This window comes from Dromiciops gliroides, chromosome 4 (assembly GCF_019393635.1).
Source record: "Dromiciops gliroides isolate mDroGli1 chromosome 4, mDroGli1.pri, whole genome shotgun sequence".
In the NCBI taxonomy this organism is placed as follows: Eukaryota; Metazoa; Chordata; class Mammalia; order Microbiotheria; family Microbiotheriidae; genus Dromiciops; species Dromiciops gliroides.
Window position 1 is genome coordinate 157378573 of NC_057864.1, and position 72089 is coordinate 157450661.

The window sequence follows — 72089 nt, forward strand, 5'->3', positions numbered from 1 at the left end:
CTTAATTGTAAAATGAGGATAATAATTGAGAGCCTACAGGAGCACTGGCCCCTGGAGTCAGGAGGACCTTAGTTCAAATCCAGCCTCAGACACTTAACACTTACTAGCTGTGTGACCCTGGGCAAGTCATTTAACCCCAATTGCCTCATAAAAAAAAAGGAAAGAAAATAATTGCGAACCTACTTCCCCAGGTTGTGGTAAGAATCAAATGAGGTAAGAGTTGTAAAGCACTTAGCACAGTGCCTGGCTCATGGTCGAAACTATATAAATATTTGTTTCCTTCCTTATAAATTCTTGCTGATTAATTGATTGACCCCTCCTCTCCTCCTACTACACACAACGTCTGCCTCCCAAAGCTGTTGTGAAGAAAGCATTCAAAAAATCTTAAAGCACTATATAAATGTGTTATTATTATTATATACTCTCACACATGTTCACACAGGCTAGGGGAGATGGCAACAGACCTGTCTGGGGACAGACTCTGATGCCAAGCTGGTCAGGTTGATGCTGTCCCAGTCCCTTTATCAACCCAGAGGATGGAGACACTCAGCCTGCCTAGGCCACACCCGATTGGCACACACACCAAGCAAGGCTGGCATAGGGTGTGGGGAGAGGGAAGGTCAGCCAGCCCTACACTGAGCTTGGGGCAGGAAAGAGGAGGCAGGAGAATAACCACAGCTGTGTCAGGAAGGCAGAGTTCAAGGGAGTTTACAGAGTGACTCTCCCCCTGATGTCTCCCCCAACCCCAGCCCCTCTACCCAAAGCTGACCGATCTGGAAGGTTAGCTCTCTGTGCCACGCCAGGGTAAGCTGGATGAGCTGGGGGAGGGGCATGCAGGCCCCAGGGATTTCCCTGGCTGACTGGCAGCAGGAAGTCCGACTTGGGGAGGGAAAGCCTTGTTCTTGGCCTCTGTCCAGCTCCTCTGAGAGAGGACCAAAGTTCAGGGGAGGATCCTGTCTCCCTGGGCTGGTGTGGGATTCCCACTGCCCCTACTCCTCAGGTTTCCTAGGCTCAGCTGGCAGTTTAGGCTTGAGAGGTCTGCAGGTGTGGGTAGAAGGGAAGGGCAGAGTGTCTAGAAAAACACCTGGAGAGGAAGCAGGGAACACACTTTTAGGAGAGGGAAGGGGAGGGACTAGGCGGACACAGGAAAAATCGTCCAAGTCTCACCTGAAGCACCACTTCCCACTAGAAAAGAAGCCTTTCCAGATCCGGTCAGGGTTTATTGATCCTTACCTCTTCAATTTCTCTTACATTATATTTATTCCTACCCATGATGTTTCCCCGTAAGCTCCTTGGGAGCAGGGGAGATTTCTTTTTTGTCTTGATATACCCAGAACCTAGCATAGTGTCTGAAACACAATTGCTTGCTAAATACTTATAGAGTTGAATTGAAGAGGGTTAGGTGCTTAAGGAAAATAGTGGGGAGAGGGCCCAGAGTTGGGAATGTTTTTTTGTTTGTTGTTGGTTCTTCCTTTTCAAAGAGGATGGATTCAAGTGAGGCAGGGTTGCATGAAATCTTCAGTTTCACTCCCTTTTCAGTCATCCAAGTCCAGTGACAAGACTAAAGCCAGGATGGCCCAGGATGCCATCAAGAATGAAGAGCTTGGGGAGCGGCTAGGTGGTGCAGTGGATTAAGCACCGGCTCTGGATTCAGGAGTACCTGAATTCAAATCCGACCTCAGACACTTGACACTTATTAGCTGTGTGACCCTGGGCAAGTCACTTAACCCCCATTGCCCCGCAAAAAAAAAAAAAAAAAGAATGAAGAGCTTGGGGGCAGCTAGGTGGCACAATGGATAGAGCACTGCCCCTGGAGTCAGGAAGACCTGAGTTCAAATCCGGCCTCAGACACTTGACACTTACTAGCTTTGTGACCCTGGGCAAGTCACAACCCCAATTGCCTCACAAAAAAAAAAATGAAGAGCTTGAAATTAGTATCTCCATCTTCATCTGAACACCACTATTCTGTCCTTGGCCCATTGGAGAGAATGGGGATGGGGGGTATAGAGTATGGCAGGTTTTTTGTGAGGCACAAATGGGGTTGGGAGACGGGAAGAAATGGAAAGTGGGAGGCAATAGTCTATGCTTTCTCCTAAAAGGCTAAGTATAGGTCTGGTTTTTCTCTCTGCTCCAATATGAAGGAGGGGGAAAGGATGGGGGGTGGGAGGTATGAGCAGGGAACATATCAGGGGGCATATGGCAATATGTCTCTGGGACACAGATTGGGGAGGTAGGAAAGGGGCTCAAAGTCCATGTAGTAGTAGCAAAGGAAATTCACCATCCAGGCAGCAGGGGGAGGAGGAAGCTGCTTGGCTATGGAATGGTCCTGGGTATTAGGATGGTTATTCTTATCCCTGTTTCCCTAGAGATCTCTTCCCAGGCCCCCTCACAGCAGCTGTGATCTGTGCTTTGCTTTCCTGCTGATGCTTGGGGGAGCCTTCATTAGGAGTTCCAGCCAGGGGCCAGGAACCTCAACCTTCCCAAATAATAACACCCTCCCTAGATGCCCCCTACCATCCCTCACTCCCTTCCTTCCTTCTCTCTCCCCCATTCCAGTTTCTAGACATTTCCTTCCTTTTCTCTCCCTCCATTGCAGTTCCTAGACATTTCCTTCCCTTTCCCAAACTATTCCATACTCTCCTCCAGGAAGCCTTCCCAGACTGGCCCCACCCAATGCTGATCTCACCTTTATTATAAATTTCCTCACCTTTACTAGGTGTCCTCAATTTGAACTCTCTATTTCTGTAGCTAGGTTGCACAGTGGTTAGAGTTCCAGGCCTGGAGTCAGGAAGATTTTCCTGAGTTCAAATCTGGCCTCAGACATTTCCTAACTATGTAATCTTGGGCAAGTCACTTAACCCTGTTGGCTTCAATGGTTCCTCTGTAAAATAAGCTGGCGAAGGAAATAGCAAACCACTCCAATATCTTTGGCAAGAAAAACTCAAATGGGGTCACAGAGTCAGACTCAACTGAAACAACTGAACAACAATTTCTGGCTATTGATAGGTTGCTTGGTCTGTGTTTTTAAGTAGTTTCCTGGATGTGCACCTGTCTTTTTAAAAAGAGGAACCTTGGGCTGTGTTTGAGTCTAAGAACCTAGCCTTCCATCAATCACATCTCATTACAATACCTTTCAGAGGCGTGGGGAGCAACTTCCTCATTCCATTAGCCTGGATTTTCACTGGATTAAATATGGCTCAAATTGCCTCCAAGCACAGGATCATAGATTTAGGCTTAGAGGTGGAAGAGACCTCAGAAACCATCTGGTCCAACCCTCTCATTTTGACAGATGAGAAGACTACAGCCCAAAGAGTTTACATTTATCAACCTACAAGCATTTTATGAAGGCTCTCTAGGTGACCTGGGCTATGATAAGCCTCAAGATACAAAAAAAAAAGTTCCTGCCCTCAAAGAGTTTATATTCTAATAGGTCAGATAACATATTTAAAAAAAATAAAAGATACATAGAAAGTAGATACTAAGGCAACTGGGGGCAGGGGCAGTGACCTGCCCATGGTCATATACTTACAGAACATATGGTCTACAGCCTAGCTTCTTAAATCGGAGGTAACTGAATGTGAGGGTCAAGAAAAATTTGGCAACTGTAAAAGGTTATGTGTATGTCTTTATTTTTTATTTATTTTTTTAATCTTTTTTTTTTTTTAGTTAGGCAATTGGGGTTAAGTGACTTGCCCAGGGTCACACAGCTAGTAAGTGTTAAGTGTCTGAGGCCGGATTTGAACTCAGATACTCCTGACTCCAGGGCCGGTGCTTTATCCACTGCATCACCTAGCTGCCCCATGTGTATGTCTTTATATAGGCATATACCCAGGGTCGTGTAAAAATTTCTCCTGTGAAAAGGGATCGAGAGTGGAAAAAGTTTAAGAAGCCCTGGTCTCCAGGATAAAGTTCAAAATCCATTGCCTGGCATTCAAAGCCTTCCAAAGTCTGATTTCCTCATGCCTCTCCAGTCTTATCTTACCCAACACTCTCCAGTCTACCCAAAATAGGGAATTTACCATCTTTCCCAATCTACCTGATGATTTCCCACTCTGGTGCCTTGGTTCATGCTATGTGAAATGCCCTGATCCCACAATACCTATCAAGGCCCCATATAAATCTATCCACCTCCAAGAAGCCTTACCTGGTTACCCCAGGTAGAAATAAGCACTCTTCTCCCTCTGAATTCCAGAAGCTCTCACAATGAAGCTCATTTGGTACTCATATGTTTATGGTCTGTATAGTAATAATTGTTTACAATTTCTCCCCCCAGCCTGAGTCTGTAAACTGTTCAATACATTATTCATCTTTGTATCTGCAACCAAAGTACCTAGCAAGAGGTAGGTGCTTAATGTGAAAAAGGGTAGGGCTTGAAGAGGCTTTTGTTATTGAAAAATGTTCTTTGTTGTCTCCTTTTCTACCAAAGGGACCTACTAGTTCCCAACTCTTCATTCTATCCCCAGCCTCCTAGCCTTTGCCCAGGCTGTATCCAAGTTCCTTCCCTCCCTCTATGTATTCCCTCCCTACCTCCACCTCTTAGAATCTCTTGCTTCATACTTCTACCAGGCTTATACCCCCAAAGATAGCAAAGAAAGAGGAAAAGAACCCATGTTCACAAAAACATTTATAGCAGTTCTTTTTTGTGGTGGCAAAGAAAGGTAAATTTAGGAGGTGTCTATCAATTAGAACAATTCTAAAAGTATGGTCCAGGGATTTCCCCAGACCCTTTCAGGGTCAAAGCTATTTTCATAATAATAGAGGCATTTTAATTTTAATACAGCAAATACTGATAGTTATAGTCCACATAAACAAAAGCAGAGTTCTCACTAATTTTTTATGACCAAAAAGTTTGAGAACTGCAAAATTAGAGAATGACTTAACAGATTAGGGTATAAGAATTTGATGGAATGCTATTGTACTATTTTTAAAATGATAAAAAGGACAGTTTCAGAGAAACCTGGAAAGACTGATCCAGATAAATAATTATAAATTAACAAATAAATAATAACTGCAGAATGAAATGAGCAAAACCAGGAGGACAATTCAAATAATAACAACAGCATAAAGATGAGTGACATTGAAAGCCTTAAGAATAATAATCACGATTCCAGGGAACAGAGGAGGAAATATGTTACCCACCTGCTGACAGAGAGCTGTGTAGAATGAGACATAATTTTTGAACATGAAAAATTCCAGGATTTGCTTTGTTACACTATTTGTAGTTGTTATATGGGTTTTGTCTTTCTTTTCTTTTTCATTGGGGAGAGAAAGTCTGAAGGAGAAAAAACATTTTTGTTCATTGAAAAAAATGAAGTTAAAAAATAATCCCTTGCTTCCTTCAAAGCTCAGCTCATGTTAATGTCTTTTGGGTTGCTCTTAGTTACTAACACTCTCCACTTTTGTCTTTATGTCCCTAGCAAATAGCACAGTACCTTCCATATAGTAGCTACTAATTAAATCCTTGTTGGATTAGATTAGATGCGATGGAATTGAATTGGATTGGATCGGAGCAGATCATCTAGAAAAGGATACACAGGACATGTGAGATTTTCATTCTCTTTCCCACATGTTGGTCTCACTTTTCCAGGTCCCTGAGGATAGGACATTTTGGAAACCATAAAGCACTACACAACTGCAAGCCTTCATCATTACTATTGCACCAATTTTGCATCTGCTACAGTAAGAATACCTAATAATGGTGTACTGTAGGGAACTTCAACAAATGCAGAATCTTCCTGAATTTCAGAGTTGAAAGGGACCTGCATGTAGTATTCCCTCAATGTAATGTAAACTCCTTGAAGATGACAACTGTTTTCCATGCTATCTTTTATCCTCAGTGCCTAGCATAATAACTTTGCACTTTTGAGGTGGGGGGGGAGGGGTAGAATGTGTACTCTGGGGCCAATTTCATCTTGATGTGGGGAACTCCTGGTGTGGAAACCCTTCTACCAATTCACATTAGCTATTCCTCTGTAATTTGCAGTCTTTCCTGGGGCACTGAAAGATTAAGTAACTTGCCCATGATCACCTTTGTATCAGACAAGACTTGAACTCAGATCTCCCTAACTCCAAAGCCAACCCTCTGTTCTCCATGCCTCTTATCTTATACAAAGCAGGTGTTTAATAAAAAATTCTATGGATTGGATGACCCCTAACGTCCTTCCAGTTCTAAATCTATGATCTTATGAATAGACTGGACTTCAGAAGCCAGCTAGTCCACCCTGTATCTGCAAAATCATCTTTTCTTTAACACCTCCAATGACATGAATCTCACTGATCCCAGAGCTAGTCTAGCTCACTTTTGGATGTCCTGTAGACATCTCAAAGTCAACATGTACAAAAGAGAATTAATTTACTTTTCCCCAAAAACCCACCTCTCCTCCAAATATCCTTACTTCTATCTAAGGTACCACCATCCCTCTAGTCACCCAGGTTCATAACATCAGCATCATCCTCTATTCCTTATTTTCACTCACTTACCCCACATACATCCAATCAATAAATCTTGTTCCTTCCAGCTCTGCAACCTCTCTAGTGTATACCCACTTTTCTACACTTCTATAGCCACTACCCTAATTGAAGTCCTTGTCACCTCTCTCCTTGGATAGTTGCAATAACCTCCTAATTGGTTTCCCTGCCATTCCAACCCAATCCAACTTCCACATAGCTGGCAAAATGATTTTCCTCAAGGGTGGATCTGACCATGTCACTCCCCTACTCCAGAAATCTCAGGGGGTGCTGATTACCTCAAGGATCAAATATAAATTCCACTCTTTGGCATTTAATTCTCTTCGTATCCTGGCCTTATTCCAAATTTCCTGGCTAATTACATATTACTCTCCTCCTTGTATTCTATCGTCTAGTCGCAATGTCCTTCTGGTTCTTCTCCACACAAAATATTTCAGCTCCAGTATACATGTCGTCAAAGTAGATTTTCTCCATCCCCGTGTAGCAGGAATTTAACTGGAGTCTACCCAATGGAATGCTAAGGCTGTGCCCTGTTTACTTCCAGGGAAACAGTTTGGAAATGGAGAATTTAAATACTTTGGAATGATTTTGTTGACTCTGAATCTTTTTTTTTTTTGCAGGGCAATGGGGGTTAAGTGACTTGCCCAGGGTCACACAACTAGTAAGTGTCAAGTATCTGAGGCCAGATTTGAACTCAGGTACTCCTGAATCCAGGGCCGGTGCTTTATCCACTGCACCACCTAGCTGCCCCTTACTCTGAATCTTTAAAAAGGAGTGAATTGTCCTCAATCTCTCTCTTCCCAGCTATGGATCATGGCAGGACCTTTCAAGCTTCTCTTCTGAGGGGCCTTCCTTCCCCACCTCACTCCACTCCCACCCACATGTTGATTCTGAGTACATGGTGATTGGGGCAGCTAGGTGGTGCAGTGGATAGAGCACCAGCCCTGGAGTCAGGAGGACCTGAGTTCAAATCCGACTTCAGACACTTGACACTAGCTGTGTGACCCTGAGCAAGTCACTTAACCCCAATTGCCTCACCAAAAAAAAAAAAAAAAAGATAAATACTGAGCACATGTCGATTAAAGTGCATGCCCTGCTTGGGGAAGCCCTTAGCTGCCTTGTACACTTTGCATTTCCATTTCTGATTCTGACTGAACAGCAATAATAAGATGGACATTTACAGCCTTGGAGACTACCCTGTGAGTATGAGAGGTCTGGAAACTGTGGGATCTCTTAACAGAAATGAATGGCAAGAATATAACACCAACACAGGCAGGAGCTCCATCCCTGATCAGGCTTGCCAGGAGACATGAACCTAGAGAGAATTGTTTGGACAGTGTGGGGATGAGGTATAATGTCAAATGTCAAATGTCAAATGTCAATTTATGATCCCAGCACAGTGCTTTATGTTTTCCTGGGTTTTTTAAGTCTCAGCCTCCCAAATAGGTATGAGTGTGTAAGTTATTACTATTACTTCATTTAAGTGTTTTCTCCGTGCAAGCTTGTGAAAGCCTTTTGCATTAAGGATTTCTGTGGTGTGGAGAAATAGTGTCCCATACCTAATTCCTATTGAATCAGAAAGAGAGAATTGGTGGAGGTGCACTGACTGAATCATATAACCAAAGAGCTCCAAAGAGCAAGAGCAAAAGATGTCATCAAGGAAAATATGATAGGAAAAGAAGATGGACTGGTGGACAGCCAGTCCACTGGCAAGGAAAGAGGGAACAATTTTCACTGGGGGAAAAAAGGTTTAAATGGATTTTTATTGCTTGAAGAGATAAAATTCAATTATCTGTATTGTACAAATTAGAGCCATTTATATTAACTACTTATCATTTATAACTAATTTTCATTCAGAACAATGCTGATTGTGCCTATCATGAAATATGCATCAGATTAACTTTCCTGTAAATATATTTGAGGTGGCTTTGGCAGAGGGGATAGAAAGCTAGCCTTGGATTCAGGAAGAACTAGATTCAAGTCTAGCCTCTTACATATTAATTTTATGATTATGGGCAAGTCACAACCTCTCAGTAGCCAAAGCAAAAACTCTCTAAGACCATAAATTACAAAGGAACTACTGATCTTTATTGAGAGGGGAGAGAGAATATATCTTTTATGTACTGATTCTATGCTTTTATATACTGATTGATATATATATATATATATATATATATATATATATATATACTTTTGTATACTCATTTATATTGGTAGAAGAAATGTCCATACTGGGAGCTTCTCATACTAATAATATCATTGATATGGACCAAAAATTTTTTTAATTTAATGTCAACACAAAACTGTTAACATTTAGATAACCTTCATAGTCTGTTACATATGTAACAGTTATCTGCTCACAAAGTTTAAAAATTGGAAACAGTATTACTTATAAGGCCATTCATAGGATCAAATAAAATAACATACTATATATTTATACGTATATATGTGTGTATACATGCATATATATACACATACATACATACATATATATATACATATATATATATACACACACACACATACATACCCATATATGTGTGTGTGTTTGTCTTTCATTCGTGAAGAGAACCATGACATTGAGGAGATGCCATGACCTGCATTGAATTGGATTAAGTGAGGGAGGGCTGTGCAAGGACACCAACCTGATTCTCTCCTCCAGAGCCATCTGTGTCCAGTGACAAGATATATATCAAGATGACTGGAGATGGCTCGAGATGTTTAAAGCAATTGGGGTTACGTGACTTGCAGAGGGTCACACAGCTACTAAGTGTCTGAAGTGAGATTTAAACTCAGGTCCTCCCAACTTCAGGACCAGTGTTCTATCCACATTTCAAAAGTTTAAAGAGCTGGGGCAGCTAGGTGGCGCAGTGGATAGAGCACCGGCCTTGGAGTCAGGAGTACCTGAGTTCAAATCCAGCCTCAGACACTTAACACTTACTAGCTGTGTGACCCTGGGCAAGTCACTTAACCCCAATTGCCTCACTAAAAAAAAAAAAAAAAAAAAGTTTAAAGAGCTATGTCAATTACCAGTAAGTGTCTTAAAGAACTAGGCATTTCAGGAATGGTGTAGACAGATAATATGACATTTTTAGGCATTCGTCATAATTTGTTGTTTTTGTTGTTTCAGTTGTTTCAGACATGTCTGACCCTTCGTGATCCCACTTGAGGTTTTTTTTCTTGGCAAAGATACAGAAGTGGATTGCCATTGCCTTCTCTAGCTCATTTTCCAGATGAGGAAATGGAGGCAAAAAAGGTTGAGTGAATTACCCAGTATCACACAGCTAGTAAGTGTCCGAGGCCAAATTTGAACTCAGGAAGATGAGTCTTCCTGACTCCAGGCTTGGACTCTGAGTCCTAGCTGCCCCTCATTCCTTATATGTTAGACAAAAAACCTGGATGTCCATGGGACAAATTTAGGTGTTGTATTTATTGTGCTTCCAATCTCATTTTTGTTCAGTATTCAATAGACAGAAAATATAGGTTTATAAGGTGTGGGTTTTTTTTTTTTTATGAAGACATAAAAGGAGGCATCATAGCATCATGGATAGAGAGCTGTCCAGAAAGACCTGAATTCTGGTACAGCCTCTGACACTTTGGCTGTGAGACCCAATGACTAAATTTCATGGAGCTCTGGGCCAGAGGTGTCAAACAGTTGTAACACTCTCCAGAAATGGATTAAAGTGTAAATGGTAAATATTTAACAAAATAAATAAGAATAAAATAAATATATTTCCCAGCTAGGACTCAGAGTCCTCAAACATTATAGAAGAGACATAAATGAATTTAACATGGACTCAAGAGTCCCTCAAGGGGGTAATAATGTAACCAGTAGAAAAGGAAAGGAGGATATAGAAAGCAGAGGAGGGAGAGAAAACTTCTCCCAAGTAACCGAGAGTAACTCCAGCCCAAACAGCAGCAGTTTGGCACCCTGAGCTAAACTGTAACCTCAAGAAAATCTCCTTTCTCTTTGCTTCAAACTCAGGGGACACTCCCCTCCCTCCCAAGCTTCCACTAATGAGGTTCAATTAACGTTCAAGTACAATTAGTGTTTCAGAGCTTCAGGGGCAGTCTCCGGGCAAAATATTTTCCATGAGGAACTTGGGAGAAACTAGCATTGTCCTGAATGAGTCTGGCAAGCAGGGACAGGAGAGGGCTCGGTCTGCAATCAGCATCTGCTTAATGGGAAAGGCAAACAAGATGGCACTTGCGGGCCTTGTTTGTACTTTCAGAGAACAGGTCCTGCCCACCCCACCCCAGGTGCTTTCCTAACCTGGCTGCCAGGAGGATGGATGCACGCTCCAGCGAGACTTTCAAGTTCTGAGGTTCCCTTTCCCCAAAATGAGCTTTTGCCAACCTAACTCTTCCTGCAGAGCCCAAGCCCAAGACAGGGCAATGTAAATATCAAGCTCAGTTATTTGTTTGGTTGTTTGTTTGTTTTGCTACTGAGAACAAGCTGGTTTTGACATATTTTTGCTAAACAACTGGCATAGGTCCTATTAGCCAAGTCTATAACAATAATCTATTGTTGGTGCAGGTTAATCTCTTGGCAGTAGGACGTGCCTCTAGAAGTACCGCCTGCCTTCTGAATTGATGCCAAAATATGATAGCTTTCCTGTGATGTCCAACCACATGAACTCCTACTCCCTTCTCCCTCTGCCAATCTCCTTCAGAAAGCTCTCTGTTATCCAACACTCTATTTACTAGAGCTCTCTATTAACTGGCATCCCCATACTTCTACAGTACAATAATTGATGATTCACTTCAAGAGCCCAAAGTGTCTTCTGAATCATCAAAGAAAGTTTGTTAGGCTCAGGAGAACTTCAGCTCTCTTGGGGATTTCAGTGGATTCTGATTCTTTGAAGATGGGGAGCGTGTGAATATAATACCAGGTGGCTCCCTGTTAACAAGAATATTTGCCCAGCCAGAACATAACATTCTTGTTGTGAGGAATAAATAAGGTACTATAGGTAAAGAGCTTTGTGAACTTTAAACCACCATATAAATGTCAGTAATTATTATGATTATCCCCTGACCAAGATGAATAACATTCTTTATGTTATTAGGCAGTTAGGCAGTGCAGTGGATAGAGTTGGGCCGGGAGTCAGGGAGTTGTTGTTCAGTCATGTCACACCCTGTGACCCCATTTTGGGGGTTTTCTTGGCAAAGATACTGGAGTGGTTTGCCATTTCCTTCTCCAACTCATTTTACAACCAGGAAACTGAGGCAAACGAGGTTAGATTTGAACAGAGGACAGATTTGAACTTCTGGATTTCAGGACTGGCACTCTATTCACTTCATCATCTAGCTGCCTCCTGAGATCTGAGTTCAAATCTTTGCCTCAGACAGTAGCTGTGTGACCTTAGGCAAGTCACTTAACCTCTGTTTGTCTCTGTTTCCTCAACCTCGTCCCAGGCTTGTTGTGAGGATCAAGTGCAATAATATTTGTAAAGTACTTAGCACAGTGCCTGGCACATACCAAGTGCTATGTAAATGCTAGCTATTATTATTATTACAGTCTTCAGGGTGAAGCTCAAACTCCACTTTATCCTTCTCTGATGCCTTCAAGTTGGCAAGTTGTATCCTCAGATGATCTCATAGTACTTTATGCTCTTCTTATGCATTTTTCAGCATGGCATCCCGTTAAGGTAAATAGAGTGCCCCAGTATTCTTTATGTACTTACATTTTATTTTGTGTTATATTTATCTGGGTACATATCTTATCTCCCCCTACCTGGAGTTAAAGCTCCTTCAGGGTAGTATCCATGTCTCTTTTTTTAATCTTTGTATCTCTTTCCTGCCCTTAGCACAATAAACTGCATAAAGAAAGCACTTAAATATTTGTTTAATGATAGTTTACTATGATTACTTTAATTTTTTTTCACCACACTCAGGATGCTGCTACATACTAGAACAGCTGTTATCAGCAAACAGTACAATAGCCTTCCATTTTATCAATGCATTAGAACAGCAGTTCTGAAGGTATCCAGGGAACCCTGTCCCTTAGACCCTTTCAGAGGGTCCTCAAAGTCAAGGCTTTTTTTATAATAATAAAACATTTAAATTTCTAAAACAGTAAATATCAACAGATATAACCCATATCAACAAAAGCTCTTTTGAATCCTCAATCATTTTTAAGAGTGTAGGGGGGGCAGCTAGGTGGTGCCCTGGAGTCAGGAGTACCTGAGTTCAAATCCAGCCTCAGACACTTAACACTTACTAGCTTTGTGACCCTGGGCAAGTCACTTAACCCCGATTGCCTCACTTAAAAAAAAAGAAAGAAAGAAAAGGGTGGGGGGCAGCTAGGTAGCACAGTGGATAAAGCACCAATCCTGGATTTAGGAAGACCTGAGTTCAAATCTGGTCTCAGATACTTGACACTTACTAGTTGTGTGACACTGGGCAAGTCACTTAACCTTCATTGCCCCACCAAAAAAAAAAAAGAGTGTATAGGAGGGCAGCTAGGTGGTGCAGTGGATAGAGCACCGGCCCTGGAGTCAGGAATACCTGAGTTCAAATCCGGCCTCAGACACATAACACTTACTAGCTGTGTGACCCTGAGCAAGTCACTTAACCCACATTGCCCTGCAAAAAAAAAAGTCATAAATAAAATGGTCAAACATTAAAAAAAAGTGTATGGGGGGAAACATGTATAGGGAACAGGACACGTATAACTTATATCAGATTGCTTACTGTATCAGGGAAGGGGGAGGGGAAAGAGGGAATGATAGAATTTGAAATTCAAAACCTTTTTAAGACCACATACTAAAAATTGTTTTTGGGGCAGCTAGGTGGCACAGTGGATAGAGTACAGGCCCTGGACTCAGGAGGACCTGAGTTCAAATCCAGCCTCAGACACTTGACACTTACTAGCTGTGTGACCCTGGCAAGTCACTTAACCTCAATTGCCTCACCAAAAAAAAAAATTGTTTTTACATGTAATTCAGAAAAAATAAAATATTATTTTAAAAATAATTTTTAAAAGTATAAAGGAGTCCTAAGAACAAAAAATTTGACTAAAATAATAAGTGAGAGGGACGGTTGAAACTATCAATGTGAAATTTAACTGGCTGGGCTAAATGCAAAGTTTGGAATTTAGATTTTTAAAAATCAACCATCTAACTGCAGAATGGGAGAGATCTGACTTTATAATAGCTGATATGAGAAAGATCTGGGGGTTTTAGTAAGCCATGAACTCAATAGAATCATATATATCAACATGCATGCATACACACATGCATACATATAACTATATATACACATATACTTATATACATCTACACGTGTTTGCATATATACATGCATGTATTTATATGCATTTCTATATGTGTGTGTATATTCAAGCTTCAGCTACATTAATGGAAGTATTAACATGTTCAGAATAAGGGAAGTGACAGTCCTATTGTGCCATCTAAAGTAATATGTTCAGATTGGGAGCCACATTTTAGGAAAGACAAGAAGAAACAGGTTTGGAAGGTAAATAGCTACCTGAAGATGAAAAAACTGGAAAAGGGAAGATTGGGGTTGGAGGTGTGTGACCCTTTTCAACTTTTTGAAGGTTTCTCATAAAAGAGGGAGTAGATTTGTTCTATGTCCCAGAGGGCAAAATTAGGACCAATGGATAGAAGCAGCAGGGAAACAGAAAAGTTTAGTATAAGAAAGAATTTTCTAATAAATACAGGAGTCTGAAAATAGATTAGGCAGTATTTTAAAGAAATCAGTGTTCACCCTTCTTGGCCTCTCTGGAGCATTTTGGCATTGGTGACCACCTTCTACTTTTGAACTCTTTCTCTTCAATGGGTTATCATGACATGATTATCTCTTGGTTCTTCTCCTACCAGTTTGATCAATCCCTCCCAGTCTCCTTTGCTTGATCATCATCCATATCACTCTCTTTCACTGTGAGAATTACTCAAGGGTTTGTCCTGGATCCTGTGCTCTTCTCTCTCTACATTTTTTGTGGATTTAACTATTATCTCTACACATATGATCCTCACGTCTAAATATCTAATTTCTTTTTTGAGCTCCAGTTCCACCAGTTTCCTTAATTAATGGACATTGTAAACCAGATGTTCCATAGACATTTCAAACTCAAAATATCTAAACTGAGCTCCAAAAGCCACCCCTCTTCTCAACTTCCCTATTTATGTTGAGGGAATTTACCATCCTTCTAGTTACCCACATTAGCAACCTTGGAGATATTCTTGATACCTCACTCTCCCTTACTCCACATATCCAGTAAGTGGGCAACTCAAGTTGATTCTAAATCCACAACACCCTTTACATGTTTTCTCCTCACTATTTGTATAATGACCACTCTTGTTCAGGGCCCTCATCACTACTAGCCTTTTAATTGGTTTCCCTGCCTCAAGTTTCTCCCCTCTCCCATCTGTTCTCCACACAGCCGCCAAAATGTTTTTCCTAAAGTGCATATCTGACCTTTTCACTCCCCTGCTCAATAAATTCCTTGGCTCCCTATTACTTCTAGGATCAAATGCAAACTTCCTTTTTGGCATTAAAAGACCCTCACAACCTGGCTCCAACCTATCTTTTAAGATTTATTATACATTACTCTCTTTCACATATTACACAGTCAGACCATCCTAGCTTTCTTGCTGTCCCTCACACATGACACTCCATCTCTTATTTCTGTGCGTTTGCATGCCTGGAATGCCCGGAATGCATTCCCTCCTCACTTCAAAGAATCCCTTTTTTTTGTTGTCGTTGTTCAATTATTTCAGTCATGTCCAATTATTTGTGACCTCATTTGAGGTTTTCTTGGCAAAGATACTGGAGTGGATGCCTTGTCTAGCTCATTTTGCAGATGAGGAAACTGAGGTAAGCAAGGTTAAGAGACTTGCCCAGGGTCACAAAGCTAGAAAGTATCTAAGACCAGATTTGAACTCAAGAAGATAAGTCTGGAAGCCCTAGTTTTCTTCAAAGCCACCTTTTACAAGAAGCCTTTCCTGATTCCCTCCGGATGCTATTGTCTCTCCCCCAACAACAACAAAAAATTACCTCATACTTATTTTTTCTTTTTTGCGGGCAATGGGGGTTAAGTGACTTGCCCAGAGTCACACAGCTAGTAAGTATCAAGTGTCTGAGGCCGGATTTGAACTCAGGTCCTCCTGAATCCAGAGCCCATGCTTTATCCACTGTGCCACCTAGCTGCCCCTGTATATGTTTTGCATATATATATATATATATATATGTACATATGGTCTCCCCTGAAAAAATGTAAGACCCTTGAGGGCAAGGACTGTTTGATTTTTGTCTTTGTCTCACCAGCAACTACTGTGGTGCCTGGTACAAAGAAGGTGCTTATTGATTGACTTAATAGATTGTACCAGTCTGGGATGCCATAGAGGAGATTTCTTCATGGAGCAGGAGGGCGGGACTAGATGGCTGCAAAGGTAACTTTCAATTCTGTAACTGTCTTGTTAACACTGTATTTAAATATATCTTCTAATGAATTTCAGTCTCTTCACCTGTAAAATAAAGAGATAAGGTTGTGTGACCTTTGAGGTCCTTTCCAGCTTTAAAATTCTCTACAATTTTCTGAAACAAGGTTTGCATAGTATTTTGTTTATCCATTGATTAGTTTACATTTCAGAGGTAATTGCTACTGCTTCTACTAACTATGCTGTGAAATAGCCATCAGTCTCTACCCCTATAAACACTAACAGTTTAAGGTGTTGACAGTCTAAAAGAAACAGCAGGATACAAATGCTGAATACATACAAAATGGTGCATAGTTATTTACATTATATAGAGATTGAAAGTTAAGTGAGTGAAGAGAAAAGGTTAAAAAAAATCCCAAAGAGGGCCGAGTTAGGGGAAATCAATGGCTCTTACTTAGATCGATCTAGACAGGTTTCCCAGAAAAGAGAAACTTTGAAGTTATTTGGTTCTGGCAACTAAGCTTTAGGATGGCAAGAGGAGGAATTTTCTCTTTCACCCAACTCACTGCCCAAGATATGCTAATGAGGTCAGAGGAGTCATTTCCTCTTGCCAATCCTGTTGTCTCATACTGTTTATTCAAGATTTCTCACTACCCTTTCTCCAGGTTGGTGATATGGGCCCTCCTTGTGAAGGGGGGAAACCAAGACCCAAAAAGAGGAAATGAGAGGAGGGGGCATTTGCAGACTGTGGTAGAACTGGGACTAGGGAGAAGCCCAGGCTTTCTGGTCCAGGCTTTGCTAAATAAATAAACCTGTTTCTCTTGGGCTTCTGCTGGTTGTACTGTAACTCTGAGCAAAGTCACTTCTGCTTTGTACTGACATAACCTTTAATGTGGGGATCCCCAGGCATGTTACTGGCATTAATTCCTCTATCCTCACAACATCCCTGGGTTGAACTGGGGGGGGGGGGGGAACAACCGAACCAAAATCATGTGAGTTTCTCACATCTACTGTGGTAAAGTGCAAAGTATTTTTAGTTAAGGTCTGCTCTCTCCCAGTAATCTCTCTTTGCATAAAGGGAAACTGAGCCAAGGAAAGGGACATTATGTAGATTTCACACATGCCCCAAGTCATAACCACCAAGCTTTTCCCTATAATGATCCTTTTGCTCTACTCATAGTTATGTAATTTCCAGTATTCATAATGACCAATAATAAATAATGTTTTAATTTATATAGCACTACTCTTCCTGAAACCTATTATCATAGCCATTTTATGGATCAAGAAATTGATATGCTGAGTCATGACATTTCTTATTCCAAAGGCCCAGTGAGTCAATGACAGAAGCAGGACAAGTAATCTAGGTCCTTTCCTTTTTTTCATTAGACTCCTTAGGCTGAAACACTAAATTTAGTGCCAAAATCTGTCAATTTCACTCAAGGAATGAATAAGCTATAAAGCCTTAGTAACAATAACAGTTTACATTTGGATAACATAGGACAATTACAAAGCACTTTACATATATCACTTCATAACTTCATTATCCACATGGGCAGATAAGGTTTCAGAGAAATTAAGAGAGACCACACAGGTAGTAAAGTGACAGGGCTGAGACTCAAACCTAGTTGTTTTGACTGCAAATCCAGGATTCTCTACACCATTTAATGGTGCCTTTCAACTTTGAATCACCACAAGATTTGTGTTTCTAATTCTGAGAACTATGTGGGAATCTGGGATGGTATCAATGGTCACAGCTCTAGTGGGATTTTGATTAGTCATGGAATGAATCTTGGGGAAATAGGTCTGAAGAATCCATTACTAGAGGACTCAGGTAAGATTAAGGAAGGAAGAATAAGGTCTGTGTAACATGAGTGTCTGGTTCATGTGTCATCAGGAAGAAAATCATCATGACCAAGCACTTAAGATAGTCTAATTACACATAGTAAAATCCTGAATTCTTTAAGGAACTAAAGACATAGGCCCTAATCCTGGATATCTACAATCTAAAGCGGGCATGTGGAGAAGAACAAGTATTTTATGGGGCAAATAGATGGCAAAATGATGATCCCATGGAGCCATGATTTCTTCAATGTGAAACTCCAATAGTGCAATTTGCAATCTATCCATTCCTCCTCATCCCATGTGATTCTGTCCATAGTTCCCAATAAATTCTTTATCATGTCTCCATCCCATGCCTTCTCTAGTTCTTTTAATTTTTTGTGGATACCAGTGTAGCACTTATGCTGTCCATTTATTATACTTTATTTTTGTTACATGACAAGCCAATTTATTTTTCCAGTCATAGCTGGTGTTTATGTCACATCTCATCAGCTTCTCTGGGTTTCACGATCATTTCTACAAAAATGACACCCAAATATACTTATTTAACTTTCATTTCTCTTCTGATCTTTAATCCCCCATCACCAACTGCCTGCTGTACATTTCTACATAGATGTCTTATAGGCATCTCAAACTTGATATATCGAAAACTAAACTCATTTTCCCCTCTTAATCCCACCTTTCCTTCTAACTCCCCTTTTTCTGTCAAAGGTACCATTATTTTTCCAGCCATCTAAATTTGAAACTTCATAGCTATCCTTAATGCACTTTCCTTCATCTCCCATATCCAATCTGTTGCCAAGTATTGTTAAATCTATCTCCACAGTACCTCTCCCATCCATCTACTTCTTATCATTCAAAGGACCAACATTCTAATTCAAGCCCTCATTATCTCTCAACAATACTATTATAATAACTTCCTACTTGGTCTCCCTGCTTTAAGTCTCTCCCATGTAGAATCTATATTCAACATGGCTAGAGAATCAATATTCCTAAAACACAGGTCTGACCATGTAACTATCCTGCTCAAAGCTCAAGTGGCTCCCTATTGCCTCTAGGATGAGACAGAAACTCGTTTTTGACATTTAAAGATCTTTAAAATCTGTTTGTAACCTAGCTTTTTATTTTTTAAGGCAATCAGGGCTAAATGACTTGACCAGGGTCACACAGCTAGTAATTGTACTAAGTCAGATTTGAACTCAGATCCTCCTGACTCCAGGTCCGCATGAAGCATACTCTTACCCTTATCATCTTCTCGAGTGTAGGGGCAATTATTTATTCTTTGTTTTCATATCTCCAGTTCCTAGCACAAGACCTAGCAAGTAGAAGGCTCTATGATTAAATGCTTGTTGAATTAAATTTCAAGAATTCAAACTAAAGAATAATATATTATGTTTCTATAGCACTTTTGAGCTTATAAAGTGGAACATTAAACAGTTATGGCAATGTACAATAAGGTATTTACATCATATACAAGCCAACCATAATCGTGTAGAGAGTAAAGATAAGGATATAATCAGAATAGGCAGCAGTTAGCCATAGAAGACAGAGGACAAATAGACGAAGAATGAATCTGAAGGAGCCATCCTCTCTTCTCTGACTAAAGTAAAAAGTTTCCCTATAAGAAGCATTTTTCAGTTTCCTGAAGAGATGGAGGACAGTTTGATGGGCTCTGTGTATGTGTGTATGTGGAATGAGAGGAGATGGTACCATATGGAACTCCTGTCAAAAAGACTTAGAAGTATGAGTGAGTCAAATGGGCAAAGGAGGGTTTAGTCAACTAAAAATGCAGAGACTACAACCCTGCCCTAGTTCCTAAATGGGATCTAAGTTTCTAGACTGAATGTTTAACAGAGTTCATGTGGTCCTTGTAAGTAGAAACAGGACCATTGAAGAGCTCTGGGAAACTTCTTGGCCCATTTTTGCAATGAGAGAACAGAACGAGGAAGCAGTAGTTGAGTTTAGTGGTGAAGGAACTTGTAGATAGGGACCTTTGGGATTCTGGGTGATAAGTCCCTAGCCATCCCAGTCTCCCCAGAAACTACCGAAACAGGACTCCCAGCTCATATACCCAAACCTATTAATTGTTGGGGAATTTCCAGTTTGCCTATGACAAACCTAAATCCATGATTTGAGTTTGGGGCTAGTGATTAGACTTCTAATGAGAGAGAAGGTTTGAGTTCAGCTATGACAGAAACATTTCTTGATACATTGGTTGGGTCTCCAGCCAGGTATTAAGAGGAGCTCTGTTGTTTGTCTCTATTAACTGTGTTTACTTAACACATCCTTTGTGACCCTAATTAGTCAGAGGCTACTTACTGCTAAGAGTCTATTTTTTTTTTTTAGTGCAAGGTATATTCTGTTTATCTACACTGAATTATAGTTTAATAATTATGGTTTCATCAGTCAATACTTAAAGCATTTCCTATTTTCCTTTGTTCCTAGAGTTCCTGAGCATATGGCATTATAGACCACAAGTGAGTATAAGAATAAGGATGCTGATCATTTTATCCACATTCTAATAATTTAAGGATATCTTAACTCAATCAAAAATATTTCTTGGGGGCAGTTAGGTGGCACAGTGGATAAAGCACTAGCCCTGGATTCAGGAGGACCTGAGTTCAAATCCAGCCTCAGACACTTGACATTTACTAGCTGTGAGACCCTGGCAAGTCACTTAACCCTCATTGCCCTGCCACCCCCAAATTCTTGAATAACTAGTATGGCAGGAATTCTTAACCTGGGGTCAGTCAGTACACTTGGTTTTAAAAAAAATATATTTTAATAACTTTATTTCAATATAATTAGTTTCCTTCGTTTCTTTTCTTTCTTTTTTTTTTTAGTGAGGCAATTGGGGTTAAGTGACTTGCCCAGAGTCACACAGCTAGTAAGTGTTGTGTCTGAGGCCGAACCTGAACTCAGGTACTCCTGACTCCAGGGCCGGTGCTCTATCCACTGCGCCACCTAGCTGCCCCAATTAGTTTCCTTCATAATCCAATGTATTTTGTTTTATTCATTTAAAAACATTATTCTGATGAAGGCTCTGTAGATTTCACCAGATACCTACTGCCCAAAGAGTTCAGGACACACAAAAAGGTTAAGAACCTCTTTATTATGGGTAAGGCACTATATATAGGGAATAGAGTATGCTTTTGTTTAGTTGTTTTTCAATCATGCCCAACTCGTTGTGACCCATTTGGGTGTTTTTTTTGGTAAACATATTAAAGTGGTTTGCCATTTACTTCTCCAGCTCATTTTTACAGATGAGGAAACTGAGGCCAACAGGGTTAAGTGACTTGCCCAGGGTCACAAAGCTAGTGTCTGAGGCCAGATTTGAGCTCAGGAAGATGAGTCACTCTAAGCCTAGCACTCTATCCACTGTACTACCTAGATGCCCTATGCAATATGCTGCTTCCCCCAACTGCTACAAGTATTGCTATCAAGCAATTGTTAGAATAGTTTTGAATGACTAACTTAATTTGGGGGGGCTAATCTGACTGGAGGACTAATCTCGGGACTTTTGACTATTTGGCTGTCTTCGTTAATTTAATGTGGGTCGTTTATAAAGTTCCACCACACTGCTCCCAAACTGATAAACTAAAGATTAAGAAACCTCTTAACCAAATAATCAAAGCAGAGTTTATTTATGAGGTACTATTTGAAATTAAGAATACAGGAAAATAAAATGTACAACCTGACTGTTTTCCTGCAGTCTCTTTCCCACCTGCTGCACTTCGAACTTCTTGAATACAATAAGGGCCTTAGCTGCCTTCAGCCTCAGGGCATGATACACTTTCCCTGGTCAGCTATTTTCTTCTAACTCCTCTTAATCTTCACTTTCTCCAACCTGTACCCTGTACTGACCTGCTTCTGTGCTCTCCGTTGCCTCCTGGTCAGTCTGTCTTCTGCTCCGTTCTTGTCCGTGCTCCCCTCTAGTCCGTCCTCCAGTCTGCCCCCTTTAGTCTGTCTCCTCTCATCTCCTTCCTCACTCCCAGGTCTATATATACCTTTTCTTCTCTCCACTCAAATCTCGGGGCTTCCTTCGCCCTCACAGACCAAGCTAATCCGCCAGCCAGAGCTGCAGCTGGTGGAGGGGGGGGGGGGTGTGCTCTCGAGCCTCATGCCTCAGCACAGGCTATCCTTCAGATAGGCTGGGGGCTCTTTTTCCCCCCAGTTGTCTGACCTGGTGTCTTGCACAGCCCATGGGGCTGAAGCTGAAGAGGAGGGGGAGAGACCCTGAGGGCCTGAGGCTTTCTAATCTCAGCCTAAAGGTAGGATCCCCAAATCAAAATAAATTTCCACACAATCAACAGTCAATAAACATTGATTCATTATCTACTATGTACCAGGCACTGTGCTAAACCTTGGGTATACTAGTACCAAAAAAATTAAACAGTTCCTACGTGCCAGGAGTTTACAATCTAATGGGGAAGACAAGTGCATACATAAATATAGAGAGAATAACTATAAAGAGAATAAAAACAAATAAATGCAAAGTTAAACAGAAGATAGTTTAGGAGGAAGTATGATGGCAGTTGGGAGGAAACTGGGAAAGGCTGTATGTAGAAGATGGTGCTGGAGCTGTGTCTCACAGGAAGAGAGTGATTCTATGAGATGGAAGTAAGGAGGAAGAACATTCCAGGAAAGGGGGATGGTCAGTGAAAAGACGAGTAGCTGAGCAATGGAGTGTTTCACGTGAAGAACTGAGAGAAGGCCAGCTTGGCTGGATGGCAGAGTTGATGAGGGTTGGGGTAGCCTGGGATAGGGAAAGAGAGGGAGTGATGTCCAAGGAGACTATAAAGATAAGTTGGGACCCAATTGTGAAGGGATTTAAAAGCTAAACAAAGGAGTTTATAGTTTATAATAGAGGCAATAGAAAGCCACTGGAATTGAGTAGGTGAGTCAAATCTGTTCTTAGAACAAAATCACTGGCAGCAGTGTGTGGAATGGATTGGAGTGCTGAAAGACATGAAGCAGGGTGACCGATTGGGAGACAACAGCAAGAGGTAATGAGGGCCTAAACTAAGGATATCACTGTAAAAGGAGGAAGAAGTAGTTGGATGGCAGAAGAGACTAACTTGGAAAATGATTACATACAAAGTGAGGAATTTCAGAAGAGAATAACACTGAGGTTATAAACCTGGGACATTAGAAAGATAGTGGTGTATCATCTCTCTCTCTCATTACTTGGGTTCTTTGAGGCCAAGGCAGTGGAAAGAGAATGAAGGAGAATTAACACAATACAGCAATAAAGGTAGTTTTCTCTACTACCCCAAAATGCTGCTTGGCTCCCATCCATCCATCTATCCATTCGTCCATCTATCCGTCCATCTATCCGTCCGTCCATCCATCCATCCATCCATCCATCCGTCCATCCATCCATCCATCCATCCTCTCTTCTAATTCTCTTCCAGTCTCTTGTTTCTGATCTCCTCTGCCTATATAGCTCTACAGCTGGACCCCCTCACATACATTTTCATTGAGAACAATTTATTTATTGGTCATTTCAAAGTCAGTCATTCAGCATTTATGAAGCAACTACTATGAGTCAGCTATTGTACTAGGTCCTAAGGATCCAAATACAAAAGGAAAGCCACTAAGGTAAAAGCAATATCCTAATCCCTCTTCACACTCCCTTTCCCGCCCCCCCCCCCCCAGAAGGGAAGGTTAGGATAATTTTTTCCTTAAAAGGTATTGAGACATTACTCAAGACTTGGTTGGTTCAGGGGACTAAGAGCTCAGACTACAGATGTCACTTCATTACCGGAGTACAAAGCACCTATAAGAAGCTTCACTCAGCTGAATCAACTCAAGGGATTCTCAACAACTATCCTCGCTTAAGATCCTTCCCTTGTTATCTTTTGTTAACTGTTAAATGACCTTTGAGTGTCTCATCTTGTTCCAATATCAAACCTAACCTACCCGGGACTGGCCCAAGCAGGCCCCACCCTGAACAATTAGTGTGGTCTTGCCAGATTGAAAGATAATAAACTCTAAGGAGTGGGGGGACATGCAGTGCAGAGGAAGGTGACCCTATTCATGCATTCATGCTTCTGGTGATGCCTCTAGAAATGATTAGTTCCTTACTGTGTGGTCTCACTCACTCACACACACACACACACACACACACACACACACACACACACTCCAGAGAAATTAGAGAGTAAACTGCCTGTGGCCATTCACCAAGAAGAGAGCAATGTGAATATGCACCATGTCCTTTGGAATTGTACTTTGACCAGGTATAATAGCACGTGCCTATAATCCCTGCTGCTGGGTGAGGCTAAGGCTCATGAATCGGAGTACTGAGTTGCAATAGGATTAAAGCCTATCTGGTTTAAGTCTGGCACTAAGTCTAGTACCAATAGGATAAGGCCCCAGGAGCAGAAGGCCATCAGGCTGTCTGAGAAGGGACAAACCAGTTCAGGCCAGGAAAAAAATGGAGGAGGTTAAAGCTCTTTGTCTATCAGGATCAGGATCAGACCCTCAAGTGGCCACTGCACTTCCAGCCTAGGTGAGATAAGACTCAGTCTCAAAAACCACAACAACAAGAAAAACAACTGACACTGTACCTAGAAGATAATTGTGCTAAACTGTATTTGTTGGACTTTCCAGTCTACCCATTTAAGTGTCTTCCAAGTGCTATTAGGGGATGGATCTCTCCAAAACTCAACTTACTTTTGAAGAAGCCTGGAGGGACTGAATTTGGGGAGATGGAGATTTCTCTCTTGTTAGAAAAGCACAAATTCAGAAGCATTGGTGCTCACCTCTCTCAAGGCCTCAGGGGATGCCTCCTAGAAGAAAGGCTCAACCCAACTCTAAGGTAGTCATATTTGTGTAAACTGGTTTTAAATGATTTTAAAAGAAAAGACAATAGAGCTGAACCAGCAATCCTCAGTTCATGGCCAGCCATGAAGGGGTTGCATGAAGGACCCCAAAAGTGAGGAAATGCAAATAAAGGCAGATCTCTAGCATGTTTTTTTTATTTGTGCTTAAGAAATTGTTTGAATTTTGTTTGTATTTTTTAATTTGGGATTTGAGAGGCTATGATTTTGCCAAATGAATTTTGTTGCAATTCTTTGGTTGCAGACCATTAGGGGAGACACTTGAAAGGACAATGATAAATTCTCACCAGGGGTGCAGAGGCATTTCTGGAATTGAGGATATGGACAAATGTACCAATTGAACCACAAAAAGTTTCTACTCTTATCCTTGATCTGTGAACTATGAATTATAATTCTTCCTCTCCGAAGATTCCAGTCAGGAGCTCCTGAAGAGCAAAGAACTCAGACCCCAGGAGCATTTCCCCACTCCCAGCAGAAAAGGCTACGGTTTGCCCATGGGAAATAAAGAAACATTTACTGGCCTAGACAAATTTATGGCTTTGTTGTTTTTGTATTGCTTTGTGTCTTTCCCCCACAGTTGTTGTTCATTCATTCAGTCATGTCTGACTCTTTGTGACCCAATGGATCATAGCACAGTAGGCCCTTTTATCCTCCACTGTCTCCCAAAGTCAGGACCCCTAATACTCTCATGCTGAATACAGGAGAGCAATGGCATCACAGGTCCCCAGTAATCTGGGAGAGGGGAGGCAAAAGGCAGAATTAGATCTGCCACAGGGGGCTCCAGCACAACTGGAGCAAAAGTGCTCAGGTCTATGGTAAGGGCAGAAAAGCTCAGACCCTACCAGTGATAGCAAATTACCTCAGTAGAGTGGGCAGTAAGCAGAGGGCACATTCTGTCAGCCAGATAGTATTGTTGAAGGAGTAGTAGGCAGAGACTCAGACCCCAGGGATACTGTGAACACACAGGGAGACTGTGCCCCCAGGGGGGCAGTGAACAGAGATGCTGCTACAGCAGACAGTGGGCAGACATTTAAGTTCTAGCTGCAACAGGTAATGGGTTGGCTCCTAGCAACAGCAGCAGCCCAGTGACAGAAAAATGGGTGCTCACATGTACCATGGCAAAAGGCAGGCCATTAATTACCGTAACATAAAACACTGGTTCCTCCGAGTTGTAGCCAGTACAACACCCAGTGATCATTGTACCATTCTAACCAAGGGAGGGCTAAAGGATGCCACTGTTGTAAAGGAGTTTGTTTTATGACTACAAAGAGAAGGTGGAAGTGTTTAAGTAGCCTCCATAGAAGGTGAGCAGTCCTTCAAAGGTCTCTCAAGGGGCAAAGATTTTTTATTCCCAGCCCACTCCAAACCTATATGCTCCCAGGGATTCAAGGAACACTAAGTGGATGGCAATACAGGGCAATTCCCTGACCTGTGATAAGGATTGGTGACTATGCAGGAAATGTTATCATCTTTGCCATAGCCCTAGTGTTTCCGGTGTTGCTGCTACTTATGGTTACCTTTTTACACTATGAACTGAAAAGATTGGGCATCACCCACCATTTCTACCTGGTTGTTTAGTCCCAGGATTCAGGCTTTTGTGGGACTATCCCAGATAGAGGGAACTGTTACATTGTTTGTTTTGTTTTTATTATGTTTCTGTTTTACTTTTTTCTCTTCCTCCTTTAATGATGCTTACATAAGGCTCCTTGAATACTGGAGGTCAGGGTTAACCAGTAAAAGGCAAGTAATTTAAGTGGTAGAACAGAGGTAGCAAACTTACTGTCTGAGTGTAGCAGCCAAAATCGCCCAGTGTCCCAACAGATTAATTGGGAAATGTTTAATAAAGTAGGGATCCCTTTCTATTTGAATTTGACACCACTGCTCTAGAAAACCTAAATGACTTACCACCAAGGGGTGGAGTGTGAAAGAAACAATATTCTAATCCCTTACCCCATTCAGGTTAGGATAACTTTTCCTTAGAAGAAATTAAGAAAAAAAAATTTTTTTTTAAAAAGAAGATATTAAGGCATTCCTCAAGACTTAGCTGGCTCAGGGGACTAAGAGCTCAGATTACAGATGTCACCTCCTTATCACTTAGCACTCACAAGAAGCTCCAGGGCCATTCTGATGCTGGACTGGTGGGTTTTGATGGAAGTGTTACTCAGCAGAATCAATTCAAGGGGTTCTCAATGTATATACTTGTTAAATATCCTTCTCTCATTATCTTTTTTATTATAGCATTTTATTTTTTCCTAGTTACATGTAAAGACAATTTTTAACATTCATTAAAAATTTGAGTTCCAATTTTTCCCTCCCTCTTTCACCTCCTCCTGCCTAAAACAGTAAGCAATTTTACACACACACACACACACACACACACACACACACACACACACACACACACACACACACATACAATCATGTAAAACACATTTCCATGTTGGTCATCTTGTGAAAGGAAAAATAAAAGAAAACGTATTTTTAAAAAATAAAGGGGGGGGCTGGGTGGCAAAATGGATAGAGCACCAGCCCTGGATTCAGGAGGACCTGAGTTCAAATCCAGCCTCAGACACTTGACACTTACTAGCTATGTGACCCTGGGCAAGTCACTTAACCCTCACTGTCCCACCCCACCCCCCAAAAAAAGTGAAAAATAGTATGTTTTTTTCTTCATTCAGACTCCATAGGTTCTATCTTGGGTTAGGGATAGCATTTTTCATCATGAGTCCTTTGGAATTGCCTTGGATCGCTGTATTGCTGAGAAGAGCTAAATCATTCATAACTGACCATCACACAATATTGCTGTTACTATGTACAATGTTCTAGTTCTGCTCATTTCATTTTTCATAAGTTCATGTAAATCTTTCCAAGTTTTCCTGCACTCATCTTGCTCATCATTTCTTATAGGACAATAGTATTCCATTACATTCATATACCACATTTTATCTTTTGTTAACTGTTGAATGACCTTTGAATGTCTCATCTTGCTCTAATATCAAACCTAAACTACCAAGGGACTGGCTTGAGTTAGGCCCAACCCAGAACAGGCTACATTCTCTTCTTTTCCTCATCCTGACCCCTTCATAATGAGATTCAAATCTGTCTTCTCTTGAGTTCCTTGCTCCCTTATCCTTTCTTGAATCTTGCCATGCAGAGCCCATCTTAGATTACTCTAATCAGCCAATGTCTTCCTTTTCCTATTCATGTGCTGCTGAACAAAGCTGGAGAAAAATCACAAAACCATGCTGCCTGAGTCCACCATAGATTTATGTTACATAATCTCAACTTGGCCCTCACTATTGCAAGGCAATCCTTTTAGACCTCCCTAATCAATCCATTATGCTATTTGCCAAAGAAAATTTGCTATATTGTTCATCCCTCCTCATATCTCCCATGGCTCCCCTTCCCTTTACCCTCTCTGCTGAGAACCTGCCCTTTCTATTTACTTCCAGTTTTAAATCTCCAACTGCCAATTGGACATCTTAACTAGATGTCACATAAACATCTAAAACTGAATTAACTGTCCCTTAAAAACTTTCTTCTTGACTACTCTATTATTATTATTATTATTTTTTTTTTTTAGTGAGGCAATTGGAGTTAAGTGACTTGCCCAGGGTCACACAGCTAGTAAGTGTTAAGTGTCTGAGGCCGCATTTGAACTCAGGTACTCCTGACTCCAGGGCCGGTGCTCTATCCACTGCGCCATCTAGCTGCCCCTACTCTATTATTTTTAAAGACATCACCATCCTTCCAGTCACCCAGGCTCACAATCTAGGTATCATCTTCAATCCTTTGTTGTTATTGTTGTTTCAGTTATGTCCAACTCTTGGTGATCCATTTGGGGTTTTCTTGGCAATGCTACTGGAGTGGTTTGCCATTTCCTTTTCCAGCTCATTTGACAGAGGAGGAAACTAAGGTATAAAGAGGTAAGTGACTTGCTCTTGGGTCACACAGTAAGTATCTGAGACAAGATTTGAACTCAGGAAGATGAATTTTGACTTCAAACACAGCACTCTATCCATTGTCCAGTCTTCAATTCCTTACTCTTTCTCATCCCCCACACCCAATCAGTTGCTAAGTTCTATCATTTCTACCTTTGTAATATCTTTCCCATATGCCCTCTTTTCTCCTCTGACACTAATACCACCTTGGTGCAGCCACACATCACTTTATACTTGGACTACTGAAATAACCTTCTGCTTGGTCTCCCAACCTCAAATCTCTCACCACTCCAGTCCATCCTCATTTGTCATCAAAGTGATATTTCTGAAGTGCAGGTCTAACCATGTCACCTCTCCCTCCCCCATTCAATAAATTCCAGTGCCACCTCATTGCCTTCAGGATCAAATATAAAATCCTTTGTTGTACTTTTAAAGCCTTTCAGGACTGGGAAAGAGTCCTTCACAACCTGGTTCCTTCATACCTCTCCACTCTTCTTACACCTTACTCCAAGCACTCTGCAATAACCCTCCTTGCTCTTTCTCAAACAAGACACTTTACCTCCAGCATTTTCACTGATAATCCTCCATGCTTGGAATTCTATTCCTCCTTATCTGTACCTCCTGGCTCCCTTCAAGTCTCAGCTTAAATCTTACCTTTTGCAAAAAGTCCTTCCTTTTCCTTCTTAATGCTAAGGCCTTCCTCGTGTAATTATCTCCAATTTATCCTGTATGTATCTTGTCTGTAAAGAGTTTTCATAATGTTGTGGCTCCCGTTAGAATGTAAGCACCTTGAGGTCAAGGACTATTTTTAACTTTCTTTTATCTCTATAAGGACTTTAATAAATACCCTTAACAGATTTATATTCTATATGAAAGACAACTCGATGTACGCTTATCAAGTACATACAAAACACATCTCTAATTGTGGGACTCGGGGAGGAGTGGGCATTCTCAACTCTGTTCAAGACGCCCCCACACACCCCAAACAATGCTCACATGTTTTTAGTACCTTGGTTAAGCTAAGTTTGGTTCCTAATTACAAGAGCCAAGCTTGAGTCCTTTAAAAAAAACCAAAAACCAAAAAACAAGTCTAAGACTTTCCCTTCATAGGTAGCTCATTAAAGGGAAATGGAAAGAGAAAGGAGAGGCTGATCCCGATTGGTTTTAGAAGGAACATGATTTGTCAATTGCACCTGGTCAGTGCAAATTCTTTTCTGACTATGCTGATGGCAGAAGTGAAAGGCCGGGGAGGGAGCCACGCTTCCTTCTTATCGGAGAAGCAATGCTGGGGATCTAGGGGAGCCCCTGTTCTAGCACATTGAAAGGGATCTGGAGCCCTGTGAGGTCTAGGCGTATGTGTCTCTTTCCAGGCGTCTGGAGATTTGTAAGGTCTGGGGGTGTCTTCCCGCGAGGTCTGAAACGTGGGCGTCCCCGTCCAGGAGCCTCGGGTTAGAGTCCAGGTTCCCCCGCCTCCTTCCTCGCGACCCTTCCCACTTCCAAGATTTTAGAGACACCTCCCCTTTTCTTTTCCCCTTCACGCCCTACCCCCGCCCCCATACACTTGCTCCCTCACGCACAGGCCCGGAGCGCGTGGGCAAGGCGTAAGACCCCTCCCCGAAGCCTGCGTCACTCCCTCGGGAGCCCCGCCGAGCCTCCTTCAGCCTCCCGCCCAGGCCGAGGTCTGCCTCTGGTCTCTCCAGCCCCCTAAGGCGTGCGTAACGTGCCCCCGCATCATGACGCACGGCACCCAGGCTGGGGCGGAAGCACGGGGTTGGGCGGCGAGGAAGAGGCGGAGTGTGGGCGGAAGTGGCTGTCTGCGGAGAAGAGAAAGGAAAGGGAGACGGGGCGGAGGTTAAGGGGGGGGGGGTAGTTCGGAGAGGCGGGGAAGGGGACTGTGGCGAGAGGCTGTGAAAGAAGATGGGAGGGGCTTGCTTCTGCTCTCCGGCCTGCCTCCTCCCTTCTTTCCTGGCTAGGGGACGGAAGTGACGAATCCTCCGAGAAGGTCACTTCCTGCTGGGGTGGATGAGGAGGAGCCGGAGACGCCGCCGAGGAGACGGGACCGAGACGGACCGCGGAGGAGTGAGGTGAGTCCTGGCCCCGATTGGGGGCCCTACCTTCTCACAGCCGCGGCTTCCCGGGCCACGCCGTTCCTGCTTCTCCCCGAGGCCGAGACGCCCTCTCCGCCACCCGCCGGGCCGGCGCCTTCCTCTGCCTGCCGCCCTCGGTCCGGAGCCGAGGCCGCCCCCCCGGAGCAGCAGGGCCTCACCCCGCGCGGGCTCGGGAGCCCCGGGGGTGGTGTGGGGCCCGCAGGGCCCGGACCGCGAGCCGAGGACTCAGCGGGGCTCCCACGGTATGAGGCGGGGGTCAGAGGCTGCTCCCCGTCCTGCAGAAGAGGCGGCTCGGGAGCAGGGAGCCCGGGGTCTGGGGGAGGGGGAGGGGATTGGCGCGGTCCTGTCAGCCCCCACCCCGGAGGCCCCGCAGGTTGTGGACAGTCAGCTGGGGGAGGGGGTAGCCCAAGCTTCGGAGGTCTGTGAAGGGAAGTTTGGGAGTTAGGTCCGAGCAGTTGCTGAAGGTATGCGTTGGAATGAGGGGGAGGGATTGGGTTGTCAGGTAAGGGGACTTCCTGGGCAGCTCCTCGGTGAATCATGGTCTCGGCTGTGCCCATAGTCGAAGGACATTTCTAGGCTATTTGAGGGAGTTAGAGTTTGTCAGGAAAGCTTGCCGGCAGACTGAGGAAATTAGTTTTTTCCCCACTCGAGGTCGAGATGGAGAAGGGGAGTGCTGCTGGAGGAGGGAGAGAAGGGGGGAAGTGAGTGAGAGAGAGAGAGAGGGAGAGAGAGAGAGAGAGAGAGAGAGAGAGAGTGTGTGTGTGTGTGTGTGTGTGTGTGTGTGTGTGTGTATAAAGTCTTTTTCTATCCTATTTCCTCCTGGCTGCTCTAATCTATCATAGTGATGAATCTGGAAGTTTTAAAATAGGTGAAGAAAACATTTGAAAGTCAAGTATTTTTGAGAACTTTGGTTCGGGAAGTTTTCTTATAATGTATGTGATTAGGAATTCCACACCCAGTCCCCCCACCCCGTCCCCGGGCGCCGAGACACTTAGATTTCCACCGGGCTTCAGCCAGTGCTGTGTATTGATTGATGAGTTTGCTGGGATTGGTGATGGCCTTAACCTATACATACGGGACTGGGACTGTGAGGAATGGTTTTCCTTCAGGAATGCATCACCTTTTACCTCCACCTCCCTACTTTCTCTCCTTCCTCCCAGAGGGGTAAGGGAAGACTAGTATTAAAAACTAAGTAGTAACAGGAAATTTCCTTGGAAACCAAATGAATTCAGCCTCATATTTGTTGGGGAGTAGATGCTGGGAAATGACCCCTTCATGCTAAAGGGAGAAATTATAGAACTGTTTACACTTCATCTCCAAATCTGGGGGGGGGTGTCTCTTTTGTGTGTGTGTGTGTGTGTGTTTTCCTGGTGCAGAGTGACTTTACATGTGGTATGTTTACTTCCTGTATCCCAGGGTATTTTTTTCCGAGGGGGAGGGGGCTGTTTCTGCTTAGGAGAAGTTCTCCTTCTCACACATAATCCAGCTGAAGAAATCAAAATCAGATGTGCATTCTTGAGTGGGAATAAGAAGGGTTTGGATTTTTTTTTTCTTTCCTTAAACTGGTACATCTGGTGAGCTCAGGCTTGTGTATCTTGGCATCTGGATCTGTCTAGTAATAGAAGACAAACTGTTTGACTTGTTTTGGCTGCCTTTTTGGACCCGTCTCACTCTAGCCTTCCCTTTCCACTTTTGAAGGGCCGGTCAGGAGGAAGAAAGCAAATATAAAAGACAGTGTTTACACTTTGTGGTTTAAAGTCAGGTGAGAGATAATTATGGCTCTTGAAGCTGATGACCTAGGGACCATCATTTGGCGACTTGGGGATTAACAGTTTGGAGGTGACAAGTTTGGAGGAAGGAGACTTGCTAATGCTGGGAGCAGGAAAGATGGGGAAAAGGAGAGTTGGAAAAAGATTATGCAAATAAACCTAGGCAAGAAAATAGTTTCTTAAAGTAATTGTGGCTTGTGTCTCTTTTAACAGTCAGCAGGAGGGAGAAAATGAAAGCGGGCTGCAGCATTGTGGAAAAGCCAGAAGGAGGTGGAGGTGAGCCTTTTCTAGTATATTGGGAATGTCACTTGGTGGTTTCCCGTTTTCTCCACTTGGGCTCTGTCCACACCAAGTGCCAAACCGTGACTGACAGCCTCTTGGCTGGGTGGTTGCTGCTAGGACAGTTGTAGGCTTGTTTCCTATGGATGTGTGTTTAACATGTCTGTTCACCACACCCTTGTCCTAGACTGGAGAAACTTTTTCCTCTAAGAGCCACAATTCCAATGTTAGTATCTTGAGAGAAGGCCTTTAGCTTTCTTTTTTGGAAAATATTCCATTATTTCTGGGGTGTTCATTCCATGTCCCTTTAATCCCCTCAGAACTTTAATGCCCTAACATAATGTAGGCATAGAAAGGATGGGTAATTAGGACACCTAAGTTTTGCTGCTAGTTTTTCCAGGAATTAGTGATTTCAATGTAACTTCTATGTCCCTTCTTATTCCCTAATGGACTGGTCCCAGTTGTCTGAAAAGGTGTTTAAGGTATGTTTGTTCAGCACTCTAGCATCCTGATCTGTGGAATGTAAAGTGGGTAGGGGTGCTGATATTTAAATAGCTCTCAACTTCTTTAGTCTTATTCTTTTCTTTTCCCTCTGGTCTTAAGGCTACCAGTTCCCAGACTGGGCCTACAAAACGGAGTCATCCCCAGGCTCCCGACAGATCCAGCTGTGGCATTTCATCTTGGAGCTGCTTCAGAAAGAGGAGTTCCGCCATGTCATTGCCTGGCAGCAAGGAGAATATGGAGAGTTTGTCATCAAGGACCCAGATGAAGTGGCCCGCCTCTGGGGCCGAAGAAAGTGCAAACCACAGATGAACTATGACAAGCTGAGCCGGGCCCTCAGGTGAGGGAGGGAAAATGCCCTGTATCTGTGATGCTTTGGGTTAGGAGGCGATCAGACAATTTGGGAGACATGGCATCTTGTGGAGTAGTAGGTGACAACTGGCTAGATAAATTCCTTCATGACTTCAGAGTGGGAGCAGAAGAGCACCTGAATGTAAGTAGTGAAGGTACGGGAGGAGAAAGTATATCTCTGGGTATCTGTAGGAGGAAATTCCAACATGGTTGGCACTGAATCCTGACAGGCAACCAATTCTCCTCAGTGGGCGAGAGGGTGTGGTGAAATAAGAATTGGAGTTCATTTATAATCCTGGGGATTACTTAGCCCTGTCTTATAGGGTGTTTGGTATTGTGCCTATCTGTTATTATTTCTCTTCTTCCTGACCTCTCAGGAGGAGGCTAAGGAGGGCTGATTTGGTTATCTTAGGCTGTGACTGACAGCTATCCAGGAACAACATTTTTTGGTCTTGTCAGGCCATAGGTTGTTTGGTTGTGACCTTCCAAGTCCAGAGGTTGATTTGTGTGAACTTCCTCCTTATTCCCTTTGCCCTTGTCGCTCTCAGTTTCAGAGATCTTTTATCCCTCAGGGTCTAAAGGGCAATTTATGACTTGCCTAGTACTGTCTAAGTGGCTGAAGGTACCAGTCACTCTTAAAGTTCTCTATTCCTTCACCTTTGTTGACCCTGAACCCACATGTTTATTTGCTAGCTTTGTGTGAGCTCTGCAGATCCTTTGAATCTTTGAGGTTAAGGTTGCCCAAGCTGACTGCTGTTTTCCAGATTTGGGTATACCATTGTTTGACCAGTTGCCATAAAACAATCCTGCATTCTTCTCCCCAAGTTATAGACATAGGTCTCCCGACTAGCCAGCCATACTAGTCTCTGTGCCGCAGGTTGTCTGCTTCCACCGGGGCAAGACAGACAAAAAGAGATAGTGTATGTGAAACGTAGCCTTCTGACCAAAGTGGGAACAGGAAGGAAACTGGGTATAGAGCTGTGGCTGGGGAGATGGGGAAAGGTTGTTGAGGTGAAGGTAGAGTCAAAGGATAAAGACTCTTTTGCCAGGGGCAGCTAGGTGGCACCGTGGATAAAGCACCGGCCCTGGATTCAGGAGGAGACCTGGGTTCAAATTTGGCCTCAGACACTTAACACTAGCTGTGTGACCCAGGGCAAGTCACTTAACCCCAATTGCCTGCTGCCCTTGCCATGCTTCCCCCCCCCCCCCCTTCCCCACTTGAAGTGACTAGAATTTTTCATCTGATTACCTGAAATTGTTTATCGTAAGCTTGGGAGAGCTGGAAGATGCATTAACATGCATATTTGTGTTTTGACAGATACTATTACAACAAGAGGATCCTTCATAAAACAAAAGGCAAAAGGTTTACCTATAAGTTTAACTTCAACAAGCTGGTGATGCCCAACTATCCATTCATCAATATTCGGCCCAATGGTAAGCACCTATTCTTTGAGTGGAGGACAAAATGTGAACTGAAATGAAATCTAACTCTGATACTAGCACTTCTTTTTGTTGTTGTTGTTGTTTGGTGAGGCAATTGGGTTTAAGTGACTTGCCCAGGGTCACACAGCTAGTACGTGTCAAGTGTCTCAGGCTGGATTTGAACTCAGGTCCTCCTGAATCCAGGGCCGGTGCTCTATCCACTGCACCATCTAGCTGCCCCGATACTACTAGCACTTCTAAGGGAAATTTAGAAGTAGACATCTAGGACTTCCTTGCTGTTCTTCATAACTAGTTTCTTTGGCAATTTTTTTAAAGGTATTGATAACACTGTGTTTTGAAGTCTTTAAAAGTACATTCTCCCTACAATTATTGTTAAGGTCAAAAGTATACTTTTAATTTTAATAGTACATAGTACTAACATTGAGTCTACTTTTTTAAAAAAATAGATGATTCCTTTTCTTATGATTTTTGACTTATATAAAGTGCTGCATCTCTTAGAGATCTGGTTCTTTGTTCTCTAAGGAAAAATCATTCTAAATTTGTTGGGTTTTTTTTTTTTTTAAGTAAACTGTAGAACTTGTTTAACTCCCTAATAGCAACTGGAGTCTTTATAAACACTTCCGATTTTCTATGAAACTACCAAGTTACCTTATCAGGTGAATACAATCAAAACCACAGTGGCCTCAATCATGTTTGCAGTGAAAAGCAGTCTTTGATGGGGGTTGGGGGGGGGGTGTCTGAATGCAGGGCAGCCTCAGCCGTTTGGGTTCCAAGGCTTCTCTTCCCCCAGGGCCCCCAGGATACACATAGCCTTTAGTAGTTTCCCTTCAGAGCAGCCCAGGTAACAACTGTCTATAGGGACCTGGCTTGGCACAGCTCAGAGGCCCTGTTCCTCTGTAGATCTGGCAGACCCAGGAGTTGAAAACTGAAAGGCTTTTCAAATCATCTCTAAAGATGAAAATAGCACCACTACCCCACAAATTAAATTGCATTTAAACAGTTTCGGGTCATTCCATCAACTTCCAACTTTGTTGCCTTTTGGGTGGCAAGGAGAGCTGATCTTGATTATGAAGGTATTACAACTTCTCAGAGTAAAGTTTGTTCTGAAGCTGAAAAATTGGAACCGGGGAGTGGCTGAGAGAGAATAGAATGCCAAGATCCATTGCAGATCTGTAATTACTACACACAACAAGTTAGGGCAGTTTTAGCCTGACGCTGCTATCATTACTGTTCCATCTCCCTTTTGCTAGCCACTCCCTCCTATCCCTGGGGCATGCATTTAAAAAAAAAAGTTGGTATTGGAATGCATCTCTCTAATTACAACCTGTTTTCTTTCCTTATGCCTGGGGGAGAGGCGTTAGGAAATCAAACCTGTTTTGGCCGCTGGAATCTAGTTTCCTCTATTTCTCACTCTAGCCCCTCCCTTATGCACCTGGTTTGGGTGGGGAAGGGGATTGGATCTCACTGGACAAAGAATCACACCAATAACCTCAAAGTCAGTCTCTTCCCAAATCTCCATTTCCCTCCAATTTTCACTGACAAAACTGTTCAAGATTAGACCACATTGGCTTATACATTTGAAACCAGTGTACAAGCAACAACCTGTATTAAGAGTTGTACTCCCCATAAGGCAATAGAGAATTCGTCCAGTGGCTATGTGGTAACCTGCATTTTTCCAGGTCTGGGAAGGGAGCAATAATAGTCTTCCCCAACCAGTAGAGTGGTAGAAGTAAAAAGGAGCTATATAACTGCCTAGATGGAGTTGTAAAGGGTTTCCCACCAATACAAACCCTTTCAAATCTTAACCAAAAAGTCACAGGCAAAAGCAAAGCTTTTAGGCACATTGCCTGGTTGCTTCAGAGAGCTGGGAAGATTCCTTGATGTGCCCCCCAGAGAACTTCTGGGGTGCTCTGCACCCCATGACACTATACACAAGTAGGGTTTTGTTTAGAAATTGCTCTTAGCTGTATCTCATACATGGACCTTATGTCAGTTAAGAAGCAATGGAGTTTTGTGATTGTCTTTTCCAAGATTAGGAGGAAGCTTGAAGAGTACCTAACTAAAAATCAGGGTTGTAGACAGTGCTTTGCACAAAGAGTGTTTATTGAATTGTTGACTGTGGACAAAACTCTCAATTAATAAACATTTATTAAGTACCTGTGTGCCAGGTACTATGCTAAGCAATGGCTAAGCCTTAATTTCTTCCTCTCTAAATTCGACGCTTGGATTTGTGTTCTTTAAAGTGCTTTTTAGCTTGATAGTCTTAGAATTCTCTATAATTTCTCTGGACTCTCCTTAAAGGAAGAGAAATCCTGGGAGTGCTCAACTCAAGGTTTTCATGGTGCTAATCAATAAGATCTTCCCTAGCATGTCTCAGTTTCTTCCTCTTGACCAAATGTGAATACTTAACCCTTGGGCTCATTATCGTTTTTGCCACAGTCCCCAGATGAAAAATCATTAGGGTCAGCCATATATATACAGCTCTGTTTGAGTACTGTCATCTATCCCAGTTTTTTCTTGTTCTCTAACCTCCAAATCAACATCAGAGGTGACACAAAAGAAAACTCATTAGCCTTTGGGAAGTTTACCCTGAAATGAGTTAGGTAAACAAAAACTGCTTAGAAACATAAGTATAGGTGAGGTTATTACAGGTCAGAGCTAAAGGGATAATTCCTTCAGTTCAGCAAACATTTGTACATATTGTGTGTGCAGATCATGAGAACAGGTGGGGAGAAGGGAAGAGTACAACAATAAATAAGACATATTCCTGACCCTCAAAGAGCTTATAATTTAGAAGTTGTCCCCCAAAGTTGGCCTGTATGTTTTGTTTTGGTTTTGGTTTTTTGGTTTTTCAGTGAGGCAATTGGGGTTAAGTGACTTGGCCCAAGGTCACACAGCTAGTAAGTGTTTAAGTGTCTGAGGCCAGATTTGAACTCAGGTACTCCTGACTCCAGAGCTGGTGCTCTATCCACTGTGCCACCTAGCTGCCCCAGCCTGTATGTTTTAAAATTTGACAGAAGATTTGATAGTACTTTTATTAAGTTAACTACTGAGCAGAATGTCAGGTAGAGATGAATTAAATTTAGTATGTGGTGAGCACAGAAAACCACTGTAGGCACCAAACTAGATATTCTAAGGGATGCAGTATGTAAAACATGGTCTCTCCCCTTCAGAAGTTATCAATTAGGGGAATTGTATACATGTACATAAGTAACTTGCAATACAACACAATGTCAAAACTTATTGAAAGGTATGAAAAGTACAGTTTACTATGAATTCATAGGAGGAAGAGATCACTTTCAGCAGTAGGAAGGGAAAATTTCATGGAACAAGGCTTTCCTCTAAAATTTTGACATTTACACACATGTGACTTTTTTAATGTATAACTTCTTCCCTAAGACCTAATTTCCAAATTAGACTTGTCTATTCCTGAGTGAGACAAGAGGCAATTTGATATAGTCAGGAAGACCTGGATTCAAGGCCTGCCTTGACACTTATTAATTGCATGATCAGGCTTATTGACATGACTGACTTGACATGAATAAGTCATTTAATTTCTCAGTACCCCAGGCTATTCTCTTAAGATTTAAGTTATATGTGAGTTGATCTGCATTATTTACATACCATGAGTTTCCTACTTGGTTACAAGTTCAGATCAGGAGAAAAAACATAGTGACAAGTGTGGCAGTAACTGCCATCAAGGAGTTTATATACTGCCTCTTTTTTTTGGTGGGGCAATGAGGGTTAAGTGACTTGCCCAGGGTCACACAGCTAGTAAGTGTCAGGTGTCTGAGGTTGGATTTGAACTCGGGTCCTTCTGAATCCAGGGCCAGTGCTTTTATCTACTGTGCCACCTAGCTGCCCCCAAGGAGTTTATATTCTGCTGGAGAATATAGCCTATACACAGATCAGTAAATAAAAGGTAATTTGGGTTGGGAGAGGGTATACTGATTGGGAGTGGGAGTTCAGGGAAAGTTTCACTGAGGAGGTAGCTCCTCAGCTGAACCTTAAAGAAAGCTTAACTTCTAAGAGATGGGGGAAAAGAAAAGAGGGCATTCCAGGCACTGAAGGTGGAGGTGGTAGAATGTTAAACATCATACAGCTCATAGTCCAGTTTGGCTGGAATGTAGAGTACACTGGAAAAGACGGGAGCCAGATTGTTAAGGGCTTGAAGTGCTAGTTGAGGAATGTTTTTTTTTATTTTAGTGTCACTGGGGTGCTTTCAAGCAAAAAACATGGTGAGATCTGTGCTTTTAGAAGGATTATTTTGGCCTTTGTGTGGAGGATGGATTGAAGAGGGGAGAAATTCAAGGCCAACTAGGATGCTGTTATCCATTGAAAACGGAGTCAAGTTAGGTGACTCCATCATGCAGGACCTGTGTTGCCTCTTGTTTAATAAAAGGTATCTATGTGATTCTTCCTAGCCTGCAGCCAGTGCCAGGTACCAGAGCCACAGAATAGCTGATTGATGGTGGTGTCTTTTCACATATTTATTGAGTTTAAATCCTAGCCCTGATGCTCTGTAGCCATGAGCAAACAACTTGAACTCTCTGAATGAAACTCAGTCAGTTTTCCTATCTATAAAGTGATAGTGTTTATATTACTTAACACAGGGTTGTATATGGGCATCCTTTTTTAAACATTAAAGTCCTATGTAAATCAATTATTGCAGTGTGTAACTGGATTCTCTTTCTCACTTGTTAATTATCCCATTACTCTGACTCCATCTTTCTATAGCTCCTCTCACTTTTTTCCTCACTATGCTTCAGGGTTGGTGGGGTTTCAGTAACACCCAGGGTAGGAACCACACACCCCTTAGTAGCTGTCTGTATGACTACTGACCCATCCTTGAACTTTTTTCTTCACTGTTGGTTTTTATGCTAGGAGACTCTTCTGAGAAGTTGGTGTGCAGTTAGTTGTGGGAAAAGACTTAGATGGAAGTGAATTGTGCTGGCTTTTCTACTCACAGCTCAATTGCGACAGGCAAACGTGGGAAAGTGAGCATGCGCCAGATCTTCTTCCATTCTTTGTAGAGCGTGCCTAGGAACGTAGATTGCCATATAGAACTTGCTTAGAGCAGTAATTGGTATGTCATCAGAATTGTAGAGACCAAAAATATCCAGAATGGAGTCGCTATTGAATTTCCAGGGTAGCTCTGAGCTCATGAGCAAAAGTACTTTAATAGATCTTATGTTAAGAACATTTGACAAGTTTCCTCCAGGTTTCCATTTGCATTCTCCAAAATGTGGTCTTGTTCAAGTACCCCACCCCTGTGCGAACTGAAGGGTAGGTGCTTCTTTGAAGCACTCCTTTTCAGAGATGGTGTTTCTAGACCCTTGTAGACAGAAATAGCCACAAGGAAGAGAACCGGGTGCACAGCTTAGACACGTATGAATACCTTTAGCATCTGCCTCGGGTTACAGACAAGATCCTTGCACCCTCACTTTCCGCTGGGTTTGGGAAGGAGAAGCCAGTGATATAGCCCTAATTTACCCTTAATTACAGACCAGATTCGTCATTTGAGTTGTGGATGTGGTTGACAAGGAACTCTGCAACTAAACTGAGCTAATTGAGCAGATAGAAGGGAAAAGTGGGTTCTATGGCATTTTATCCCAACTCTTCTTCCTGTTACTACAGAATATATCAGATTTAATGTAACATAAGTAAACAGTGATGCAATGAATTGACCAGGCTCCTTTTTCTTTATTTTTCCCCTTCCCAGGAGTAGTACCCCAGAGTGCCCCTCCAGTACCAACAGCCTCCTCCCGTTTCCACTTTCCCCCTCTGGACAGCCATTCCCCCACCAGTGATGTGCAGCCTGGCCGATTCTCCACAAGCTCCCTAGCTCCTTCTGGGCAGGAGGTCTTGAACGATGGCAGTGAACGAAAAGCCGAGATTTCTGAGCTGGAGGACAGTTCCGCTGAGTGGCGCAGGGGTGTGGATCTCATGACTTCCCGGAATTCAGTCACTAGTGGAGGAATTAGCCACCAGAAGCGCAAGCCAGACATCATGCTCCCTCTTTTCACCAGGCCTGGGATATACCCTGACCCCCACAGTCCTTTTGCTGTTTCTCCACTGCCAGGCCGTGGAAGTGTCCTCAATGTCCCCATCTCACCAGCTTTGTCTCTTACTCCAACCCTCTTCTCCTACAGCCCCTCCCCAGGTCTAAGCCCCTTCACTGGTAGTAGCTGCTTCTCCTTTAACCCTGATGAAATGAAACACTACCTGCATTCTCAAGCCTGCTCAGTTTTAAACTACCATCTAAGTCCCCGGACTTTTCCTCGTTATCCTGGGCTCATGGTTCCACCCCTGCAGTGCCAAATGCATCCAGAGGAGCCAGCCCAGTTTCCCATTAAGCTCCAGCCACCACCAGCTGGACGGAAGAATCGGGAAAGAGTAGAGAGCAGTGAAGAGTCAGCAGTTACTGTTACTCCGACCATAGCCCCTACCCCTCCAAGGATCAAGGTGGAACAACAAACTGCAGACAGAGAGCCTGAAAACCAAGAGCAGCCACTAAGAGAAAAGGAGGAACAGCATCGGGAAGAGCACTCCGTACCCAGTGGGACCATAGGCGAGGAGGGCACCTTATTTGCACGCCCTGCTGCACCCCCAGCCTGGCCCATGGTCCCCCTCAGCAGCCCAGGTGAAGAGACCCCAGAGTTGAGTGAAAGTAGTGAGGACAGGCATGGTAAGGATACCCTGGCAGTAGTTGAGCCCAGTGCCCCTGAAAAGAAAGAGGATGCCTTGATGCCCCCAAAGCTTCGGCTGAAGCGAAGATGGAATGGTGATAGGGAAGCCAGAGAGCTGAGTGAGAGCAGCAAGATTCATTGGAATCTTTCTGGGTCTCCACCCCTCATTGCTGGACCCAGGGGGGTGGCCACAGCCGCTGCCGCTGATGCTTAGTATTGAAAATTAATCAGGAGCTGTTTATACTATAATTGAATACATGTATTTATGTAGCAAGGTTGCAGAGTGGGGGGTGGGGAGGGAGGGAGGGAATTAAGCTGGTTTGATCATTCTAGAGAATAGACTACTTGTATTTTTATGTTTTGGGGTAGGGGAGGGCTATCTTTTTGTTGTAAATTAGCAGGATGTGAAAAGCTAAGTTGGGGGTTGGGTTGGGGAGGGTTAAATAGGGGAGGGAGAGGGAGCCTCTATCCCCTGGTAAGGCTTGGACTTTTGAAAAGGAAACTCCCAAAAGACCAAAATACCTTGGTCATGTTGATAGTGACATTGGGGATCCCAAACAACTTGGTTTTCTATTGTGTTTATATAGAGAAGTCATTAATGAATTTTCCTCTTTTTATGTAGAGGGAAACATAACAGAAAGGGGTTTGGAGACCATCAATTCTTAAGAGTTAGCCTGGAAAACCTTTTTTCCATTTTTGATTATTTCAAGGGAGGGGCAAGAAATCTCAACAGTCTTATTTGGGAGTGAGGTGTGAATTTTTTTCTTTTATAAACAAAAGTTTTCAGGAAACCCTGAAAAGTAAAGCCAGATTAGAGCAGGGCAGAGGGGCCTTCTGGAAGGGCTGCTAGTTTCTTTAGAACTCTTCACCTACTCTACCTATTAAAGAAGCCATGAGGAGTTTTAAACTCTCTTTCAGGGAAGAAGGAAGAGGGCAGGAGGAAATAGCCTGATGCCTTTAAGAAAAAAGAAACAAAAGACAAGAATTACCCTCGATTTTCCTTTCTAGTTGTGGTTTGGGGGAGTTAAAATGAAGTATGATTGTGAGTTCACCTGAAAGTGTGATAGCATTGTTGAAAATGTCTTTCCATCATGTCTGGTTCTCTTAACATTTTCTTAAGTCAAGCCTTAATATTAATACACTTTACAAGATACGGGTCTGTTGGCACAACCTGTAGAAGGGCACAGACAACTTTTCGTATAACCCAGGAATGTTGGAATGTGGTTAGGTTTTCCGGTTGGCATGTGAGGATTTAGCTCTCCTCTCTATCCTTCTTCCATCCCAATCTTTGGTATTATTGGAATTGAGAGGAGCAGGATGGTAAGCAGAATGGTGGGAAGCAAGGACCGAGCTGAAATAACTAAAAATGCAGAAAGTTGATGTGGGTGTGAGTAGATGTATGGTGAAACTAGAGGAGGTGGAGAGAGATAGCAAGAAATATAGAAGACAAGAAGAAACAAAGAAAAGGCCTGGTAATGATAAGAGAGATTTTCTGTCCCATTGTAACTATAAACTATGTGTCATATGCCCATTACGTAGGGTAGGTCTGGTTCTCATTGTGATGCATCGATTAGCCTGGCCTATACTCCAAATTCCAGTGAGAAGTGTGGTTTGTTTGTTTCCCCATACTGGAGAATGTTTTCAGTGGCTCCCCCAAAGGAATGAGATGTCCGTATCTTGCAAAGCCAGGAAAATAAGGCCTACAGCAGAAAGAAAAGCAGATGACTAGAAGGGAAAATTGAGTAGCCGTGTGAATGAACTGGACTGACACTACTATGAGATTAGATCAACTTGGGACAGCGTTGCAGGGATGGTTAAAGAAGATGGTAACAAGGGTCTGGGAAGCATGAAAAAACTCAGCTCTACCCCACCCTAACTCAGCTGTATATAGTACAATGTGTTTAAAGTGGTATTTTTCTTCTTTAAAAAAAAAAAAAAAAACTTTTTATTGGAGAGTACCAGATATGAGAGGCCAAGAAAAGGGTTGGAACAGGTGGGTGTGATTTGGATTAAAAATTTCCAGGGATGGTGTGGATTGTTAGCATCTTGATTCATCTCCCAGTGAGCCATCCTGATTTTATATGCACCCGGTTAACTGAATCAAGATCAGTAAGTGACTTGAACTTTTCCCACTCCTCAGGAAGGAGCCTTGATCAATGAGGCCCTGGCCAGGCTGCAAGGGAACCCTTGTTCTTGGCAATGACATCCCATAGGTTGCCTTTGGTACCTGTTGTGGGGTTTTTCTTCTCTTAGCACCTTGACTTACCTCTGAATTGGAAAGCATGCTTGGAACTGGGGTATGGGGGCAAAATATTACTTGGCATATAGGAGGCTGTCTGGCCATTCCCCCTTTCCCATATCCACATCCCCTTAGAGAGGGCCACCAGGTGTCGGTATGAACTCAGGAATAGATAACACGAGGCCTTTAAAAAAAAAAATCCATAATGCATATCTTTAACGCCCTAGAACCCAAGTGCCAGAATTCCTAGATGCTGCTTCTGTTTGAACAAAAATTCACTGATTTCACACTTGAAAAACACTCAAAAAAATGTTCAACTCCATGAAAATTGTTGTTTGGCTTTATGAACCTGTTTGGTGTTTAATCTGTTTTCTGTGATCACCATTCCGCCGGTTAGTTTATTGATTGCACTGCGTGCTGGGATTAGGATGGTCCCTTTTTCAGAGCCAAACTTGGGCTTACTCAGGTTGTCAGGCAATGCTGACGTCACTGATGTTAGAAGTGGTCCTCAGGAAGGTGGTGGTTGAGGTGGTGCTAGAGCTGGAGGGGACTTTGAACCTCCTTTTCCTAACCTCTCTGCAGCACTTCAACTCTACCTGTTTTAAGCCAGACTCCTCCCAGCCAGGGACAGTGACATCAGTGTCTAGCAGCAGCAGGTGGAGGAGGGAGAAATGAAAACAAGGGTGTTTTTTGTTTGTTTGTTACATTATATTTTTTCCAAATTCCATTGTGCCAAATGTTTGAACTTTGACGAGTTTAAATCTGTTGACATTTCAACATCCACCTGTATTAACAAATCAAGAGTATGTTCTTGTGAGCAGTTGGCTTTTACAGCCTTAGGGGGGAAAAAAAACCTGTAGAGAAGAGACTTAATGGCATCCATCCTCATCAAATAACTCACTGGTTTTAAGGGGGTTAGGGGTGAAATATGAACACTTTACCAAGGCCCACTCCACCCTCATCTCCATTCTATTAACACAGGGAGTTACCATACTTTAGTTTAGTCTTCAGTGGGCCAAGAAAAACCTAAGAAGCATTAACAAAAACCATAGCCAAGGTTTCACTTCTCACCCGGCAGGTGGAGTCCAATGGCTGGTTATCCCTTATTTTTTATTTATTCCATAATTATGTTTTGTGGCTTTTCTTGTTTTGTTTTGTTCTTTTTATAAGCAAAAATAACTTTACTTTTTGTCTTATGAATCCTACATGGTGTTTGTTTTGATTTTTATCTTTTTGGTTTAAAAAGAAAACTTTTGAATCTGATCGTTTTTAAAACTTATGGTTTTCATTTCTTTTTTGAAAAAAAAGAAAACTACCAATTGCAAATTGTTTTGAGACCTTTAGGCATATTCTTTAAATTGATTAGAATTGTGATGCAGGGATTTGTGAATGAGATGTTCACTTAACAGAAGATGACTTGGTTTAGGTGTATCCACTTAAGCAGAATAAAGTGTGTATATGTACATAAAAATGTAAGTAATCTGAACTCCATTGTGCAGTGCCTTTTAGATGTTCCACTTTCTATAAAGTCTTCAGAATTTTGCATATATATATTATATATATATGATGTAATGTTATAGAAATATATGTATAATATACATATTTTTTCCAGGGGTATCTGATAGCTCTGTATTTTGTTATGGAAGTTGAAAGAAAAAAGTATTTTACCTCAAATTAAAAAGTTAAATAAAATACTTTTAAATAATATCTGCTGAGTTTCCATGCTGGTATCCTGTCTGTTTGAGTGTCCAGTGACATGTAGCATGGCCAGGGAAGACTGAACAGCTTTAGTCCATGAGCTACTGTCCTTTTTCTTTCACATGGACTTTTTTTCCTACATGAGTACAATGAGTGTCAGTCAACAAGCATTTATTAAGCCATTACTATATGACATACTGTGTGCTTAAAAAAAAAACCAAACAACCTGCCCTCAAAGGAATATACATACAAATAGAAGAGACCATACATATATAACTACCAACAAGAGCCATACTGAGCTCACGGTGTTTTGTTTTTGGATTTTTTTGTGAGGCAATGAGGATTAAGTGACTTGCCCAGGGTCACACAGCTAGTAAGTGTCATGTGTCTGAGGCTGGATTTGAACTCAGGTCCTCCTGAATCCAGGGTCGGTGCTTTATCCACTGTGCCACCTAGCTGCCCCTCTAGGTGATATTTGAGCTGAGTCTTGGAGGAAAACAAAAGGCTAGGTGAACAGCTTTATGAGGGTGGGGGCATCCAGGACAAAGGCACAGGAGTAATTTGTATTCACAGTACTACAAGTAGGCTAGTGTAGCTAGGAGGAGAGGAAGGTGTAAAACTGGAAAGCTAGCAAGGTTATAAAGAGCCTTGAATGCCAAACAAGCCTTCTGTTTGTTTGATCCTGGAGGTAATAGATGTAAAGGTAAAAACAAGATTTGGGTGGCTAGGTAGCACAGTGGATAAAGCACCAGCCCTAGATTCAGGAGGACCTGAGTTCAAATTCAGCCTCAGACACGACACTTACTAGCTGTGTGACCCTGAGCAAGTCACTTAACCCTCATTGCCCTGTAAAAAACAAGATTTGGTATTGGCTATGTGGGGTAAGGAGTTGATGAGACCCAGTTTGTGAGCTTGGGTACGTGGGGTGATGGTGCCCTTGTCGGGAGAGTTTAGAAATGGGGAGAATTTAGAAGGAAACAATACATGTTGAGTTTGGCCTAGAGGACATCCACTTCAAGATATCTCAAGAGGCTGTTGGAGATGTGTGCCTACCTCAGCAGAGAGATCAGGGCTAAATATGTGCATCTGGGAACTGTCTACATAGAAATGATTTTTTTTTTTTTGGTGAGGCAGTTGGGGTTAAGTGACTTGCCCAGGGTCACACAGCTAGTAAGTGTCAAGTGTCTGAGGCCTGATTTGAACTCAGGTACTCCTGAATCCAGGGCCAGTGCTCTATCCACTGCGCCACCTAGCTGCCCCCATAGAAATGATTATTGAACCCATGAGAGCTGATGAAGATAAAAGCAAGCATTTATATAGTGCCAACTATGTGCCAGGCACTGTGCTAGCACTTTGCAAATATCTCATTTGATCCTCACAACCCAGGGAGGTAGGTGCTGTCTATTTTATAATTCAAACTGAGGCAAACAAGTGATTTGCCCAAGGTTACACAGCTAGTGTGTGAGGTTTGATTTGAACTCCAGTCTACTTGACTCCAAGCCCAACACTTTGCTTCTACTCTGCCACCTGGCTTCCAGATCACCAAGTGAGGCAATATAGAGCAAAACAGAAAAGGACACAGGCCAGAGCCTTGTGGGATACCTATCATTAATGAGTATACTATGAATAATCTGCAGGAGGGACTAAGTGGTCATAAAGGTAGGGGACTGAGAAGAGAACAGCCATGAAAATCTAGAGAGGAAATGATGGCATAAAATGTTGCAAAAAGGTCAAGGAGAATCAGAATTGAGAAAAGGCCATTAGCACTTAGTATATAGATGGCCTTTTCAAGTTTAGCTGAGAAAAAATTAGGGATAGCTATCAAATGGGCAGATCTCAAGATTTTTTTAAGTTGGGGGAAACATGAAAATGTTTATAGGTTAGCAGGGAAGGAGCCAATAGATTAGAGATTGAAGAGTAGAGATGCAAGTGGTGGTGACTGACAAGGGAAATTGAGAGGGCACAGACTCAAAGGTACTTGTAAGGGAGTTTGCCCTGGCCAGAAGGGCCACCTCTTCATCAGAGACCAGAATGAAGTAAGAGTGAAAGATGCCTGAATGATGTAAGATAAGAAGAATGGGGGGGAGGGGGAGGAGGATGGGGAGAGAGAAAGAGCAATTAACAATTGGTTTGGATTTTTTCTGAGGTATGAGTCAACCTCAGCTTTGAGGGTTGAGAAGGGCACTCCCTCCTTGTGTGAGGCTTCAGGGGAAACATGTTTGCTTTGCTGTGGTGAAGGCCTAGTTGAGATTAGATAACACATTTATATTAGACCAATTGGCACAGTTTTGTGATTTCCTCCAGCTCTGCTAAGCAGCACAGGAATAGGGGAGAACAAGGTAGATGATGGCAGTAATCTGGATTCGAGGTTTGGCAAGGCATGATCAAACAAGAGGACAAGAAAAAGCAGGGTGGAAGATAGTGTAATACTGACGATTCACTAAGGGATCATGAAAGAAAAGAGATGGGGAGGGATGCATGATAGATCATGAAGAATGGGGTTAGCAATCATCAGGTACAGAAAAAAAGGATAAAATATTACAATCAGATAACAATTTCAGTATTCATGAAAATAAAAGTGGAATACATCTGCTAACCTTGGGTGTCTGTCCTTCAGGGCTCTGTCCTGGGCCCTCTTCTCTTCTCCCTCTCTACAATTTCACATGGTGATCTCAGTTATCATCTCTGATCATCTTCAGATCTGCTTATCCAGCCCCAGCCTCTCTTGACCTCCAGTCTAATATGTCACTATTTATTTATTTTTGCAGGGCAATGAGGGTTAAGTGAGTTGCCCGGGGTCACACAGCAAGTGTCAAGTGTCTGAGGCTGGATTTGAACCCAGGTCCTCCTGAATCCAAGGCCAGTGCTTTATCCACTGCACCACCTAGCTGCCCCGAGTCTCACATCTCCACCTGCCTATTGAACATCTTGAATGTCCCATAGACCTCTTCAACTCAGCATGTCCAAAACTGAACTCATTCATTGTCTTTCCTCCCCTCTTACTTACCTCCCAGTGACCATTGAGGATCCCTTCTTCCTCCCAGTCCTCCAGGTTCCCAGCCTGGGTATCATCCTCAACTCCTCACTCTCCTCCCTATATCCAATCTATTGCCAAGACCTGCCTATTTTACATTTGTAAAATCTCTCATATGTGTCCCCCTTCTTTGACACCCAACATGATCCAGCCCCTCATTGCCTCATGCCTGGACTATTGAAATAGCCTGCTGGTGATTTTCCCCTTCCACAAGTCTCTGCCCACGACAGTCCATTCTCTAGTCAGCTGTCTAAGTAACTTTGCTAAAGCACAGACCTAGTCATATCATATTCCACCCCTCACCCCATTCTGTAAATTCCAGTGACTCCCTCTCACCTCCAGGCTCAAATATAAAATCCTATGCTGGCATTCAAAGGTTCAAGCTTTTCATAACTTGCCCCCTCCCAGCCACACACATATAAGCTTTCCAATCTTCTTATACCTTCCTTGCTCCCCCATACACTACGGTCTAGTGACACTGATCTTGCCATTCTTCACACGAGACACTCCATTTCCCGACTTCGGTATTTTCTCTGATTCTCTCCAAGTTCTCTCCCTCCTCATCTCTCCCTCTTACCTTCCTGGTTTCCTTCAAGTCCCATATAAAATCTCATTTTCTACAAAAAGCCTTTCCCAATCCCCCCTTAGTGATAGTGCCTTACCTCTGTAGATTATCTCCAATGTACCCTGTATGCATCTTCTTTGTACAGAGTTCTTTGCATGTTACCTCCTCTCCTAGTGTGAGAGATCCTTGGGACCACCTTTTGCCTTTGTCTCCTTAGCACTTAACACCACACCTGGCATATAGTAGGCGCTTAAATGTTTATTGGCTGTGTGTGAGTGATGGAAAAATCAGGGGTATGATCATCTTTGGAGTAGAGAAGTAGGACATTTGAAGGTGTATCAATCAATATGTCTGTTAAAGTCCCCTGATAGGAGGGTCGGGGGTTGGGTTGGAGAGAAAGACTGAGTCATAATCTCAGCTCTGAAGAAGGCAGGAGAATGTCTGAGAACTCTACAGGTGATTGTCATCAGGATCTAGATAGGGTGGTAAATTTATATAGTGAAAATCTCAAAGGAGGAGAATTTACTTAATGAAAGTGGCAGAGAGAGAGTAGGGAAATGACAATGAGGAAAAACTATTCCCTGTCTAGTCTACTGTGTTTGGGGGGTGCCCCATGGGCAGCTACATGGCACAATGGCTAGAGAGCTGGGCCTGGAGTCATGAAGACTCATCTTCCTGAGATCAAATTAGGCTTCAGATACTTACTAACTATGTGACCCTGGGCAAGTCACTTAACTCTCTTTGCCTCAGTTTCCTCATCTGTGAATGAGCTAGAGAAGGCAATGGTAAGCCACTCCAATATCTTTGCCAAGAAGACACCAAATGAGGGGGGACATGACTGAAAAATGACTGAACAACAAATAACCAACCCCCTTGGGTGGCTAGCACTGCGCTATATTGACATTTGAGAGAGGGATCATGACTCTCCCAGCCCCACCTCAGACTTGGATTCTCGAAAAATTCTCTCAGATTCAGACCATAAGTGGTCGACCTCTTTGGTTGGGTAGGAAAAGTCAGCCTTAAAGTTGGAAGGAGTAATCCATATCCCAAGGTCTCTATACCTGTAACACAAAATAGAAAGAGTACTTGTTTTGTTTAACCTGGTGGGATAGGGATAAAAATGTAAAGTATTCTCAGCTCCTTTTGAAGAAAGGTATGGCTTGGTATGGTATAATAAGTTATATATTAACACTTTATAAAATCGGGATTGGTTTCTGAGGTCATTGCCATGGCCTAAGAGATCTGGTCTAACTTTCTATCTAAATGGCGAAGCACATCAACAAGTTCCCTTCAAGTCCCTGTTTGAAGAACTTCAATGAAGGATCTCATTACTCCTGCCCCTCTCCCTGTTCCGTTCTAATTTTTTGTACAGCTCTACTCATTGGGAAATTTTTATGTTTTGACTTGAAATTTGTCTCCCTGTAATTTTTACCCATTCTTCCTATTTCTATCCTTCAAAGCCAACCAACCAGAATGAGAATTCTCTCTTCCACATGACAGTACTCCAGGTACCTGAAGACAGCCATCCTACTCCCAACTTAATTATCTCAAGGTCAACATTCCTAGTTCTTTCAAACAATTTTTTTTTTTTTTGCAGGGCAACTGGGGCTAAGTGACTTGCCGAGGGTCACACAGCTAGTAAGTGTTAAGTGTCTGAGGTCAGATTTGAACTCAGGTCCTCCTGAATCCAGGGCCGGTGCTCTATCCACTGTGCCACCTAGCTGCCCCCAAACAATTCTTGTAAGGCACAGTCTCAGCCCCTCAAATGTCCTAGTTACCTCCAGTCTTAGAGGCAGAATTTCCAATTCAGAGTGTATTAGTTATCAATGAACAAATAAGCCTATATTAAGTAGTTACTATGTACCAAGCACTGTGCTAGGTGTTTAGGAAACAGACACATGAAATCATCTCATACTTTCAAGAAGTTTGCTTTCTATAGAGGGAGATATATGGATATGGATATATGCAAAATAGATATAAAATGGTTTGGGCAGACATTAGCAGCTGGGGAGATTAGGAAAAGCTTCACATAGAAGATGGCACTTGAGTCTCAGAGAAAACTAGCCATGCTAAGTAAGAGGTGAAGGTAAGGAGAGAGTGCATTTCAGCCATGGGGGACAGGGTTTGCAAAGGGAACAGAGATGGGAATGGAATGCTGTATATGAAGAACAGTAAGACTAGTTAGGACCATAATGGGCATGAATGGGAATAATGTATTATACAGTGGGAGAGGTAGATTGAACCCAAGTTATGAAAGGTTTTAAGTGCCAGAGGACTAGATATTCAATAGGAAGCCCCTGGAGTTCATTGAGCAGGACTAACATAGTCAGGCCTAGTTTTAGGAAAATTATTTTGGTGGAAAAAAAAAAAAGGAAGAAAACGAGAAAATTATTTTGGTGACTAAGTGGAAAGATAGATTGGGATTGCAAAAGACTTGAGGCATTGAGGTCAACTAAGAGGCTAAAGTAATGAGGACCAGAACTAGGGTGGTGGCTTATGTGGGTGGAGAGAAGGAAACCTATGTAAGAGATATTATGGAAGGAGAGACAAGAAGGCTCAGCTGCTGATTGGATGTAGGGAGTAAGAGAGTAAGGAGTTGAGGAGGATGCAGAAGTTGTGAACTTGGGTGACTGGAAGAAAGGTATTGATCAAGACAGAAATAACAAGCAGGTATAAACTCCTGTTGGCAGGCATCCTGCTAGGCTTGGGAGAGATGGAGGAAAAATGAAACAATCTTTGCTTCAAGAGTTTACATTGTATCAAGGAAGGCAACATTAAATAAGTGTCTGTAGATTAAATACACAGTAGATACAAGGTATTTAGGTAAGGAGAGAGGGAGAACAGGCACTAACTGTTGAGGAACTCAACATTCTAATTAGAGAGACTGCAAATAGGTACAAACAAAATACAGGGTATTCCAAAAAGTCTTAGTGCAGTTTTATGCTATTAAAGCTTAAAACTGCACTAAGACTTTGGCGGGGGGACACCCTGTATATTACAGAGTAGATGGAACATAATCTCAATGGAAAGACACTGGAAAATGCCTGGGAAAAGGCATAGAAATGTGAGTAACAGAAAAAAAACCAAAAACCAAAAACCCCAACCAGAGTCTTAGAGTGCTTAGAGGAAAGTATAAGAACATTAGATAGCAAGGAGAGGGTTGTGAAGGGCTTTAAATGCCAGAGGATTTTTAAAAACTTGGTAATGGGGAGCTTCTTAAGTAGGGGAAGGGTGGTCAGACTTGTACTTTAGGAAAATCACTTTGACAGCTGAGTAGAAGATGGATTGGAGTGGAATGCATCTTGAGGCAGGGAGATCAACCAGAAGGCTATTGCCAGAAGGCATGACATGATGAGAGCCTTCATGGGGGTGGTGGCTGTATGAGTGGATAGAAGGATACATACGTGTGAGAAGTTTATAAAGGTAAAAAGGACAAAACTTGGTAATAGATCGGATATGTAGGAGATGGAGGCTTTAGTGTAGTCAATGAAGAGTGAATTTGGGAGCGGACTTGAAGACGACACTGAGTTTGGGAGTCCACGTGACTGACTAAGAAGCTGGGGGTGCCCTCTAGAACTATATTTTGAAGGAAGTTAGGAACTGTATGAGGCAGAAATAAGGAGGGAGTGAATTCCAGGCATTGGGAACAAACAGTTCAAAGGTGTGGAAATGAGAGGTCCAGTGCCAGTGTTTGGAAGATTGGTCAGTTTGGGGGGAAAGATAATGAGTTATTTTCTGGATATGTTGAGTCTGAAAGGCATATGGGACATCTAGTACAAAATAAACAAGCAATTGGTATTGAGGAGCTCAGGACAGATAACAGGATAGATACAGAGATCTGGGAGTCATTTGCATAAAGGTCATAAGTGAATACATGTGAGCTGGCAGTCTTCAAGGGAGCCAGTATAGAGGGTGAAGAGAAGAGAGCCCAGGACAAGCAGTGGGTTACACCCAAGGAATTAATTCTATAAATGATGGGCCAGTCCTTATCTCTCTAGGAAGTGGGATATAAGGGAAAGAGTGTTGAACTTGGAGTCAGAAGATATCTGGGTTCAAATACTGCTCCCTCCTCTTATGATATTCATTGTATTCCCTTGAGCTCATTTAGTAACCCTGCCAAAAGAGGAAGGGAGGTTAATCTGGAATGATTTAATGAAACCATGATGGTTCCTGTTTGCATCATGGTCCCCTCTTTGGGGATCACAAATTGTATCTTAGATATATTATAGCATTTTGCCTGAACTTAACAAGTCAAACTCACCAGTCTTTCATTTGAAGTATATACCTTTCTCTTTTTGAAAATCAGAACACTCTTTGTCCTTGGCCACAGTTCTTCAAAAATCATAGTATCACGGGACAGCTAGGTGGTGCAGTGGATAAAGCACCAGCCCTGGATTCAGGAGGACCTGAGTTCAAATCTGACCTCAGACACTTGACATTTACAAGCTGTGTGACCTTGGGCAAATCACTTAACCCTCATTGCCCCACCAAAAAAAAATCATAGTATCATAAATTTAGGGCTAAACGGGATGTTAGAGGCCATTGTATCTAATGCCTTTATTTTACAGATGAGGAAACTGAGGCACAGAGAGATTTGTGCCCTGCCAAGAATCACAGTAAATGTCTCAGGTGAGATTCAAACTCAGGTCTTTCTGACTCTACTACACTACATTGCCTTTCAGATAATCTTTCTTTGTTGTTTTTGTTTTTTGCAGGGCAATTAGGGTTAAGTGACTTGCCCGGGGTCACACAGTCTGAGGCTGGATTTGAACTCATGTCCTTCTGAATTCAAGGCTGATGCTTTATCCACTGCGCCACCTAGCTGTCCTCAGATAATCTGCAGTCACCATTTGCAGTGATCTTTGAGCTGGGGGCAGCTAGGTGACACTGGATAAAACACCAGCCCTGGATTCAAGAGGACCTGAGTTCAAATCCAGCCTCAGCCACCTGACTCTTACTAGCTGTATGACCCTGGGCAAGTTACTTAACCCTCATTGCTATACAAATATATATGTATGTGTCTGTGTCTGTGTATGTCTGTGTATATATATATATGTATATATGTATACACACACACACACACATATATACACACACACCTGACACTACTTCTATTTCTTTTCCCTCTATTTGCCAGGAAGTGATGAGACCAGTTGCTGTGATCTTACTTTTCTTTTGTTTTGCTTTATGTTAAACTTTAAGACAGTTTATATATTTTCCTCTTTCACCGCCATCAAGAGGCTTCTTAATTCTTCTTCACTCTGTGCCATCAGGGTGTTATCATCTGCATATCTGAGATTATTATTTCTCCTGGTAGCTTTAATTCTGGCTTTTGATTCATCCAACTTGACATTTCATATGATGTACTTCACAGATAAGTTAAATAAATAAGGTAATGCTAATCCAGTCTTGTACTCCTTTCTCAATCTTAAACCAATCAATTGTACCATGTTTGGTTCTATTGCTTCTTGTCCCACATACAGATTCCTCAGGAGACAAGTAAGATGATCTGGCATTCCCATCTCTTTGAGGATTTCCCACATTTTGTTGTGATCCACACAGTCAAAGACTTTAGTGTAGTCTATGAAGCAGAAGTATATATATATTTTTTTCTGAAACTTCCTTGCTTTCTCTGTAATCCATCAAATGTTGGCAATTTGGCCTCTAGTTCCTCTGCCTCTTTTAAATCCAGCTGGCACTTCTGATAATTCTTGGTTCACATGTTGCTGAAGCCTAGTTTGCAGTATCTTAAGCATGATCTTGCTGGTTTGTGAAATGAGTGCATTTGTAAAGTAATTTGAAGATTCTTTATTATCGCCCTTCTTTAGCACTGGGACATAAACTGATCTTTTCCAACCTACTGGTTGCTGTTGAGTTTTCCAAATTTGCTGGCATATTGAGTGCCACACTATAATAACATCACCTTTTAGGATTTTAAATAGCTCAGCTGGAATTCCATTACCTCCACTAGCTTTATTATTGTCAGTGTTTACTAAAGCCTATTTGACTTCATTCACCAGGATGTCTGGCTCTAGATCAGTAACCACACCATTGTGGTTATTGGTGATATTAAGATATGTCCTTGTATAGTTTATATTGTATATTCTATAGTTATACTGTGTATTCTTGTGACCTCTTCTTAATTTCTTCTACTTCTGTTAAGTCACTATGATTTTTATCTTTTATCATGCCCATTTTTGCATGAAACATTCCCGCTGATACCTCAATTTCTTGAAGAGATCACTTATCTTTCCCATTGTATTGTTTTCTTCTATTTCTTTGCATTGCTCATTTAAGAAAACCTTCTTTTCTCTCCTTGCTCTTCTCTGGAATTCTGCATTCAGTTGGGCATATCTTCCCCTTTCTCCTTTTCCTTTCATTTTCCTTCTTTCATCTGCTCTTCATAAAGGTTCATCAGACAGCCATTTTGCTTTCTTGCTCTTGCTTCTCTTTGGAATGGTTTTTGGTGCTGCCTCCCATACAATAGTGTGAACCCTCTGTCCATAGCTCCCAAGGCACTCTATCTACCAGATCTAATCCTGCAAATCTATTCATCACTTCTTCTTCATATTCAAAAGGAATGTTATTTAGGTTATACTAATACAGTCTGATGGTTTTCCTTATTTTCTTCGATTTGAGTCTGAATTTCACAATAAAAAGCTCATGATCTGAGCCACAATCAGCCCTGGGTTTTATTTTAATTGACTGTATAGAGCTTCCCCACCTTTGGCTGCAAAGTATATAATGAATCTGATTTTGATATTGACCATCTGGGGATGTCCATCTATAGAGTCGCCTTTTGGGCTGTTAAAAAAGAGCGTTTGCCATGACCAGCAGGTTATCTTGACAAAACTTTATTAGTTTCTGCCCTGCTTCATTTTGTACTCTAAGGCCAAGCTTGACTGTTATTCCAGTTATCTTTTGATTTCTTTTGTTAGTATTCCAATCCCCTATGTTGGAAGTAACATCTTTGGGGAGGGGGGTCAGGGCAATGGGGGTTAAGTGACTTACCCAGGGTCATACAGCTAAATCTGAGACCAGATTTAAACTCAGGTCCTTCTGAATCCAGGGCCAGCATTCTATCCACTGTGCCACCTAGCTGCCCCTATGACATCTTTTTTTAGTGTTGTTTTTAAAAGATGTCATAGATCTTAATAGAACTAAGTAACTTTAGCCTCTTCAGAATCAGTGGTTGGAGCATAGACTTGAGTTACTGTTGAACAACTTGCCTTGTATTTGAACAGATTTCACTCTGTCATTTTGGAGATAATACCCCTGTATTGCTTTTCCCATCCTTTTATTGACTCCAAGGACTATTCCATTTCTTTTGAGGGATTCTTGCCCACAGTCATATATGTAATGATCACCTGAATTAAATTCACCCATTTCCATCCATTTCAGTTCACTGAGACCCAAAATGTCAGTGTTTAAACTTTCTATCTCCTGTTTGACCACATCCAGTTTACCTTGGTTCATGGATCTTACATTCCAGGTTCCTATGCAATAATGATCTTTGCAGCATCAGACTTTCCTTTCATGACCTGACATATCCACAGCTGAGGTTCCTTTTGGCCTTGGCCCAGCTGCTTCTTTCTGTCTGGAGTTACTTGTAGTTGTTCTCTGCTCTCCCCCACTAGCACGTTGGACCCTTTCTGACCTGAGGGGATCATCTTCCAGTGTTATGTCTTTTGTCATTTTAAAATGTCAACGGGTTTCCTTGGTGAAGATACTGGAGTGGTTTGTCATTTCCTTCTCTAGAATTGTTTTGACCTGAATCTCTCCAATCAATCTCCAGTGGATCACTTTTTGTCTGAATTCTCCACTATTACCTGTCTATCTTGGGTAACCCTGCATTACTTACCTCATAGTTTCACTGAGGTATGTAAGCCCCTCCATCACGACAAGGCAGTAGATCCAGGAGGTATTGTTTATCCTTATGGTTTCCCAAATAACTTTCACATAATATAATTTTAGATCCCCATGAAAACCTTGATTTAGGCTGGACAGAAGAAACAGAAGCTTAGCAATGATGGATAATTGAATTATCATAATAGTCTGCTAAGAGATCTAACTGCCCCTGATTTTATCCTTCTTCAATTTGTTAATCTTCCACATCCTCCAAAAATAACCCTCCCAGGACACAAACCTGACCATGTTACTCTTCTCAAAAGCCTCAGTGAAAAAAAAAAAGTGGGGGCAGCTAGGTGGCACAGTGGATAGAGCACTGGCCCTGGAGTCAGGAGTACCTGAGTTCAAATCCAGCCTCAGACACTTAACACTTACTAGCTGTGTGACCCTGGGCAAGTCACTTAACCCCAGTCGCCCCCCCCCCGAAAAAAAAAGCCTCAGTGTCTCACTATTGCCTCTAGGATGAAATGCAAACTCCCCAGCCTGGCTTTTAAGCCCCTCCACATTCTAGTACCCAACTACCTTTCTAGCCTTGTTTCACTTTCTCCCCTTCATGCTCTCTACATTCTAACCAACCTGAACAATTAGCTGTTCCCCACACTCACTATTCTGTTTGCATTCACACAAGCTGCTTCCTTTGCTTGCAATGCACCAACCTCCTCACCTCTTCCTCAGAATTTTTATCATTCCTCAAGGTCCAACTCAAGTGCCACCTTCCCTGATCCCCTGTTGTTCCTAATACCTTCTTCCCCCCTCACATTACCTTGCATTTATTTATCTGTGTGGTTTTTGGTACTTCTCCAAAAGAATATAAACTCCTTGAGAATAGGGGCTTCGAAAACCTATGTTGTACCAGAGTATTTGCTTAATAAGTATTTGTTGTTCTGAATTGCCCTAGGTTACGATGGTCTAGGCTCCATGGCAGAGCTGGTGCTGGAGCCTAGATCTTCTGCTGCCTAATTAGGGCTTATCAAGTCTAAGCCTTACTATTTCCTCTAGGCTACTACACTAGGCATTCTGATGCTGTGCAGTGGCATCCTGTCCCTACAACAGAACAAAGTCCATAACCTTGAGTGACTAATGCAAGGTTTGTAACTGGGAACTTACTTCAATATTCATATCCTTTCTAAGTTCTGCTTTCCACCCATCCACCCCCCTCCACCTTCTCCTTGCTATGTGATAACAAGCATCATCTTCAGAAGGTAAAATGGTTTCTTTAGAATTTGTAAATTATAGAATGGGTATAATAGAATGTTAGAGCAGAACACAACCTTAGAGATCTCCTAAGCTGTGAGAGCTGCAGTTCTTATGATACTCCCTTCTTCAAGTTAGGGCAGCTAGGTGGTGTAGTGGATAGAGGACAAGGCTTGGAATCAGGAAGATTCATCTTCCTGAGTTCAAATTTGGCCTCAGATGCTTACTAGCTGTGTGACTCTAGACCAGTCACTTGGCCCTGTTTGCCTCAGTTTCCTCAACTGTAAAATGAACTAGAGAAGGAAATGGCAAATCACTCCAGTATCTTTGCCAGGAAAACCCCAAATGAGGTCATGAAGAATCAGACACCACTGAAACAAATGAACAGCAACAACAAAGTGAAGTTGGCTGGATTGGGAGTAGTGAGTTCCCTTTCATTAAAGGTCTTCCAGTTAAACTAAATAAAATGATATAATATTTGTAAAGCCTGGCAAATAGTAGGTGCTATATAAATGCTTATTCCATTCCATTTTTATTCTATTCAAATGAAGATTGGCTGACGACTTGCTGGATATGTTATAGATGACATTGTTATAACAATAGCATTTATTTAGTACTTTAAGGGTTGTGAAGTGCTTTATGTGTGTTATCTCATTTAATCCATACAACCCCCCTCCACCTTCTCCTTGCTATGTGATAACAAGCATCATCAAGCCTGTAACATAGGTGCTATTATTATTCCCATTTTGTAGATGAGAAAACTGAGGTTTAGAGGAGTTGAGTGACTTGCTCAGAGCCACACAAGTGGTAAGCACTGAGGCAGGATTCAGACTTCGGTCTTTTTGATGCCAAGTCTAGTGCTCTCCCTACTGTGTCACCTGGTTTGATCTAGCTATCCTATAAGAACACCCTAAGTATAGAGTGCACCATCATTGCCACTCATTCTGGGCATCTTTCATGGCTTTGATCCATAGGCTAGGGGTAGAATGTGGGCATTTTGACCATATCAAGTACAATTGCCTTGGCCCTGAAGTCAGTGAAGGTGAGCCCTGGTATAGGAGGATGACAGTGATGAGACTCTTGGGGATAGCACCCTGAAACTAGATGAGCTAGGGAGAGATAATCACTGAGAGTATCAGGGCCAGATGAGGACCTCAGCCCAATTTGGAGTACTCTGCTGTTTACCTGTCCTCTCTTTCAAAAAGCTTTCCCCAACTCTCACCCCCACCATGTACTGTGACGTGGCTGTATGAGATGATTTAGGTACCATCTGACACCCCATCATCTATGTTTGCACCTTTGGGACAAAGCCTTTTAGCCCAAGCTACTTACTACTCTGACAAAAAACTTTGTCTCTCCCCCCCTCCCACCCCTACCCCCCAGCTGTTGACATGAGTTGAATTAGGAGATAACATCAACACTCTTCTAGAGTCCTCCCCTGGGCCAAGCTGCTTAAAGTACTTTGAGATTCTAAAACAATAGGATTATGTGAAATTGTAACCAGTCCTGTCAAATTAGTGTCTGGGATCTGAGCAGACCCTTGGGCCAGACCTGCCTGCTTCTCTTGCTTTGTTTTTTTTCTGATGGGGTGGAGTAGTGTTCTGGGGACGTGTAGCAACAGGATGGGCAGCTGTGTGATGATTTCTTGGACACCATCTGGGATAGAAGGGATGGGGAAACGAGCCCTACCCCCCCACCCAGCTTGATTGGGCTGCCTTTTCTCCCCAACTCTGGGCTGCCAAAAATCAAGAGGCTTTTTTAGGCTTGAAATTGGATCCAATTCCAGTTCTGTTATCAGAGCATTCTCAGCCATCTGGCTCTGCCCACCCCCCATGTCCCCAGTTCTCAGGCTGAGTTTTATGTAATGAGAAGGAACAAGTCATTGGATTCTGGAAGGGGAAGGGAGGGAGGGCACTGGAAAGAAGTAAGGGATGCTGGTAGGGGGAGAAGAGAGATTTCCGGTGGCTAAAGAGGAGTAAGGGAAAGGGATAGGGGGATGGTGGGGATAGATAGGATGTGATATGATTTTGGGTTCAGTGATTCAATCTCTTGGCCCTGTTACCCATCATGATTGTTCAGTCTAACCATGGAGACAGAGGAAGAATTCTTGCCTGCTTCCTACATAGGGGAGAAGAGATAGGAGAGAGTGAGTAGGAACAAGAGAGGAAGAGGCAGAGCTAGGAGTCTACCAAATACCACCTCCATCACCACTCCCCTCCTGCACGAAGGACCACAGATTTGTTGTTGTTGTTCCGTCACTTTGAGTCATCTACAACTTTGTGACTGCATTTGGACTTTTCTTGGCAAAGAGACTGGAGGGGTTTTCCATTTCTTTCTTCAGTTCATTTTACAGATGAAGAACTGAGGCAAACAAGGTTAAATGACTTGCCCAGGGTCACACAGCCAGTAAGTGTCTGAGGCCAGATTTGAACTCAGAAAGATGAGGTTTCCTGACTTCAGACCCAGCACTCCAAGCACTATGATGCCACCTCAAACTTGGAAGGAATTTTTGAGGCCATGTAGTCTCTCACCTGAATCTAAATAAGCATCCCTCTCTAACAAAGTCCTCAAGCTCTTGTCATCTCTCTCTCAAATACACATTTGGTAAGTGCTTAATAAAATGCTTACTGACCTCCAAACAGCCCATTTTTACTCTTGGACAGTTCTGATTTTCAGGGAGTTTTCCTTGAATTAACCTGAAATTTGCCTCCCCGGAACTTGCAACTATTGCTTCTATTTCTGCCCTCTGGGGCCAACAGTATATCTCTTTCATGTGACAGCCCTACAAATACTTATCACGTCCTTTCTGAGTCTTCAGGCTAACCAGCCCCAGTTCCTTCCACCATCCCCATATGGTATCACCTAAAAGCCTTTCATCGTCCTGGTTGCTCTATCTTCTTATCAATATCCTTCTGAAAAGGCAGACCCCCAAAGTGAACAAAATATTTCAGATGTGGTCTGACCAAGGGATGGATGGGTGTGGCACAAAGAAAGCAGAAACACATATTCTTCTTTCCCTCCTAGGAGAAAGGCAACTTGCCCCTCAGCTGCTCTGTGTAACACCTACCTGGACTCCCAATCAAATCTGAACTCTTTTTTTTGGTAGGGGGGAGGGCAATGGGGCTTAAGTGACTCGCCCAGGGTCACACAGCTAGTAAGTGTCAAGTGTCCGAGGTTGGGTTTGAACTCAGGTCCTCCAGAATCCAGGGCTCTATCCACTGCACCACCTAACTGCCCCCAAATTTGAACTCTTAATTTGGATTTTGTCCCTCCATTTAAGAGCATGCCAATATTTACCTGTCTTCTTTTTCAAAAAGCTTCCCCCTGCCCTCACCTCTGTCATCTAGTGGGATATGGTTGCATGAGATTACTTTGACACCACCTTAGAGCCCATCTGAAGAACTTAGTGTAGAAATGAAAAGTTCCTAGAGTCATACAGGTCTGGGGTGAGGGTGGCAGAGATGATGGGGAGGAGGGAGATGGTTAGAGGAAGCACAGTATAATAATAATAATACTACGTATAGCGGTTTCAGGTTTGCCGAGTACATTACATATATTATCCTATGCCTGTTCAATAGTTTGTAAAAGTATTAGCGGGGGCAGCTAGGTGGCGCAGTGGATAGAGCACTGGCCCTGGATTCAGGAGGACCAAATTTGACTTCAAACACTTAACACTTACTAGCTGTGTGACCCTGGGTAAGTGACTTAACCCCAATTGCGTCACCAAAAAAAAAAAAAAGTATTATCATTAACATTTTTTGAGGGGGAAACTCAGACTGAGAGGTTGGGATTCACACATAACAACACAACTAATAAATGACAGAGACAAGATTTGAACTCAGGTCCTCCTGATTCTAAGTTCAACACTTTCTACTACACCCCTGCCTGGTGCTGGAGCTGGAGTCCAGTGCTGGGGTTCAAATCCTATCTGCTGCTCACTCACTTGGATAGGGCACTTTTTCTCTCTTGGCTTCAAGTTCTTTATATGCAAAATAAGAGAGTTGGGAATAGATAAACTCGAAATTCCCTTCTAGCTATTATGTATTCATTCATTTATTTATTTATCTGTTTATCTGTCTATTCATTTATCCATTTATTCATTCATTCAATCATTCATTCACTTGCTTATTTATTTATTTATTCATTCATTCATTTATGTATTTATTTATTTGGCTGGGCAATGAGGGTTAAGTGACTTGCCCAGGGTCACACAGCTAGTGTCAGGTGTCTGAGGCTGGGTTTGAACTCAGGCCCTCCTGAAACCAGGGCTGGTGCTTTATCTACTGTGCCACCTAGCTGCCCCCTCTAGCTATTATTTAGAGGGTCCCCAGATAATTGAGAGAGCCTTCCCTAACTGCCCCCTACAATATAGGTTCCTAGGTGTGAGGAAGGGCATAGTGATTTTACTCAATAGTTGAGTGCCCACACCTTTCCCTTGGGGCTCTGGAATTTGGGATGAGATTCTCTTCTTTTTCTCTCCAGTTACTCTTTCTTCTTAGCCTAAACCTCCTTTCCCACAACCCTGTGAGAAAGATATGATAAATGGACACTGCATATGTGGCTGGTTGGGATAAGAGGGAAGAGCACAGTCAATAAGTACTTCTTAAGCACCTAGAGGCAGTGGATGGAGAGTAGAGCCTGGAGTTAGGAAGGCTTGAGTTCAAATCCAGCCTCAGACACTTACTAGGTATGTGACCCTGGATAAGTCATTTCACTTCTGTTTGCCTCAGTTTTGTCAACTGTAAATTGGAGAAAATAACAGCATCTACCCTCCAGAATTGTAGTGAGGATCAAATGAGATAATACATGTAAAGCATGTAGCCCAGTGACTGAACATGGTGGACACTATCAGTGCATATTCCTTTCCCTTTCCTCTATGTGCCAGGTGCTGTGCTAAGCACTGATGATACAAAAAGAGGCAAAAGACAGTCTCTTCCCTCAAGAAGCTCCTAATCTAATGGGGGAGACAGCAATCAAGTAAATATGTACAGACAAGCTATATACAGGATACACAGGAAATAATTTCTTTTTTTTCCTTTTTTAAAAAATTTTTGAGACAATTGGGGTTAATTGGTCTGAGGTCGAATTTGAACTCAGGTCGTCCTGACTCCAGGGCCGGTGCTCTATCCACAGTGCCACCTAGCTTCCCTAATAGGAAATAATTAAAAGAGGGAAGGGAAAAGAATTAAGAGGGAACAAAAAGAATTGACCCAAGGTTGGGGCTAGGTAAAAAGCTGGACTGAAGGAAGGTGCAGAAAGCACAGTATTAGTTCAGCCAGTTCTAACAGGAATAATCAGGCTAGACAAAAAGTCTATAAATTAGGAAAGAAAGGAGAGATGCAATTGGGCAAAGATAGAAGCCATGGGTGCTTTCCTGCAATGTAGAGGGGCCCCCAGATAAGACCTCCACCTGACTGGGACTAAGAAGTGGGGGCAGGGTGTGTCCTTTTAGCCTTAAAATCCTAGGAGGTAGAGAGCCACTCCCTTTCCAGTCCCCCAGGCTCCAAAGGGAAGAGGAAGGGTGGTCCAAAAGCTGTAGGGGACTGGGGCAAACAAAATAGAGAACAATTAAACTATCATTAGAAGTGGGCAAACAATGAAACAGACATTGTCCCCAAAGTGGGAGACTAACCAAGTGAGATAACGCCTTTGCATCTGTATCTGTCTGTCAGTCTTTTCCTATAGTTCTCTATCTCCTCTACTTTGCCTGACCTCCTCTCTGTAGTCTCAGGGTCAGCAAGTAGGAGAAGGAAACATTTTGCTAAGTGTATGATGGGTGAAAGGTCCATAAGGAAAGAGCAAGAGACCAAGAGCAGGGCAACCGGAGGGGGATTGCAGTAGAGCTGAACAAGTGATTTCCAGCCTAGGTTAGCTACCCCATACCAGTGAGCACCTACCGGATGGGAGTGAATCACGGGCCAGAGGATGTTCCTGTCTCATTTTCTGTATGTCCTGTATGGATGTCCTTGTGTGTGCTTTTGTCTCTCTGGGAATGGGGAAGAAGAATAGGGAAGGGAGGGAGAAGGTGAGAAAGTTCTACACTGAGGGCAAGCAAGGAAGTGGAAAATGGAAGAGGAAAAAACAGGGGAGAAGAAGGAAGAGGCAAGAAAAGAAGAGGATGAGGAATTATAGAAAAGAATGAGTAGGAGAAAATGTAGAGGGGGAGGAGAAAGAAAAGATTGGTATCACTTTATCTCACTACTGTTTTCTTACCTCCCTGATACTTCGAGCTACCTCATTCCATCTTCCTTCAATAAAAAAACAAAGTCTTATTGGCCCCTTTTGTTTTCACATGATAGTCTTAGAAATGACCCCTTCACACACACTCACCATAAAATTGAACCCTCCCTTGGAACAAAGAAAAATCAATAAAAACATGGGGTACAGAGATGGATATGACCGTTCATCTGACCTTCTGCCCTAAAAGTCCCCTGCCCCTTTGCTGAGTGGAGGATCTCCTTGTATTTTTCCAAGCCTTTAGACACTGCAGGATCATAGGATTTAGAACAGGAAGTAAGCCTAGAGGTCATCTAATCTGATATCCATGTTTTATCAGCAAAAAACTGAAGCCCAGAGAAATCAGGTTCCAGCATTTTAGAATTTCAAAAATGAAAGGCTCCTCAGAGGTCATTTAGGATAATTGATAGCTAAATAAGGAATGCCCACTACAACATACCCAAGAAAGACTCATCTCCCCCTCACCTGAGGACCTGTAATGATGGAGAGTCTACTGCCACCTGAGGCTTACTATAATCATTTGGAAATGTTTCCTTTCATCAAACTTAAATTCATTTCTCTGTTGCTTCTGTCCACTTTCTTCATTTTGCCTGATACAGCCAAGCCCAATGAATCTAATCCCTTTCCCAGAGATAGCCCTTCGAAATACTGGAAGACTATCATGCCAAATACTTCCCTCTCCCAAGTCTTCTGTAGCTCAAACATCCCCACTTCTTTCAAAAGGTCATCTTAATTAAATGGCCAAAACATAAGAGTGGGCAATTTTCAGAGGAAGAAATCCAAGGTATCAATAACCTAGCCTGAACCTTGGGTCTATTATTTTTGTCCCCTCTTAATTCTTGTCCCTTCCCTCTTTTAATTATTTCCTTTTTGGGGCAGCTAGGTGGTGCAGTGGATAGAGCATCAGCCCTGGAGTCAGAAGGACCTGAGTTCAAATTTGGCCTCAGACACTTGACACTTACTTAGCTGTGTGACCCTGGACAAGTCACTTAACCCCAACTGCCTCACAAGCAAAAAAAAAATGCTTGGAAGCACTAATTACAAATGAAATGCAAATTAAAGCAACTCTAAGGTATTCACACCCCTCAGATTGGCTAAGATGACAAATAAGGGAAATGACAACCGCTAGAGGGGCTATGGGAAAACACACACATTAATGTACTATCAGAGATATAAATTGGTCCAGCCATTCTGGAAAGTGTTTTGGAACTATGCCCCAAAAGCTCTTAAACTGTACATGTACTTGACCCAGAAATACTGCTAGTGGGTGTATATCCTCAAAGAAAGAAGAAAGGGGCAATGTGTACAAAAATATTTATAGCAGCTCTTTGTGGTGGCAAAGAATTAGAAATTGAGGGGGTGTCCATTAATCGGATAATGGCTGAACAAGCTATGGTATATGAACGTGATAGAATACTATTGTGCTATAAGAAATAATTAAGGGGGTGGTTTCAGAGAAGTCCAGGAAGACTTAGATGAATTGATGCAAAGTGAATTGAGTAGAACTAGAAGAACAATTTGTACAATAATAATATTGTAAAAACAAACAACTTTAAAAGATTTAGGAAATATGATTGATACAATGACCAGCCACAATTCTAGAAGACATGATAAAACATGCTATCCATCTACAGACTGAGAGATGATAGTCTCAGAGTACAAACTGAAGCATATTTTTGGGGGACATGATTAATTCAGTAATTTGTTTTGCTTGTCTATACATATTTGCAATGGATTTTTTTCTTTCTCAATAAAGGAGATGGAGAAATAGGAAGGAGAGAATTCAGAACTGAAAATAAAATAAAATTGAATTTTTTTAAAAAATGGTTATCTTATTGGATGGTCTTTAGTCTCTTCCCCAGCTCAGTCATTCTCTGGATGCTCTTTGTTGTTCATCCTTCATTTAAAATTTTTTTTAAATTTTTTTTTTGGCAGGGCAATGAGGGTTAAGTGACTTGCCCAGGGTCACACAGCTAGTAAGTGTCAAGCAGACAGAGGCCTGATTTGAACTCAGGTCCTCCTGAATCCAGGGCCAGTGCTTTATCCACTGTGCCACCTAGCGGCACCCCCATCCTTCATTTTCAAAGAGGACTAATGACATCATGGGAAAATGACTTGACTTGTGCATGAATGGGATTTAAGTGAGGCAGAGCTGCACAAAGTGATCAGTTTTGTTCTCTCATCACCCCTAGATCCAAACCCAATACTCCAGATGTGGTCTGACCCAGAGAGGGGGATATTGGGCTGTTACCTTCAGTTAAAAGGGATTATGGTTGGAAGGGACCTTGAGGATCTCTAAATCAACTGCCTCATATAGATGAGGAAACAGATACTGCTCAGAAAAGGGAAATGTTTTGATCAAGGTCTCACAAGTCTTCAGATTCCAAATCCTATGCTCTTTTTATTAAACTAAGCTGTCAATTTAACTTCCTTCTTCACCTTTCTGTCTCCATTAGGCGAATTCCTTCACTTCCCTAGATCTCAGTTCCTCTAGCATAACATGGAGTTAATTGCTTTGCCTATCTCCCTGGCCCCCTCCCACCACACACACACACACACACACACACACACTCACAAAGGGTCATGAGAATTAAGGAAGATGATATGTGTGGAATGAAATTATTCGCTTTCCTCAGGCACCTGTCCATACCCAATAGAAGTGATTAGTCGGTCAGTAAGCAAGCATTTATTAAGCACTTACTAGGATCTAGGCACTGTGCTAATTGCTACAGATACAAAGAAATTGAAGAACACAGTTCCTGCCCTGAAGGAGCTTACATTCTAATGAGGAAAACAACATGGAAACGACCATGCACATGGGAAATGTATACAAGGTAGCAGGAGGTTCAGAGGGAAGGAACTTGGGGGAAGGAGGGGAAAGCTGGTTGGAGACCAGGAAAGGCATTTTGAGGAAGGTGGGATCTGAGCTGTCCTGAAGGAAGCCAGGGAAACCAGGCAGTCAAGGGGAGGAGAGGGGGAATTAATTCCGTAATACCTGTAGCTTGTCTCATGGTGTTATTGTAAGGATCAAATGAAAAATAATGAGTAGGGGGCAGCTAGGTGGCATAGTGAGTGGATAGAGCACCAGCCCTGGATTCAGGAGGACCTGAGTTCAAATCCAGCCTCAGACACTTAACACTTACTAGCTGTGTGACCCTAGGCAAATCACTTGACCCCAATTGCCCCACGCACACACAAAAAGGAAAAATAATGGGTAGAAAGCATTCCAAATACTTTTAAGTGTTGCATAAATGTCAGTTACTATTTTGGAGCCAAGCCCGGATTTCTTTTGAGCCTCCAGGAAAATGACTCCAGCAGAAGTGTAAGTTGTGAGAAACCTTAGTCAGGGAGACCAATTAGAATGTTGTTGCAATAATCTAGGCAAGAGGTGATGAGAACCTGAACTAAGCTATGTGAGTGGAGAGGTCAGATATGAGAAGCACTGTGAAGCTTCAAATAGCAAGATTTGACAACTGTTGTATATATAAGGTGAAAGAGAGTGAGCAGTCAAGGATAGTGCCACGGTTATGAGAAACTAGAAGACTGTAAGAATAGTGATGCCTTTGGCAGAAGTGGGGAAGTTTGGAACCGGGGAAGATTTAGGAGGGGTAGATAATTCAGTTTTAGACACATTTAATTAAAGAGGTCTTTGAAACATCCAATTTGAAATATCATTTTTAGTTTAAATAATATTTTTCCAATTACATGTAAACACAATGTAAACATATTCTTTGCATTCTTTTTAAAAAAAACCAATTATTTCCAAATTTTCTCCTTCCCTTCCTCACCTCTTCCCTCCCTAAAACCATGGGCAATTTGATACAAATTATATATGTGCAATCATGTTAAACATATTTCCACAGTAGTCATGTTGTGAAAGGAGAAACAGAACAAAAATGAAAAAATGAAGTGAAAATAGCATGCTTTGATCTTCATTCAAACTCCATCAGTTCTTTCTCTGGATGTGGATAGTATTTTCTATCCTGAGTCCTTTGGAATTGTCTTGGATCTTTGTATTGCTGACAATAGCTAAATCATTCATGGTTGATCATCGTACAATATTGCTGTTACTATGTACAATGTTCTCCTGGTCCTGCTCATTTCATTTTGCATCAATTCATGTAAGTCTTTCCAGGGTTTTCTGCAATCATCTTTTGGTTTTTTGGGTGAGGCAATTGGGGTTAAGTGACTTGCCCAGGGTCACACAGCTAGTAAGCGTCAAGTGTCTGAGGCTGGATTTGAACTCAGGTCTTCCTGAATCCAGGCCCAGTGCTTTATCCACTGCGCCACCTAGCTGCCCCTGCAGTCATCTTGCTTGTCATTTCTTATAGCACAATAGTTATTCCTTTACATTCATATACCATAAATTGTTCAGCCATTTCCCAATTGATGGTCATCCATCAATTTCCAATTCTTTGCCACCACAAACAGAGCTGCTATAAATATTTTTGTACATGTTTCCCTTTTCCCTTTTTAAATGATCTCTTAGGAATACAGACTTAGTAGTGGTATTTCTGGATAAAAGGGTATGCACAATTTCATTGTAATTTCAAACATCTGAAAGGCACCTGTAAAACCTGTAAAGAGGCAGGATTTCTCTCTCCACTTTCTTCCCCTCCCACTTCTCTATTTCTCTCAGCTCCTGTTAGGACTGTCTTCACTGTGAAAGTCCTCATTACTATAGGTGACTCAGGTCCTCAGAAGGTTGCTAGTGTCTTGGGGGCTATAGGAGCCCTACCTGTATGAGATAGGATGACTTACTTTCAGCTTCTGAGAAAGAAGGCTGTGGAAATAGGAGCAGGAAAAGAGAGGTGGACTTGAGTCAGATAAAGAGAAGGAGATCATTTGGTGACTTGGAAAGTTGGGTTTTTTTTGTTTTGTTTTTAGTGAGGCAATTGGGGTTAAGTGACTTGCCCAGGGTCACACAGCTAGTGTGTGTTAAGTGTCTGAAGCTGGATTTGAACTCAGGTACTCCTGACTCCAAAGCCAGTGCTATATCTAGCTGCCCTGACTTCGAAAGTTTTAAACTACTGAAGTAGGTCAGAGGTCAAATTAGGAGAGAAGAAGTCTTGTAAAATTTGGGAGAAATTGGGGAAAATCTGAAGATAAACAATTTCCAGGCCCAGATACTCATCTAGATCCCATTTCAGGGTTATAATAGCATGATTAAGGACAATTAAGGAAGCTATAAGGAAGGACTAGGGAGTGAGCTCTAAAGAAGTAGACTCAGAAAGAACATAGTTGTCAAGAAAAGACCAGTTAAAAAAGAAAAGTAGGGGGCAGCTAGGTGGCACAGTGGATAAAGTACCGGTCCTGGATTCAGGAGGACCTGAGTTCAAATCCAGCCTCAGACACTTGACACTTACTAGCTGTGTGACCCTGGGCAAGTCACTTAGCCCTCATTGCCCCCTCCCCCCAAAATTGCAAGAATTGCAAAATATAAAAAAGAAAAAAAGAAAAGTAGAACTATTAGAAGGTTAAGCAAATTGATAGACTGGAGTGGGGCAAATTGATGCCCAACTAAAGGGAAGGTGGTTGTAGCTATGGCTATGATTATAAAGTTCTTATTGAGTCAAAGGAAAGGAAGTTGAATGGGGTTGTCAAGTTATGAAGATCTGAGAATTGGCTATAAAAAGTTTTAACCAGATGCTTAGGGTAGAAGTATAAATATTCTCTGGAGTAGTTAGGTGGCACAGTGGATAGAGCCCTGAAGTCAGGAAGACCTGAATTCAAATCAGGTATCACTTAGTAGCTTAATACACTTAAAACACTTAATAGCTGTGTGACCCTAAGCAAGTTACTTCATCCTGTTTGCCTCATCTATAAAACAAGCTGGAGAAGGAAATAGAAAATTACTTCAGTATCTTTGCCAAGAAAACCTCAAATGGTCTGACGGGACTGACAAAAGGTCTGATGGGACTGAAACAACTTAACAACAACAACAACAACTAAATATTCTCCATCATTATGGATAGTAGAGGAAATTGTGCAATGACTTTTATGGAATGTATGTTTGTAGTTCTGCCTCAGTCAAGTAACTGTTACCCGTGTTCCAAGTATAGGCTGATCTCCTTTCCTGAAGAGAAAGCAAAAGGTTTCAGAGGATGCCTCTCCACACCTCAACTTTTTGGCGGGGGGGGGGGGGGGGGAGGGAGAGGAAATGAAAAGGAAAAGGAAGCAAGCCTTCAAAAGGAAAATAAAGGAACTGAATGGAGGAGAGGAAATGACCCTTAGAAAATGAAAGCGTGTAAAACAAAGATAAAAGGGAAGGAAAAAGGACAGCTGCACAATTAGAGGTTGTTGTTTTTTTTTTTAAAGAAAGAAAAGAAAGGCAAAACAGATTTGAGGTTCTTCCTAAAGAGAAGGGAGTTCTGAGCAGGAAGATAGTGCTTAAACTCTGAAGACTGATAGAACAGAGCCACAGAAACTCTCAGGGAGGATATCTTCTAGCTAAAGGTGGAAGAAGAAAAGAACAGCAATTGTAAGTCAGTGAACTGCTTTGGGGTACTGAGGCAGCTATGTGTCAACCTGTTAATAACAATAGAGAGGGGCAGCTAGGTGGCGCAGTGGATAAAGCACCGGCCCTGAATTCAGGAGTTCCTGAGTTCAAATCCGGCCTCAGACACTTGACACTTACTAGCTGTGTGACCCTGGGCAAGTCACTTAACCCCCATTGCCCCGCAAAAAAAAATAAAATAAAATAACAATAGAGAAATCTGTTGTCTTCCCAAGGCATGTATCCAAGGCACAACAGAGAACCTCTAGAAACTTACCAAAGCAGATTACAACTACTTACCTCTGGGGATTCATGTGGGCACAAATGATACTCAGAAGGAAATCCAAAAGTAGTGGGAAGGGCAGCTAGGTGGTGCAGTGGATAAAGCACCAGCCCTGGATTCAGGAGGACCTGAGTTCAAATATGACCTCAAACACTTGACACCTACTAGCTGTGTGACCCTGGGCAAGTCACTTAACACTCATTGCCCTGCAAAAAAAAAAAGTAGTGGGAATGATGATGAAAGCTAAGGCAAGACACTGAAGACCATAGAGTATGGGTTTTGTTCTCACTGTTGTTGGTGGTGGTCAATCATTATTCAGTGATGTTGGACTTTTCCATGACTCCTATTCAGGGTTTTCTTGGCAGAGATACTGGAGTGGTTTGCCATTTCCTTCTCCAGGTCATTTTACAGATGAGGAAACCGAGGCAAGCAGGGTTAAGTGACTTGCCCAGGTTCACACAGACAGAAAGTGTCTGAGGTCAGATCTGAACTCAGGAAGATTGGCCCAGTACTGTATCCACTGCACCACCTAGCTGCTCTCATTTGTTCTCACTATTGCCCATTAAGGCTAAGGGATGCAGAAGAGAAAAATTTATTTGGGAAGTAAACAGCTGGCTAAGAAGGTGGTGCCTGGGAATTGTAAGGGGCTAAAATTCTAGCTATACTATCTAAAATCTAATGAGTGGTCGCCAATAAATTATAAGCTTTAGCAAGAGTATTTAAGTGTTTAAGTATTTATTAAAGAGCATTAGGATCAGAGAGAAAGGTAAAAATCTATTTCTAAGAGAAATCATCATCCGA

At 42.3% G+C, this 72089-nt stretch overlaps 1 protein-coding gene across 2 annotated transcripts; it reads left to right on the forward strand.

The window, feature by feature from the left end:
• Positions 1 to 30398: 30398 nt before the first annotated feature.
• On the forward strand, positions 30399 to 45537 carry ETV3 (ETS variant transcription factor 3). 2 transcript variants are annotated; one of them, XM_044005612.1, is made up of 5 exons: positions 30399 to 30578; positions 32585 to 32647; positions 33254 to 33491; positions 34821 to 34936; positions 40668 to 45537. In XM_044005612.1, the coding sequence occupies exons 2-5, from the start codon at positions 32602 to 32604 to the stop codon at positions 41846 to 41848; spliced, it is 1581 nt and encodes a 526-aa protein (XP_043861547.1). In that variant the 5' UTR covers positions 30399 to 30578; positions 32585 to 32601; the 3' UTR covers positions 41849 to 45537. The 2 variants fall into 2 exon arrangements, with proteins under 2 accessions (XP_043861547.1, XP_043861548.1); XM_044005613.1 differs by lacking the exon at positions 32585 to 32647.
• The last annotated feature ends 26552 nt before the right edge of the window (positions 45538 to 72089 follow it).

What these genes read in the sequence shown, in the direction of transcription:
- ETV3 (XM_044005612.1), top strand. Translation starts at nt 32,602, where the DNA reads ATGAAAGCGGGCTGCAGCATTGTGGAAAAGCCAGAAGGAGGTGGAG. An exon ending in AAAGCCAGAAGGAGGTGGAG is followed by an intron (nt 32,648 to 33,253) that starts GTGAGCCTTTTC and finishes TCTGGTCTTAAG; the next exon opens with GCTACCAGTTCCCAGACTGG. An exon ending in AAGCTGAGCCGGGCCCTCAG is followed by an intron (nt 33,492 to 34,820) that starts GTGAGGGAGGGA and finishes GTGTTTTGACAG; the next exon opens with ATACTATTACAACAAGAGGA.